General features: G+C 44.7%; 1 protein-coding gene across 3 annotated transcripts; it reads left to right on the forward strand.

The window, feature by feature from the left end:
* Positions 1 to 9226: 9226 nt before the first annotated feature.
* On the forward strand, positions 9227 to 43553 carry PMP22 (peripheral myelin protein 22; the record flags this gene model as incomplete). 3 transcript variants are annotated; one of them, XM_080712120.1, is made up of 4 exons in its annotated part: positions 9227 to 9304; positions 10565 to 10661; positions 35574 to 35714; positions 43390 to 43553. In XM_080712120.1, 4 exons carry the CDS (start codon positions 9227 to 9229, stop codon positions 43551 to 43553), a joined length of 480 nt encoding a protein of 159 aa, XP_080568246.1. The 3 variants fall into 3 exon arrangements, with proteins under 3 accessions (XP_080568246.1, XP_080568248.1, XP_080568247.1); XM_080712122.1 differs by lacking the exon at positions 35574 to 35714; XM_080712121.1 differs by lacking the exon at positions 10565 to 10661 and having other exon boundaries at positions 35585 to 35714.
* Between the last annotated feature and the right edge of the window lie 28536 nt (positions 43554 to 72089).

A 72089-nucleotide genomic window follows, 5' to 3' on the forward strand; every position in this document is an offset into this window, starting at 1 on the left:
TCCTTCTTTACAACCTTTCTTACTTCCTTTCTCCCTTCCTTTCTTTTCCCTTCCCCTTCTCTCTCTTTCTTTCTCTCTGTCTCTCTCATTCTCTGCCTTATCTCGTCCACCCTTTACGTGTGTGTGTGTGTGTGTGTGTGTGTGTGTGTGTGTGTGTGTGTGTGTGTGTTTGGTACTGGGGATAGAACCCAGGGTCATTCAACCTCTGAGCTACATCCCCAGCCCTATTTTTCATTCTTTATTTTGAAATAGGGTCTCACCGAGTTGCAAAGGGCCTTACTAAGTAGCTGAAGCTGTCCATGAACCAAACCACGATCCTCCTGTCTCAAGTCACCCAAATGCTGGGATTACAAATATGTGCCACCACACCAGGCCTTCGCTTTACCTTTTAACAATCTATTCTCACTCCAGCTCAGAAGAGTCCAGCTGTGTCCAGATGAAGGAGTAACCTTCCTTTCAATGAGCCTTTCAGATCAGCTGCATCTAGGTCCGGCCCCAAATTCCCTTCCATCGCTTGCTGAAGATGGGCGAGGTAAAGCCAAAGTAGGGTACCACTTTACCACCTGGATGATGCCAAATCCAGACCCAGCTCTACTTTGCTCTTTGAGGAGTCTGCGAAATGGGAGAAAAAGAAGACAGATTAGAGAATGGAGGAAACAGATTTCGAGACCCAGAGCTGGCCTCTGATAGCAGGTCCTGGAACATTCACAATGTTTCATTGTAAATTCAAGCCTGGGTCTCTTCAAGTTGGAAACAATGATAATGATTCTCCATCCCATAAAAATACCACATGCAACAGTATTCAATTAGCCACAAAGTGGAGAAAGGATTTCCCCCTCCTGGAGTCTCCCAGATTTCATTCCTTGTGGTTACAGTAACAATCTTAGGAAGTCAATAGTCACCCATGGGCAGCCTTGGGTCCCGGTGCTGGTCCTGTGGGTATTGGTGACATCCTTCTTCTCACTGAAGCTTGTGGCTCTGCCGGCTGGACGAGGCAGGAGGCTGGCGAGTGGCGCCACTGTGCCTGGTGTAGCTGGTGGATGTTTTAGGACATTTTCTGGTCTTTTAATGGGAAAAAGAACCATGTAGATCTAGGTATGTGTAATGTGTATCTTTCATGAAATAAGGAATTGAACTTCTATAGTCTCTGGAAGAATGGTAAAGGCGTAAATGTGTTAGAAATATGAAAAATACAAGTAGGGGCAACGTAAGGTACACACGAGCTCAGGATCCAAGTATGGGCTCTGGGGTCTTTTTTTTTTTTTTTTGGTGGTACTGGGGTTCCTGGAAGCCCTTCTACCTCCGGGCTACACTCCCAGACCCATTTTTACATTTTCATTTGGAAACAGGGTCTCCTAAGCCAGCGCACATGGCTGGCTTCAAACCTGCGCGATCCTCCTGTTTCTGCCTTCAAGCGCGGGGATTACAAGCGTGCACCACCACGCCCAGCTGGGCTCTGGGTCTTAAGAAAGCTACTCAGGGTCTTGTGGTACCTGAGTTTCCCCTTCTCATGAAAGCATTTGATGGTGGTACCTATGTGATGGAGCGATAAGGATTAAATGATTTGAGTCATATAAAATGTTCAGGATGGTGCCTGGCTCTTGGTAGGTTCAAAGTTAAGATGAATTGTTGTTGTTGTTGTTGTTGTTGTTGTTGATATTATTATTATTATTATTATTATTATTATTATTATTATTATTTCAATACGAGACTTGTGGATGGTCTCTCGCTGAAGCTAAAAGGTTCAAGTATTGTAATTAGCCAGTCCACCGATGTGATTGAACTCTGTTTCCTTGGAGAAGTTTTCTACTTCTCATTTTTCAGAGAGAGAGAGAGAGAGAGAGAGAGAGAGAGAGAGAGAGTGAAAATAATAATAATAATAATAATAATAATAATAATAGTAATAATAATAGGAGGAGGAGGAGGAGGAGGAGGAGGAGGAGGAGGAGGAATACCAGAAAATGTGGGTGGGTGACTGTTCAATGTGATTCATCACCTGGGACTGGGGGCAAGTGGCCCCCGTGGATACGCTTCATGGCTCAACACAGATGCTGGGAATCAGGGTCCCATCAGGCTGAGGAGAGGGTTCCTCAAAGCAAGAGAGGGAAGACAAGAGGGTGTTTTTCTCATTTGACTCTATGAGCAGAGAGACCAAAGCAGCCTAGAAGGGCTACCAGGGCTTGATTGTTGGGGGTGGGAGCAGAGAGAAAGAGACAGAGACAGAGAAACAGACAGACAGACAGACATGCCCAGGAGAAAAGACCTCAGAACGAGTAGCTCATGGAAGCAGGGTGAACTGGCTCATCAGAATAATCCTTGCCAGACAGAAGGAAAATCTTCCTTCAATTCTTTTTTTTTTTTTCCCAACTGGAAATTGGACTCAGGGGCATTGTACCTTTCAGCTATACCCTTGGTTCTTTAACCAGAAAGATTATTTTTATTTTGAAACAGGGTCTCACCAAGGAAGTAGCTGAGGCTGACGTCAAACCGTTGATCCTCCTGTCTCAGCCTCCCAAGTACTGAGATAATAGGTGTGCACCGCCACACTGCACTTCTTCCGACCCTTTTACTCTTAGGTCAGAAGTAATCTTCTCAGATGTATCCATATTTAGTGCTGACCTTGGAGGCAGTAGCCTCTGTCATGCCATCTCTAGGGTCCAATCATGGGGATGTCCATAAAGGGGGCTGTCTGGAGAGAGTGGGAAAATCCTGTTCATGGTTCCCAGCTGCCCTGGAACAGACCATGTCAGAGAACTGACGGGAGCTCCTCTCCTCTTCTACCCTCCCTATTTTGCTGGATAAAACCAAACCACAACTTGGGTCATATTGGAGATCACATGGAGCCTTACCTCTTTTAAGGGTTCTCAGAAGAGAACTGTAAGGAGAACAGGAACCTAGCAACTCCAGAGACACTGTCTGGACAATAAAGCAAACCCAGAGAAGGAGGACATGCCCAGTTACCCATACCAGAGTTCTGGGGCACAGGTCCTGGCTTGGCCATTGGCAGTACTCTGGAGTCAAAGCTGAGGACCACTGCTGAAAATAAATAAATAAATAAAAATTGCTCCAGCAAAAGGAAAAAGGTAAAATTGTCTCATCTGGACCAGAAGGATGCTAGCTATGAGCAGGTATTAGAAGAGGGCCACCAAGACCCACTCTGGGTTGAGCCGCCCAATGAAGATCCTCCGTGGCAGATAAAGATCTTTCCAAACCCTATGGGTTACTCTAGATTGGGATCTCTGACATAAGAGGTGGGAAAATGGCTGGGAAAATGGCTGGAATTCCAGGAAACCCACCCGATGGAACCACATCCCCTTGTCTTAAGAGCATCCACCTGGGAACCTCAAAAAGTCTCTAGGCATAAGAGACTTTTTGAGGGCTCGAAGGGATGGGTGTAAGCCACAAAGAACCCTCAGAGTATCATACCTTTCTGTGCTAACCTTTCCAACGAGTTTTCCAATTGCTTTTCCAGCCTTTCCTGCCTGACGGGCCAGAAAGTTTTCAGTAGAGGTTTGTTTACTTGAATGGAATTATGAAAGTCAATATTTAACAATGACTGGATAAAAGGTACATTAAAAAGACAGAGCTGGAAGACCCACTTCCCTAAGTTTCATAGTAGTCAGCTGCCAATATGACCCAGGGACTCATATTGGGGTCAGAACAAGATGGACCTCATTTGGTGACTTTGGGACATTTACTTCTCTGATGCTTTGAGGGATTATCTGTATGCTGTTGGGGTTCTATAAAAAGATGGCGTCAATTTTAACATGAAACTTCTCTGCACACATATGACATGATGCACGCAGACCCTTTGCACAGTAGATTTCACCCCTGTGCAGTGAATTCGCTGGGGGTTGAGGAGAAGCTGCTGGGAATTAGCCATACCTCTTTGCAGGTGCTGGCTGGTGCTTCCAGGGAGAGCAGCTTTGGTCTCCCAAGTTTCAGGCACACCCAACACTCTCCTCCCAGTAGATTCCAGGCTCTCCCAGGCCTGAAGGGCTTCTTGGGATGAACTATTTTGGAAGGTACACAAAGCTGGACACTGTCTCTTTAAATAGTAGAGGATGAGAACCTCTCAGGCCACCATGACATATCCTAGCATTGGACCAGCCCCTGAATAAACTGGAAAGACGCCTGGTCTGACTTCAGTCCAAGAAGCGCCACCAGGGAACATCTCCAGGAGGCTGGGTGGAGGCAGCGGGGCTCAGAGTCTGTCTGCTGAGGCCTCGAGCTGCCCGAGGGGAGGGCTTCGGCTGGCAACATCCTTCGCATCTGACCCCCAAAGAAATCTGCACAGAGGAAGGGGTTGCGCTGTGCTGTCTGGTGAGTCTGATTGGCAAATTGGGCCACTGGGTGGTGTGTGCTTTACGGACTTACCCAATCCCCCACCCCCTGCAACCTGCAAAAGAAAAGTGCATTTGTTTTGAGGCGAAACAGAGCGTCAGAGGACTTGGGGGTTAAGAGCTGGATTTACACTCTGTCCAGGGAAGAAAGGGAGTCCTCTGGAAGCATCTAGATACCCTAACACATCGAGATTGAAAGAAAGAAATGGGGCTAGAAGCGCTTTCCGTGATAGGGAGCAGGTGTGTGCACATAGCTGGCAAGGGGGTGTTGGTAAGCAGGTGAGAAAGCCCCTTGCACCTGTGGCCTGCCAGCTCCTGGGTGCGGCCCTGCCTGGCCAGCTCTGCCAGGAGCACACCTTTGCTCTCCACCATGGGAGCCTGGCAATGAGAGACAGACAGGCTGACCTGTCTGACAGCTTATGGTGGTGCTGTGCCTTGGATGGCTGTTGATTAAAATATTGGATTCAAAGCCAGGCATGGTGGCGCACACTTGTAATCCCAGCATTTGGGAGGCCGAGACAGGAGGATCGCAGTTTGTGGCCAGTTCAGCTACTTAGTGAGGCCCTTTGCAACTAATTGAGACCCTGTTTCACAATAAAGAATAAAAAGTAGGGCTGGGGGTGTAGGTTGGAGGTGGAATGCTCCTGGGTTCCATCCCCAAGTGCTGAACAAAAATTACTTGATTCAAAAGAAAGGAAGAAGGGAACTGTGTGTTCTAAAAACCAATGAATGTTTCTAAATGTATATCATATTCTGTTTAAAAAGTTTACTTGAGCTGGGCATGGTGGTGCATGCCTGTAATCCCAGTACTTGGGAGGCTGAGATAGGAGGATCGCAGGTTCAAGAACAGCCTCGACAATTTAGAGAGATGCTGGGCAGCTTTGTGAGACCTTGTTTAAAAATAAAAATCAAAAAGGACCGGGGGTGTAGCTTGGAGGAAAAATATCCCTGGGTTCAATTTCCAGTACAAAAAAAACACATCTACTTGAAAAACAGAAAAGAAGCTGGGTGTGGTGGCACACGCTTGTAATCCCAGCATTTGGGAAGCTGAGACAGGAAGATTGCAGTTCTCGGGCAGCCTCAGCTACTTAGTCAAGTCCTTTGCAACTCAGTGAGACCCTGTTTCAAATTAAAGAATAAAAGTAATAATAATAGGGCTGGGGTTGTAGCTCGGAGGTAGAATGCTCCTGGGTTCTCTTCCCAATACTGTGCAAAAAAAAAAAAAAAAAAAAAAGAGGAAAAAAAACAGAAAAGAAAGAGTATCCTGCATTAAATATACTTACATTTATAAAGAGCTTGGAACAGTATTAAATAGGTAGTAAATAAATATTGATCAAAGTCAGAATGACAAAACTAGACAATACTTTCTGGGGTAAATCCCACCTTTAAAATGACCTACCATATAGAAAAAATACTTTTATTCTTTAGTCTGTCTACTGGCCTCTGGGCTCTCAAGTAACTACCTGTGAGCATTATACCCTGTTTGAGGGCGGAGGTGGTCAGATATGCCTTGAAGGGTTAAAGTGGGTGAAAAATGCAATATTATAAGAAGCGCAGTGATGATGCGGTAAACGGTCCCATATTTTGCCCCCGACATCACTGCTACCTGCGTCACATACCTTTCTTCTTTTAGTCATCACTAAGACACTTTGAAGCAGAAAGACGAGAAAACCTAAGCTCAGCAAACTTCAGAGATGGTGGAATATCACAGCAGGGTGAACCGGGGCGATGAAGTTTGTCCCAGCCCAGAAACACAGTCTAATCACTGCACCCAGTGCTCCTAAGGACCCCTGCACCCCGTCCAAGCAAAGTTCCTGACACTTAATGGGCTTTGAATACAGTTGTTACGAACAGTCTCCTTTTCAATCTGATGAGGACTTTTTAAATTTTGAAAAAAAAAAATTTTCCCCCAAATTTCTTTTCCTTCAAAAGTAAGAACATGCAATGAGTTCAAAATAGCAGGTACTTTGAGGTGGTAAAATACTGTGGAATTCTATGAGTCATTTAGGGCCATGAGGGTGTAAGACTCCGGACACCGGACACTTGGCAGGTAGGGAGGGCCTGCTTGTGCGTAATGACCTTTAACATCCACCTTAAAGACCTTTAACCTCCACTTTGGGGCTGGCCAGCCGGTTTCATCTCGGCTGGCCTGGGCGCACCTGTGCCTAGCCAAAATAAAAACTCTGTAAGGCCTGGCGGACCACACTCAGGCGGCTATGAATCAGCTGATTTCCTTGACTGCTCTTCCCCCACCTCAAATGGCCACTTCCCCGCACCCCTTACCCCCGCGGCCAGGATGCCAGCCAAGACCTGGAACCAAGCCAGACTGACACAGGCAAACTCCCCTGGGGGCACATTTGGTTGTAATTAGGCTCTGCCGGGGCTAGAAGGAGCCCGCGCCCAGGGCGCACTGTCCCACCTGAGCCTGGTTCTCCCTCCTCCAGTAATTTCCAGGCAGGCTGGGGGCTCGGGATCGTTCCTCTGGGATCCTTAGGAAGTCAGGGACCGCCATGATTCAGACGTGTCCAGCGAAAACGCCTGGACAGGAGAGGAGAGGGACCTCTCCAGCTCTGAAGCGCGGGTTCCCTCCTACGGCTGGGAGAGGAATCCAGCCCCGGACCTCGCGCGTGGGCTCAGCCGGCGCCCTGCGCCCCGAAGCTGCGCTGGGTGATATTTGGCAAGCTTTTCCTCCACGTGGGCTTGCGGGGGGGGGGGTCCGAGGGGCCAGTTTAGCAGTTTCCAGGAAAAGTGGGAGGTGAGAAAACTGAGCGGGCCTCTAGCATCCAGGAAATGTCGCCGGGGTTTTGCAGAGATCGGCCTTTCCCCCAAGGCGCGTTGAAGGCCAAGAAACTGCCTCCCGCCGGCCCGCCCGCCCCCCAGCCCCCTCTCCTCCCCGAGTCCGGCCCTCCCGCACACGCTCGCCCGGGACACACCCTGCTGCGGCTACGCGCACTGGGCGTTGTTCCGGTTAAAGGGGGAACGGCGCCAGGAGCCTCCCACTGTCCCCTTGGTTCGCGTGCGCGCAGCCCCGCAGCCCAGCTGTCTTTGGGGACGTCCAGCTCGGAGCGGAGCGAACGGACCCGAGTCTGTGCCTGATTCCGCCCTCTGATCCGGGACAACTACTCCTTTGGGCTGTAAGTAATTTGGTGGAGAGATTGAGGAGTTGGAGAAGAAACCCGGGCATCTCCCGTCGGTGGCGCGCTACAGGCTGCCAGCAAGCGCGGGCTTTGGCCAGGGTCCCTTCCGTCCGAGCCCGTGGAGCTCGGCCGGATTAATTTCCTTCCCAGCTGGGGAATGCCTACATGGCCGGTAGACACCTCTCAGGGTGAGGGTGCTGGCGTTTTCTGGATAGAAGTATCCGGATAAGGGAGGCTCGGGCAGACTTGCTGGACTTGCTGGACAGGCGTGGACTCTGGGACGTGTCTGTAAATCAGTCTCTACGGTGGACATCCCGGGCTAGGGACCGACCCCGTGGACCCCCCCCCCCCCAAAGTCTTAGCCACACGCTCCAGTGCCCTCTTCTCGCTTCCCGGGCACTAGGGACCAACGAATTTAATTGCAATGTTAGTGAGAGGCATCAGAAAATCTTGCTGATTTCTTCTGTGCATTTCAGAGTTTCTGTAGGTGTGTTGCTTATGTGGAGGTGTCTGGGATTGGGTACTTAGAAAACCAGTTGGCATGTCTCCCGGGCCCCCAGGCTCTGCCCTTAACTGGTCCTTACAGATGCAGCTAAGCGTTCACAGCGTATATATCCTCTAGCAGGTCCCCGAAATCTGTGAAATGGGGTGGGGTGTCTGGGAGCTCGCGACCTCTTTTGGAAGATGAACCACTGGCTTGATCTCCTGGACTCAGATCCACCCTTCACTCTGCCTCCCCTTCCCGCCAGACTTCTCCACCCCTGGGACTGGGCTGCAGAATTCCTGAGCTCCCCTCTGCACCCTTCTGAGGCTGGACAGGGACCAAGGCTGGGAGTTCAGACCTGGGAACACTTTTTTTTTTTTTTTTTTGGAAGGTATCGTTGACTTTTTGTCATTCTTGACAGAGCCTGCCCAGACTGTGTGTGCCCAGGGCGCAGACTAGACCCCAAAGGCGAACGCACGTGGGGCTCGGGAGAGCGCTTGCACGGTGGACACGCGGCTCTTGGTCCGTGCAATTCTCCTAGGCCATTTTTTCTGTTCTTTGCACACTTCCCGGATCTCTAGAGCCGCCAGGGTCTACACCAAGCCAGGCCTGGCCAGGAGGGCTCCCCTACCTTGGCAAAAAATGGAGAGAAACTTCGCTGAATAACGGAACACCGAGCGCACTGGGGGCTGGGGAACCATCTTGAGCAGCACCTCCCTGGCAGCTTTTGCTGCTGGTGACCCCGGGCCTCTGGCAAAAATCTGGGCACCAACTCCCCTCGCCACCCCTACTACCACCTCACCAGGGAATCGCCACAGGAATTTATTTGGGTTCTGGGGAAGGGCAGCCTCTCTCTCTCTCTCTCCCTTCCCAAGTCGGACTGTCCCAGGCAGGCGCCCAGGGCGGGTGGAGGCTCACAGTCATTTTGGACACCCCCCCCCCTCCCCACAGCCCCGGGGTGATTTAGACGTGCGCACTGCTTGTTTTGTTCCAAAAGCAAAAGCTGTTCCCTTGCAGGCCGGCCCAGCTGGCCGCTGGCCGGGGATCTGCAGTCGGCTGCCGCCCCCTCTTGGCGGCCGGGCTGGCTGGCTGGGCGCGCTGTGCCAGGCCCGGGCATTCTGCTGGCGCAGGGACCCTCCCTCCATCCCTCCCTCCGTGCTCCGCCCTCGCTCACTGGCCAGGCCGGTGCTTGCGGCCTCATGACCCACTGGGGCTCTCTCTTCCGCAGGCAGTACCTCCATTGATCAGGACTTGCAGCCAGAATGCTCCTCCTGTTGCTGGGAATCATCGTCCTCCACGTCGCCGTGCTGGTAGTACTCTTCGTCTCCACGATCGTCAGTGTGAGTGTCCTGCAGGCGGCCAGGGGAGGTTCAGGGGGCGGCCAGGCAACTGGGCTTCTGGCTACTGGGGCCCCTTCCTTCTCCCTACTTGGTCCAGAACTGAGTTGTTACAATCACAAGCCAAGTATCAGATGTCCCAGGGCAGATTTCTTTTTTTCCCCTTTTCTTTTTGGTAATGTGCCTCTTTTCAGCTGTTTTGAGAAACCAGAGCAGATTCCCGGGTAGGAAGTCAGCAATCGCTGGGATAGATTAGCGGTGCAGGTCTCTCCCCAAGCCAAAATAATTTCAGGGCCCATCCACCACCCCCAGCCTCGTTTAATAAGATGGTCAGCATTTTTTTTTTCTTGATGCAGTCTCATTGAGGAAGTAAGCCGAGTATCTAAGGACAGTTATTTTTCTCCAAACTGAAGGCCAGATGGGTGGTTTAGTTTATAAACACCCCCTAAGGACTTGAAATTAGAAAGTTAAAACTGAGTTTCCCAGAAAATGTTTCCAAGGCCCTGGTCAGCTGGCTGATGTGACCACAGAACCTTGTGGGTTAAATATCTGCTGCTAGGGGATATCAGTGGGATAACTTTTGCCACAAAACCAACAGATTAGAGTTGAAACTTTGGGTGGCTCTGAATTAAAGCCAGGCGTATGCATAATTTTCTAGTTATTTGAGAAATAATTGTGTTGGAGATTTGTGAATTTTTTTTCAGGGGGTCTTTTATTTATTTTTGTTCGTTTTGCAACCCGGGATCAAACCCAGAGCTCCACACCTGCAAAGCGGGCGCTTTGCCACTGAGCTATATCCCGGCCCCGTGATTTTTAAAAAAATCATTTATAAGCATCTTTTCATGGCCTTAATATGTCCCAGGCTAATCTTGTTAAGTGGCTAGGGATTATAAGTAAGACAGTTGGCTTATAGGAGGGCTGATACCCAGGAGGAGGGGTCGGGAGGAGGGATGCTTGTATGTAGTTGCACTAGGATGTGTCTGAATCTCCTTCTACTGTGCTAAACACTGCATAAGCAGCATAATCTCTGTGTGTGTGTGTGTGTGTGTGTGTGTGTGCGCGCGCTCAGGATGTCTGCACTAGACTTCCACCTCTCTGGGTCATGACCTTGAACTTTACCAGGGTGTGGCTTCTGCCTGTGCAGAGTCTGGGCTGCCAGGCAGCCAGGTGCATGAGGAAGCTCTTTGCCATCCTCGACCACACCCCCCCTCCCCTTCATTCCTCTCTGCCTCCCTTAATTCAGGATGTCTGGTTTCTTTCTAGCAATGGACGGTGGGCAATGGCCACGCAACGGACCTCTGGCAGAACTGCAGCACAACTCCGGGAAACGTCCAACATTGCTTCTTGTCTTCGTCTAATGGTGAGACCTACTTTTTGCTTCACAGCCTCGGCTACAGGTGTCTGTTTCTCGGTCCTAATCTAAAAGGCATCCTCTGGACAATAGTTGCTGGGGCTGGGCGGTAGGGGGCGCAGTGCCATGAATCTGAGGTGAAAGTAGCCTCAACAGGGATGCTAAGTCCCTGGGTACCACTCTGATGCTCTCCTGATCACTTTGTGTAATGCTTTCTCCTTGAGTCACAAACCATGGCCCCAGGAAAGCATGACAGCTTAATAATTAGTGATGGCGTGGCCGCTAAACCTTAAGCAGATCCCCCTGGAAGGTATCCTCTAAAGGGCATCTTTGGTTTGGTGTTGGTCTCTATCCAGAGATGTCCTGCCCCTTCCTGCTACAGTGACAGTTGCCTGCAGTGAAGATTGGACTTGTTTTGGGTCCCTCTGTTACAAGACTGCCTTCTCAGGACTTGGGCCTCAGTAGCACCACTTATTATCAAAACCTTTGAGGTGCAAGATGGGGATAAGAAACTGCAAACTCCTAAGCTGAGCCTGGGCATCCTTCATTCAGAAGATCTTATTTCTCCTCTTTGTACATCTCTGCCTGTGAGATACTGGAAGCCGGGCTTCCTTAAGAGTAGTCAAGGGGACAGTGGAAGGACCCACGAGATCTCCCAAACATCAGAGAGGAGGATTGCTCAGCTGGAATCCTGTGGCATCCTGGAGTGCCCAGGATGTGCTTCTTGGTGGCTCCGTAGGCTGTAAGGGTTGGTGTTGACACCCTGGCAGCCTGTTTTTAGACAGGGTCTTGTGTCCCAAAGGAAGGATCCTCAGCCACGAAAGCAGAGTAGCTGTAGATATGACAAGAGCTTCCATGGGGTTGAGAGGTCAACAAAATACAGCTTCAAATGTTGCCACGACTCCTCAGAGATGATGATTATTGTTGAAGATGTTGCACCTGATAAGAGGCACCAGGCGCTCCATAAAGCAGGCAGTGAGATGGCTCTGAGTTCTGGCTCTGCACAGTCAGGCTTCTTTGCTAGGTTTTTTTCCTTCCGTGGACTCCACACCCAGTAATACCCAGGTGTGTTTCTGAGGCCCTAAAACTCAAGCTCCTGACTCTTGGTGGAAATAGAAGCCGCTAATGTACTCGTCTGGTAACTTACATGGGGAAGAGAGGCAAGGAGTTTAGAAAAACCCCTTTATGCTTTCCTGAGGGAGAGGGGATTCTTTAGGGGAGGGTCCCTTGTGAAAGATCCCAGTCCTATCGAAATGAGGACTTTTGTTTTTTTCTCTGGTGTGTGTGACAGAGGTTGCATGGCGAGTTTATAGTGTGAGCTGGCAACCAAGTAAATGAAATTCTCATGAGTGCCCGAGAATGTGGTGATAGCGTTGCTGGTCCCAAAGCCACAGCATCCGGTTTCTCCCCCCTCTGGGTCTGGCAGAAGTTCCCTGAAGATTCCTCTGGAAGGGCGGCTTCCCCACTGCTCGCTACTGACACCTGGTGGTCAGATATGGTGACGCAGCCTAAAAAGGGCAGGCTTTCTCTGAGGGCCTGGTCTTGGTGTCCACAGGCGCCATCCCCAAGTGGCAGCTAGCCACGAGGGGTTGGCATGAAATCCTGGACTCTTAGGTCCGGAAAGGGAGAGTCTGGGAAGGATTGTCAAAGCCAGGCTGGGTTTCAGCAGAAAGGAGACGGCAGAGGGACTGCTAAATTATGAGCAAACTTGTCTGCAAGAGAGAGAAAGCTTTTCACCTTACAGCTGCTCCAGGCTTGCATTTTATATTTTTTGAGGCTGCAAAGAGCTGTTACTTGACTCTGGAAGCAGATCTTAAATAGATTCTACTTTTTTCATTTTCTTTTTCTTCTTTTTTCTCTTCCTTCCTTTCTTTTTTGTTTTTGCGGTACTGGGGATGGAACCCAGGAACATTCTACCTTCGAGCTACACCCCCAGTCCTATTTTTTATTTTTATTTTTATTTTATTTTTGGTACTAGTGATGGAACCCAGGGGCACTCTACCTCCAAGCTACACCCCAAGTGCCAATTTTTTGTCTTTTTTTCTTTTTCTTGAAACAGGTTCTCATTGAGTTGTGAAGGGCCTCACTAAGTAGCTGAGGCTGTCCATGAACCATAATTCTTCGGTCTCTGCCTTCCAAATGCTGGAATTACAAGCATGCACCACCATGCCTGGCTAAAGAGACCCTACTCTTATTTTAAAAGAGAAACTCATCTGTCAACTTGCTCATTATATGCCAAGCCCATATCCTTGGGTTCATTTACAGTGACTTTAAAAATCCCCCGTGTGAGTCTCAGATTCACCTAGTTTCTTTCCACCGGGACCCCAGGATCTCTGGTATCCTCCACATCTGCTTCCTGGCTCTCACAGCAAGGACATTTTGTACAATCTGGACATACCCCTCAACAGGCTGGGTTTGTTTCTACGTGGGCTTATTCTAAGAAGTTTCCATTTAGACTTCTGCAGTAGTAATGATATCTGCTGACATCTTCCTGATATGTCAGTGTTCATTACAACTTCAGCTTGGAGTGGTGGATCAATCATAGAGATGGGTGAAGGAGGGCTCTTCAATTTTCTTTTTTTTGATTGGGCTTAATGTGGGGGAAAAAACCACAGGATTTGAAAAACATTAAGCCGCCTTTACAAACAAAAACCATAGTAGTTGTTAATCATGGGCCTTGTTCTTAGAAAGTTTGATGTGTACTCTTTTAAATAATCCAGAGTATTGGTGTTGTTTTGGTGCTGTATTGGTGCTGGTTTGTAAAGAAAGTGTTGTAAGTATGTGATATGAAAATACCTTGGTTTACATGACTTGTAAAAATTTCTTTTGGATACTGTGTTACTGTGTTGCCCAGGCTGGGATCAAGTGATCCTCCTGCCTCAGCCTCCAGAGTGGCTGGGACTATAGGTGCATGCTACTGTGTCCAGCTAAATATTGTTATTATTATTTTTTTCTAAAGGGGACCACTTTAATCTGTGCTGTCTCTGTCTCTAGGAATCACCTCTTTGTTTTTTGTTTGTTTCTTTTCTCTGTGCATGGTTCCTTCTGGTGTTATGCTTTGAGGCCGACTAACATCTGTGTTATGGAATTGTTTTTTTTCTTTGTGGTACTGGGTATTAAACCCAGGAGTATCCTACCTCTGACCTGCAATCCCAGCCTATTTATTTATTTATTTATTTATTTATTTATTTATTTATTTATTTTTGGTGCTGGGGTGGAACCCAGGGGCTTTCTACCTCCAGGCTATACTCCCAGACCTATTTTATATTTTATTTGGAAACAGGGTCTTCCTAAGTTGCTGAGAATCGCACTAAGTAGCTGAGGCTGGCTTCGAACCTGTGTGATCCTCCTGTCTCAGCCTCCCAAGCACAAGGATTACAAGCGTGCGCCACCATGCCTGGCTATACTTTTTGTTTTAAATCAGGGTGTTGGCTAGGTTGCCAAGAATCCAGCTACATTACTGAGGTTGGTCTGGGACCTACGATCCTCCTGTCTCAGCCTACCAAGTATTGGGATTATAGGTGTGTGCCACCATGCAGGGCTTGTGCTCTAGAATTTGAAGGAGGAGCATCAGACCTGCCTCTCAAGTTTTATCTTTATATAGAAGCTGTGTTAGGTTTCTGATCAGCTGACCTCCATTCTTCCCACCATTTCATTGTGTCTAAATTTATTTTCCTACTTTTTGACCCCTCCCTGATCCTGTATAGGCAGAGGTAAACAGGCTCTGTGTGTGTGTGTGTGTGTGGGGCATATCCATCTGAATGCCTCTCTAGCTCCAGGAATACTTTGACTTGGACACCAAGAGCCTTGCTCTTGATGAAAATGAGCCTCCTGGAGGCATCAGGAGATAAATGTGGAGGGTTGAGTCACTCATTGTAAAGGCACAAAGATCAGATGCCCTAGAAGTAGGGGTGGGCAGATAGAGCTAGAGTTCAGAGGAGGAAGCAGAGGGGAAATCTCTAGTAGGAGGTGGAATTTGATCCATCCTCCAAGGGGTGGGCAGATTTAAGTCGGTACAGGCTAGGGGGAGGCTGTTCCTTGTCTGGGCAACCATGTGACCTAAGGTCGGGGTAGACCAGTTGGCCGGCATTCTGGTTAGGATTTTGAACTGCCTGCTTAGGGCAGAACATCTCTGTATGACAATGGCTTAAATGAGTTTGTTTCTCTATTTTCAGAGAAGTCCAGAAATGGTCCGAGAGAGACATGGTAGTGGTTTCATGAATTTTTCAGAGACCTCGGTACTTTTCCTAGTCATTTTCTTTCCTTCTCTTGGGCTCGATTCCCAACCTTATGGACCAAATGCTGCTAGATCTCCACCTTATTTTATTTACTTTATCTTATCCGTGCTTTAAGCAGTAAAGTAGAGAAAAGAGAAGGAAAAGAAAGTATCGTTTTCCCTTTTAATGGCATGTCTCCAGGGGGACCACACACATTTGTCTCTGTCTTTTACTGGAACTTAGTCACTGGACCACACCTACTCTTATTACCAAGGGAGCCTGAGAAATAGAACATCAGGCCATGTGTAGAGCTTCTTGATTTGCAGACATTTAAAAGTAAGCACCTCCCTGGGAGTCTATCTTGACATGCATCTCTCTGGGTGTGGACCGCTCCTGCCATACCCATACTCTTACAGAGCCTCTGCTGGCTTCCACTGAAGTTTCAGAGCAGAATCCAGTGATCTTACTCTTCTCCAAGCAGGATGTCTCTCCTGTATCCTGGGCTCATTCAGTAGCACCTCCAAATTTGTGCTGACCCATGTCAGAAACCGTGGGATCATCTTTTTCTCTCACCTTTGTGATCCTGAATGAAATATAAGTCCCTGTTTAATGAGGTCTCTTGAATCTTTTGTTTTCTTCCAGTCCAGAGCCCCCTCTTCTGAAATCCAGACCCAGACAGACGTCCAGCTGCTTCCTGGACAGTTACGCTGGGATGTCTGAGGCTCCTCCGTGGACTTTCTTTCTCCATCCTAATTACCCCTTTGCTTTACTTTTCAGTATTTTAGTGGACGTGGCTCCTCCAGCCAGTGACCCCAGCATCTGGATTTGGTCATGATGCATTTCCTTATTTTTCTCTTCTCAGCATCATGATACCTACATGGGCCATCCCATCCTTGGACATCTGTAGCCACGAGTGTGGTCCTCCTGTGTCTTCACCTATCAGAGCCACTGAAGTCTTCTGATACGTTGGCTCGACCTCATTTCTTATTCCTTTCAGTCTCAGTTTTTCTTTCTTTGGGGGTTCTGGGGATTGAACCCAGGGGCATCTTACCTTCCTACTACAAGTTTATCCCTTTTTATTTTTTATTTTGAAACAGAGCCTCTCCAAGTTGCTGAGGCTGGCCGTGAACCTGCGATCCTCTTGTCTCAGCCTCCCAAGTACTGGGGTGACAGGTGTGTGCCACCATATCTCACTAAGACTCATTTTTCCTATTGAATCCAGGGCGATGTTTTTTAAAAATACAAACCTGATCATATCGCCCTGCTTCTGATTTTAAAATCTTTCAAAGGCCTCTCATTGGTCTTCATCTCCAGATAAAAATCTATAATAAAACCCATAGGAATCGGCTTAAAGCATCTCTTTTTGCTTCCACTAACTCTCATGTCCCTGCTGGGCTGGTAGCAGTGCACGCCTATAATCCCAGTTCTTGGGAGGATCGCAGGTTTGAGGACAGCCTCAGCATGTAGTGAGACTCTCACGAACCTAGCAATACTGTGTTTCAAAATAAAAATAAAAAATAGAGCCGGGCATGGTGGCGCACGCTCGTAATCCCAGTACTTGGGAGGCTTAGACAGGAGGATCGTAGGTCCATGGCCAGCCTCAACTATTAAGTAAGGCCTTCTGAAACTTAGTGAGACCCTGTTTCAAGATAAAGAATAAAAACTAGGGCTGGAGGTGTGGCTCAGAGGTAGAATACCCCTGGGTTCAGTCTCAGTACCACAAAAACAAAAACAAAAATCTGAACTCACTCTCTTCTTTTCTGTCTCCTCCCTTCCCCCTATTTTTTTCAAGCCTTCCTCTCTCAATTCCTTCTGTTCTTTTATTCAGAACTATTTACTGAATACCTACTGTGTGCCACATGATATTGTAGATACTGAGGTTACAAGTGGGAATAAGCCAGTCAATGGACATGGAGAACTTAGGGACAGTTCTAAGAACTGTGAAGAAATAAAGAGGGCATCATGTGATAATAAAGGGTTCCAACAGGCAGAAGGAGGCCTCTTTTTTTTTTTTTTGCGGTATTGGAGATTGAACCCTGGGGCATTCTACCTCAGCACTACATCCCCAGCTCTGTTTTTTATTCTTTATTTTGAAACAGGGTCTCACTAAGTTGCAGAGGGCCTCACTAAGTAGCTGAGGCTGGCTGCGAACCAAGATCCTCCTGTCTCAGCCTCTCAAATACTAGGATTACAAGACTGTGCCACCATACCCCGCCGAGAGGAGGCCTCTTTGAAGGGTGACCCCTTGACCCCTTGAAAATGAGCAAGGGTCTACCTTCTGAACATCTGGGAGGTTCCCTGCAGGGGACTGTCAAGTGTGAGGGGAGGAGCTTGGCAGAGATCAGGAATGGAGAACAGACTAGAGTAGAGGGAAGAGAGGAAGAGGTAGAACAGCAGGTGTCCTGCAGGTCGTTCCAGATGCTCATTAGGAGTTAAATGCAAATCAATGCTTTTCTGATTGTTTTTTAAATTTCATTTAGACCTTCTCTAATTACTCAGTAATTGTTGTGTTTCCAGTTGAATTAATAGTCCAGAAACATTCCTGTGGCAGATGATATCAGGAATCTTACAGGGTAAGAAGGCAGGGATGTAGCTGGGCATGGTAGTGCATGCATGCCTGTAATCCCGGCACTTGGGAGGCTGAGACAGGAGGATTGCAGGTTCAAAGTCAGCCTCAGCAAGTTAGGCTGTCTGCAACTTAGTGAGACCCTGTTTTCAAATTAAAAAAATAAAATAAGGGCTGGGGGTGTAGTTTGGAGAGAGAATGACCCTAGGCCTAGGTTTAATACCCAGCACTGCAAAAAAAAATAATAATAATAAATAAAAAAGGAAGGAAGGCATGGATGTGTTATCTATCAGGTGATGATCCCAGCAGGTGGCTAGATTCTCATTCCTTGAATTGTTATCATACATATTTTCATCACTGAGTCTTTTAATATTCACAATCAGAATATAGTAACAGGATTTTATGTTAGAAAATTGGTATTAAGAAACAGAAAGTTTCTCTCTAGTTCAACTAAGGACTGAGCATGGTGGCTCATGCTTGTAATCCCAGTACTTGGGAGGCTGAACCAGGAGGGTTTCAGGTTTGAGGACAGCCTCAGAAAGTAGTAAGACTCTCATCAATCTAGTGAGACTGTGCTTCAAAATAAAGATAATAAAAAAAATAGGACTGGGGTGTGTAGCTCAGAGGTAGAATATCCCTGGTCTCAATCTCCAGTACCACACACACACAAAAAAAGGTCTGGCATATAGGGTCTACGAGGGTTTAGCACACATACAAGCAAACCTAGGCAAAAATAAATAATCCAGTCTCTAGAGTTTTGACTTTTAAACTGATAAGATCAGGAAAACACTGATTTAGGCTGTGTGTGTGTGTGTGTGTGTGTGTGTGTGTGTGTGTGTGTGTGTGTGCCATCCCCAAGTCTCCGTGGGCAAATTTAAAATCTTCTTACTCAGAGGTTCTAAGCAAAACACTCGCCTTGCCTTTTAGTGATCTGATTGACGCTCTTTACTAGTGATCAAATGGTTTTTGCTTTGGATTCTCTCATTTCTCCACTGTTAATACCAAGTACACAGAAGCATTCTTCCCTTCTTTATTTCATCTGCAGGGACCTAGTGTGTAGCAGAGCAGGTCAGGCTACTGGAGTCGGGCCACAGGCTATTTTGGTGCCTGGGCCATCGCAAGGCACCTCCCCGGCCTTGCTTTACCTCTGATCTTTATCATTTTTGGAGAGTCAAACCGAGGCTGGTTCCTCTGCCCCATCCCTTTTTACAAAGGCCTGTCTTGTTTTACAAGAAAAGGAGCACAATGAATTTTTTCATGCTGAGGAGTTAGGCACATAAAATGTGTACATTCTTGGGTTCTTTTCCTGTTTAAAGAGAGGGCCCCTGCTGGGCATGGTGGCGCATGCTTGTAATCCCCGCGCTTGGGAGGCTGAGACAGGAGGATCGCATGGGTTCGAAGCCAGCCTCAGCTACTTAGTGAGGCTTTCAGCAACTTAGTGAGACCAAGAGAGGGCCCAGATTCAACCCCACAGTGTGAAGGGATTAATCAGACCCTCCTTCCTCTTATCTGTCCCCAAAGCATTTTTTGTTCCTCCTGTCCTTGGTTTCTGGGGGTCATCCCCATTTCCCGATGACCCAGGCAGGTATGCTCAGTGCAGGTTGTGAACTGGAGCCAAGACCACGAGCTGAGAAAGCAACTTTCCCTGCCTTTCTTGTCCACTCTAACCCACAACAGCAAATTCATGACATTCAATAGGTTGTGGGCAGCCTTAGATCAAGGCATTGGACTGAAAACATAGGGAAAGAAAAACCCCACAAATCTTGCCAGTCCCAGCAGCCCCAGCACGAGCCCTTGGTGGTCTCCTTCGTCTCTGTCTTCAAAACCATCCAGACTTCACTTCGCTTTGCCATTGGGTGGCAGCGTACTTTTGGTGAAGGATGCCAGACCATTTCCTCATCTGTGGCTCAGCGTTGGGTCAGGTTTTAGAAAACGCGGAAGGCCCTCTGCATTTATGGCTTCATGTTTTGCAATTCAAGATCTTTGTGGCTCCGTGGGCCAACCCATAATTTCCACCTAAGTAATGGCTTTTGATCTTACAGGCTCCCACTGGGATGCCAAAGCTCTGTAGAACCCAAAATGTATAGGGGACAGGAAGTGGGTCTGTCTCATCCCTTTTCTTTTCTTTTCTTTTCTTTTCTTTTCTTTTCTTTTCCTTTCTTTTCTTTTCTTTTCTCTTCTCTTCTCTTCTCTTCTTTATTTTCCTTTCCTTTTCCTTTTCCTTTTTCTTTTCTCTTCTTTTTTGGGGCAGGATGGTACTGGAGATTAAATCCTAGGGCACTGCACAACTGAGGTACATCCCTAGCCATTTTTAATTTTTTATTTTTGGTGGTTCTGAGGATTGAATCCTGCACAACTCAGCTACATCCTCAGCCTTTTGTTTTACTTTTTTTTTTTTTTTGATCCTGGGGATAGAACCCAGAGGCAGTCTACCTCCAAGCTACACCCCCAGCTCAAGAAGGGTATTACTAGGTTGCTGAGGTGGGCTTTCAACCTATAATCCTCCTGTTGTAGACACCCAAGTACTGGGATTACAGGTATGCAGCACCAGACCTGACTCTAACTTTCTTGAGACGGCATTTCACTGAGTTGCTGAGGCTGGTCATGAACCTGTGATTCTCCTGTCTGGGCCTTTTATATACTGGGTTAAAAGCATGCGCCTCTACAACCGGCTGGGATGTGGTGTTAAAGATGCTTATATTTTAACTCTTAGCATTTCTCTCATCAGATGCCAATATCTAAAAGTTTACACAAAATGTGTGTTTGAGCCTGGGTCAAAGCCTTATCACCCTTGAACTCATAGTTGTTGCTTTTAAAACCTTCAGTTTCGAGGCTGAAGCAGGAGGATCACTTGAGCCCATGATTTGGAGACCAGATTGGGCAACATAGCAAGACCCTATCTCAAAAACAAAAATAAAACACAAGCAAACAAACAAAACCTTTTAGTTGCATTTCCAGGATTTCACAGGAGCTGAAGAAACACCCTTTGTATTTCAGCAGAAGGAAGGGACTGGCCATAATGTGGCCTACAGTGATGGAGATTGAGTTTTGATGCCTTAGAGAAGGCTATCTGAGATGTGGCCTTTGGAGTGGGAAGTTACTGATGTATAAGAATTTTCATCATTGAAAATTGAGAATTAATTACTCACCCCCACCCCATTCAGATGTACATCCCTCTGCAATAAGCCCACTACCTGTTCATTTTTCCAGTGATAGGGACCCCTCCACCTTTCAAGACAATCCTTTTTATTTTTTTGGAGCTATCAATGAGAAAGCATTCAATTGTCCTTCAGATATATGTAGCCCTAGGTACTAGGTCCTGTTCCAGAAATGGAGCATGCAGAGATGAACAAGAAAGACCCCGGGGAGCTCATGGTTGGTTGGGAGACAGGAAGCCACACACAATCAGTACATCATGATGAGGGATGGAAAGTGTTTGCAGAAAGAAATAAAACGCCATCCCTGGGGAGGAAAGAACTGGCTGTAGGAGTCTTCTTCCTTCCAAAGCCATATGGATTGAGACTTAAAAGACAGGAAGAGACCAGTCATGTGAAGAACCATAGAAGAAAATTCCAGAAGAAAAGGGGAGGAGCCAAGGCCACAGGGTAGGGAGAAGTTTGGTGTGGCCAAGTGCACCAGCTGGAGAAAGGGGTGAAGTGAGGCAGGAGCAGGGATGGAGCTAAGTAACTAGGGCCTCATAGGCAGGGCTAATTTGAGGGCGGGATCATCGGAGGACCAGGGAAGGATTTTGAGCAAGAGTGGCACACTTTGGTTTGTGTTTTGGAAGATCATTTTTGTTGTTTTGTTGAAAACGAATTTTGGGGAGAGGCAAGAATAGAAACTGGGGACCAGTGAGAAAGCCATGGTAACGGTCCAGGCAGTGGAGGATGAGGATGGTGAGATGATACTGAAGATGAAGATGACAATGATGCTGATGATGCTGATGCTGATGTTGATGATATTGATATGATGCTGCTGTGTTGCTGATGATGATATGATGCTGAAGATGATGATGCTGCTGAAGATGCTGCTGATGATGGTGATGATGATATTGATATGCTGCTGCTGTTGATGGTGGTGATAACATTGATGATATTGATGGTGACTATGATGATGATGACAATGATGGTGATGATGATGATACAAACAGCTCACATAGGTGCCATGCACTCTTCTAAGACAAATGTACCTAATCTTTATAGGAACCATAGGAGGTAGATATTGGCTTGGCTAGGGAGATGGATGGGGGAGACAGAGCTGAGGACAGGTTTTGCTCTAGGCTAGATGTTGGGGGTTTGGAAAAGAATGGTTAGAGATGATTTTAGATTTGGGGTCTGAGCAATTGGATGTGAAATTGGGTGTTGGACTGAGGTAAAAGAGACTGGAGGAGCAACAGAATGGTTTTGAGGCTAGAAGTTGGGGTTTATGTTTTGGCCATTAGAGATGTAACATCTGGGCTAGAGATTCACATGTGAGAGTCATTCGTCTGTATGGAAGTGTTTTCAGTGTCCTGATGCTGAATGAAATTACTTGGGGGAGCATCTGAGAAAGAAGAGAAGAAGGAAAGGTACAAAGTCCAGAGATGAGTCTTGGGCAGTGGCTAGTGGGGTTATGTGGGTGTGAGAAAGAAGACAGATTGGGGAAGACAAACCACTGATTCGGGAAAATGCCAGGAGATGGTATCACTTAAGAAATTACTTTGTTAGCCAGGAATGGAGGCACACGCTTGTAATCCCGGTACTTGGGAGGCCAAGACGGGGGATCACAGGTTTGGAGGCTACCCACCACAATTTAGCAAGGTCCCTCATCAACATACAAAGCAACTAAGACCCTATTTTTAAAATAAAAATTAAAAGGGCTAAGGGTATGACTTGGAAGTAGAATGCTCCTGGGCTCAATCCTCAGTACCAAAAATAAAAAAAAATAAGACTCTGTTAACCCAGGTTTGCCTCCTCATTGGCTGGATTGACTGGTCTGATCAGTGCTGGAGGTCTTCATTAGTGTCTGAGGTGTAAGATTTGGGTTTGTCAAGTTTCATGCTCATCCTTAAGGAATTGAATGGGCTTCTGTACCAGTACAGGGAAACCACTCTATCTCCTCCACACACCCTTTCAGTGATGGAACAGTATGGTTTTATCTTCTCCTGGTGTTATTCCATCCTTCTTTACTTGGCTTCTCTGCTGCTGGTAGGACTCCGCTGGGGTCCCAGCTGCATCCGAGTCTGGTCTATAGATAGGCATCCATGGACTTTCTCTTTCTTCTCTGACATTGGGTCGGTAGTTTAGCTCTGAAGACTAATGAGCAATGAATCAGGGGGAATCCCTCTCTTTCTCTTTTCCACACTATCCCCCCTCCTTCCTTTCTAGCCATCATGAATTCCAAATCTAAAAGATGACAGCTGGATTACAGAATTAATTAAATTCCAAATGCATCATAGATCTTTCTAGCAGTCTTAGTGGGTCGTAGTGGAAAATAGATCAGATGCCAAGAGTCCTTGTTTTCTGACCTGAGACTTTCTCTGTTAAGCTGGGTAAACTGAGGCTGCTATCCCTGTTTTCCTAGTAATAGAATGGGCATTGAAGCAGACTTTGGAGCCTCGGCCTTCTCATTTCGTGAGTTTCAGGCCCTCTGTATACATTTTGGATATAGTTGTGGCATAAGGGAATCCAATAAGGAGATGACCTTTGAGCTGGGTCTTAGAAACTGAGTAGAATTTCAGTGGGCATAAGGAGCAGAGAAGGGCTTTGTGGTTGGTGTGGGTGGGTGGATGCTGTGGCTGATGGGGGAGGGATTGTGTTGTTTCTAGCTCTTGGTTTCCATGGTGTTTAAATGTTTAAACTCTTTGCATACTTTGTTAAGTGTTGTGTGTGTGTGTGTGTGTGTGTGTGTGTGTGTGTGTGTGTTGGGGGGGGAAGTCTCTGATTGTTCTTATATGGAGAATTCCTTTTAAACCCAAAGATCTTAAAGTAACTCATATACCCTCTGTCCATTATCCCTTTGTGAAGATCATGATGATGCAACAGATACTGTCTTTCCCTCTGTAGTCAATTCTTGTGGCTAAATTCAGTATCTTCAAGTGAGATATTCCTTAGGAAATGGTTCTCTGGTAAATCAATCTGAAAAATATTAAATTGTAAAAGTTAAGCAGGCGTATATATACAAGATTTCTCATATCTTTTTTTGTGATACTAGGGATTGAACTCAAGGACATTCCACCTTTGAGCTACACCCCCAGACCTTTTTGTTTATTTGTTTTGAAATAGGGTCTCTCTAGGTTGTAAAGTCTTCCTACTTTCTAAGGCTGTCCTCAAACCTGTCATTCATTTTACCTCCCAAGTCCTGGGATTACAGGTGTGTGCCACCACACCTGGCTTCTAATATCTTTTAATAATTCAGCGCACAATGTGAATTTCCGAGGAGAGACATTAGAAAACCCGATCACGCAAACCATGACCCCTCTTCCTGCTTCTATAATTTTTCAACAGGAATATAAAAGAAACCGCAAAGAGTTTTCTATTTTTAGGTAACCTCGGGTACCTTGGGTCTGTGTGATGCTCTCTTTGCAAGTCCAAGAACTAGTTTGTAAAGCAAGAAATGCGGAAGTCAGATCATACAGCTGCACTTAGGAAACTAGTGTGTGTGCGGCTTGCCGTTAAGCCTCTAAATTTAGGATGAAGTTAGTTGAAGGCTGAGTGTTCCTACTCCAAAGTGCTTGAGATCAGCTGTGTTTCAGATTTGTTTTTTCAGATTTTGGGCTGTCTGCATATGAATAATGAGACATCTCGGGGATGGGACCCATGTCTAAACATGAAATTCATTTGTCTTTCATGCGCACCTTACCTGCATGACCCTTAAGTGATTTTCCGAAGCATTTTATTTATTTATTTTTTTTAGTGCACCTGCAACCCGTAACCTGAGGTCAGATGTAGCATTTTTCACTTGTGGTATCATGATGATAACTTAAAAAGTTTCAGCTTCTGGAGCATTTCAGATTTCGGATTTTCAGATATTCAGATTAGCAATGTTCTCCTTGTGGTAGATGTAGCTGCTATATCTTGGTATGAAGGTTCTTTCCAACCATCGGTCAGTTTGTGTTTACTACTATGTTGTCAGCCAAGGTTTGTTCTAGCTAAAATGTTTCCTAGAATTACCTGTTGAAAGAGTCTTCCACGACTCTAGACGAAGAAGGAGATACTATAGATGGGCAAATAAGGCAACTTACCTGAGGGGAATGGGAGGAGGGAAGATGGAAATTCCCTGATGTACATGATGCACATTAACAAACATATCAAAGTTAATCACTAAGCTAACATGAGAAGGAGGGAGAGGGGAGGAAACGGGGCAGGAATTGGGGAAGGGCTGATTGGGTGATATGTGCATCTGTCTCTACCATCTTGTGCTCCAGTGAGATGTATGACTACAATACACCAACAGAAAAATTTTAAAAAAGAGCCTTCCACATGAACCCCATCATCTTTGTGAGCTCCAGGAACAAGGGGAGCTTTTCTGTATGATTTGATTTCTGCATCAGTCATGGGCAAAGTTACCCTGAGACACGAGCATCAATTCAAAGCTACCAGCTGGTCCATATAGTGCTGAAGTTGAGACTGTGGGGCCCGCCGCGCCATGCTCCGGGCATGCCACTGGTGGGTGAAATGTAGAGGCGGAGGGCACATTTTTTTTAAAGATGGGGGCCTCTTGAAAATGCAGCTATTTATGGAATGATATTCATACTGAGAAAGAAAGTGGCCACTTTTGTGACAGTCGTGGGTAGGAAGGTTTGGGGGTGGGGGTCCTGGTCTTGGTGTATCATGTGTCTTTGGAAACAGTGCAGCTTCTATGCAGTTGGGGATTTTTTAATGCTTGCCTTTGTAATTCACCCCTCTATTGGCTTTCTTCCGAATGGCCTCCCTGGTTGGTTTTTGCTCTGTCTTGCAGGCCTACCCCCACTTTCACTTTCAACGCATCCTGTAGAAGTCAGAAAAACGTCTACGGAATTTCCTTTTGCAGTGGGGCAGGGACAGAGAAGGGCAGCTGGCTCTGTGCTCGGAACGAAAGATACAGATGAACTGTCCCTTCTCTCTGAGCCCTTGACCTACTGGTTCGTAAGCTTTGGGCTAAGAATACAGCTGAGGGGGCAGATGTATTTCCTTCACTGCTCAGCTGCTCCTGCAGGAATCTGACCTTGAGGGGAGCTTTGATCATTTGTGCAAACTCTAGCCTCCCCTTATTTTCTGGGGGAGCTGGGCCTGCACGCAGTACAGCCACAGCTTGCATTAGAAACTATCTGCAGGCTGTCTCCCACAGTCTCATTGGAATTGTAGGTCTGCAGAGAGCATGGGGGTATTGAATTCTAGCGCTTGGCAGCAATGTTGGGGATGGGCTTTGAACCTTGCCTCTGGGAACTACACAATTACCAGGCATCCACTGTGCACTGGACAAGGCCTGGAGAATGACAACAGGTGCTGGACTCGGGCTCTGCTGACTGCTGACCTGCCATTGGTGGGGGACAGAATGTCACAGCAGTGGGGTTTGCATAGTTTACGGGGTTGCCACTTGGAATATTGGACTAATGGTTGGATCTATAGAGAACAGGTTTGTTATTGACAGCCTTGCATCCCATTTCTCTCAACTCTGATAATTATTGTCTATCCATCTGACTTGTTTTGCTGTAGCAATGATTGGCAGACTACTGCCTGCAGGCCAAATCTAGGCCACCACTTGATTTTGTAAACAATGTTTTATTGGATGAATGGCCATCGGATTCATGGTTTATACCCTCTCATTTTCATGTTGGCTGAGGGCTTCTATGAAGACAGAGTTGAGTAGTTTCTACACAGATCCTCTGATCTCCAATGCCAACAATATCTACCAACTGACTCTTTACAGATAGTTTGCTGTGTTTAAAAATTTGTTTTCTCTTTGAGGCACCCCTGAGATTGAGAGTGGATATGAACTGGTAATATACACCTGTAATCCTAATACTTAGGAGGCGGAGACAAGAGGATCACAGATTAAAGGACAGCCTCAGCAAGTCATGGTGAACCTTAGAAACTTAGTGAAACTATTTCTAAATAAAAACTATAAAGGACTGGGGGTATAGCTTGGAAATGGAACACCCCTAGGTTCAATACCCAGTACCAAAAAAATTTGATGTCAGAGTTCTATCAAAATGTTTGTTGGACCTCTGATGGATGTGCTAATTTTCTGGCTTATTTGAACACTGTGGTTCCCATAATGCTTGGTATGAACTGAATGGAGATTTCCCAGAAACAGAACCTCCCTAACAGTCTGAAAGTGCTTATTTACTCTGCCCCTGCACATCAGCTTGTAAGTGGAACTGTTTGTCTGTCTCCTTTTCCCCTCCCTCCCTCTCTTCCTATTCTGTGTATGAAAGATGGAAAAATGAAAGCCATCCTAGTCAGTGGCTAGAATGAACACTACTCAGGGACTCTACCCCCCAGCTACAACCTCAGGCTTTAACAGGTCTTTTACAGTAACTCTTCTGTGTGATCATTATGACATCTTATCAGTACATGTCAGTACCTTAAGTTAGAGAAGAGGAATTCAAAACCAAATCAATCAATCAATCAATCAATCAATAAAAGGTTAAGTGCCAAGTCAAGCAGGTGGTCAGCAGGACCATGTACCAGAGCTGTCTCCTCTGCTGTTCTAAACAGAGTGAACACATACACACACATGCACACACGTATACACGCATGCCTCAACTGCTGGGGAGAGTCGGCTTTGCACATCCTCTCCTGAGATGTCATTCTGGTCCGGGATCAAACACCTGCTCTTTCTGGGGCATTTGGTATCTGCTATCCATTACTGCCTCCCTGGTCATCTGCCTATTCCAGGTCTGATGGACGATCTGGCTGAGGAGATGTCATTTGAGCTCAGGAATCTCCTCGAGGCCTTGCGGGCTTCCCTTTGAACAGTGAAGGCCGGGCCCTTGAATCTTCAGCCAGCCTTTTGGGACTGAAATGGAGGTTGTTTCCTCCAGGGCTTGGTTTTGCCTTTGCTGCCCACGGGTAGCTTCTATGATGAATAGTATTTGACCAAAGCCATCCCTTTTCTCTTTGCATGCTGAAAACAAGCCCTACCCAGGAGTTCCACAGTTCTTGGAGTTTTAGAAGCCTAACTGGTAACTTATCTTAAAATAGACTAGCTGGGCGTGGTGGTGCACGCTTGTAATCCCAGCATTCCGGAGGCTGAGACTGGAGGATCGCGGTCCGCGGACAGCCTCAGCTACTTAGTGAGGCCCTCCGCAACTCAGTGAGACCCGGTTTCAAAAATAAAGAATAAAAATAGGGCAGGGGGTGTAGCTCGGAGGTCAAATACCCCTGGGTTCCATCCCCAGACCCGCATATAAATAAATAAATAAATAAATAAATAAATAAATAAATAAATAAAATAAACTAGATGACCTCTTTACCCTGTGATCTTTTAATTGTTCGAACAGCACAGTTGTTCTTTAGTATAATGTAGGAGTTAGTTCCCAGACCCCATTAAAACAAAGTCCTGTGATGCTCAAGTCCCTAATATAAAATGGCATAGCTTTTGCATATAATACATATGCAAATACATTCAGAAATATATTTGGTTACATCCTCCTGTATACTTTAAATCATTGTTTCTAATACATAATACAATGTGAATATGGTTCAATAGTTCTTATACTCTCTTGTTGAGTAAATAATGGCAAAAAAATCTGTAAATTAGAAATCATTGTTTCTCAAATATTCCCAATCTGTGTCTCTTCGAACCTGTGGATGTAGGACTATGGGTACATTGAGGGTTGATTGTACTACATGTAAAATATTCTCCTTATTAGAAGTAAATCAAAGGATACAGATCCAGTAAAATGTGATCAAACCCTCCTGCATCCAAACTCCGATTCCTGGGGGTACCCAGGGATATCATCAGTCTGATACATCTTTATTTTTTTCTATTTCTCTAATCACAATAAATCCTAAAAGATAATACACAGCTATAAAATACTTTTCTATTTTTAGATTTAATTTTGTTGATACCACAATTATACACATACATATATATATATACACATACATATACATACATATATATGTACCATATATATATGTACCATATATATGTACCATATATATATATATTACAGTGTGGAGTTTTGATACATGTATACCTTGTGTAATGATCAAAATAGAACAGAGTCTTACAGAATTGCTAGTAGGTTTTCTTCTTTTATATTGTTTGGTTTGGTTTTTCGAGGCTATTATTGTTCATTGTTTTTGGATAATTTTTTTTTGTATGTGTATGGTACTGAGGATTGAACCCAGAGACATTCTATTTCTGACCTTTACCCCTCCCCCCACCTTTTAAATTTATTATTTTGAAACAGGGCCTCACTAGGTTGTTGGGAGTCTCTCTAAGTTGCTAAGACTGGCCTCAAACCTGCTATCCTTCTCTATCAGCCTCCCAGATATTGGGGTTACAGGCATACACTACGGCTCCTGGTTCTTTAGATGAATTTTTGAATCACTTTGTCACATTCCACTTGGTATATTGATTAAGATGGCATTAAACTTGTAGATTCTTTTGGACAGAATTGGCATCTTTATGACTGTTTATATTCAGGAGTACAGGCTGTTTCTTTAACACTTTTTAAGTTCATTAATAACATTTCTCTACCTTATTGATGTCTCCCCCTACTCAAAAACTAGTATTTTAATTAAATGCACAAATTATATTTTTATTTTCTTCATCTCTGCTTTTATCTGTTTTAAGGGAATTAATTTTGATTCATTTCATTCTTGCTTTTCTTGCTTCTTGAGTTGAAAATTTAGTTCGTTATAAATAAAATTTTTTTTTTTTTTTTTTTTTTTTTTTTTTGGTGGTGGTACTGGGGTTCCTGGAAGCCCTTCTACCTCCGGGCTACACTCCCAGACCTATTTTCACATTTTTATTTGGAAACAGGGTCTCCTAAGCCAGCGCGCGCGGCTGGCTTCGAACCTGCGCGATCCTCCTGTCTCCGCCTCCCAAGCGCAGGGATTACAAGCGTGCGCCACCACGCCCGGCATAAAAAATTTTTTTAGAAAATGCACGTAAATGTAGACATTTGCCCCTGAGAACTGCTTTGGCCATAGCCCATAGGTCTGACTGACATGTAGTACTGTCAATGTTTGTCTTGATTTTTTTTTACCCAAGGGATTATCTATCTGGGATGCTGTTTTGTTTTTTTTTAATTTCCAAATTTGTTTTGGCTAGTTTTTTTTTTTTTATTTTTTATTTATGGCCGTTTGTTGTTGTATATTGTGCCTATATCATATATGCTTTTTTTGGAATTTAAGATTTTGTTGCCTAATACATAGTTTGTAAGACTGCCCCATATATGTTTGAAAATAATTTAGAGTCTTTGTCGTTTGAACACAAATTTTAATATCTATCAGAGAGCTGCTGGATCGAATTTCCTAGTCTGCTATACGAATAATCTAACTCCTTATCTTTGGTTCTCTACTTTTTCTGTTCGGAAGGAGGAAGGCAATATTTTCTACTCAGATGGTAGCTTCATCAATTTTCTCTTCTATTATTTTGCTTTCAACCTTTTCAAGGCCATGTAGTTTCTGTATAGAGGCTTATGCTTATTTTTTCTTCAGTCTTACATCAAGTAAATGGACTTTTTCTTTTGTGAAACATTTCTCTGGTTACCTTTATTTTTTTCCAATTTGAATTCTGTTTTTGTCTGATGCCATTATTACTTTTAACTGATTTCCTTTTGTTAATATTTGCTTGGATTCTTTTTTATTCTTTGTATTCAGTTGCGGGTTGTTTAGATATATCTCTTGAATCTGAATATAGCTAGAATGATACAATCCAAAGTGATATCCTGTGTCTTGTCATGAGTAACTTGAACCCATTTCACATATAAGTGATGATATTGTTGGACTTACTAACTTCATATTTATTTTGTTAGTACTTTGTTAGTATTTTGCTAGTACTTTGTTAGTACGTTGTTAGTATTTTGTTAGTACTGAGGATTAAGCCTAGGGGTGCTCTACCACTGAGTTGCACCCCTCACTTTATTTTTTATTTTTTTTTAAATTTTGAAACAGGGTCTTACAAGGTTGCTCTGAGTCTCGCTAAGTTGCTGAGGCTGGCCTCAAACTTGTGATCCTCTTGTCTCAGCTTCCCAAGTACTGATATTAGAGGCATGTGCCCCCATGCTCAACTCCCTTAATTTATATGTTTTATGTATTGTACTTATTATATCTTATATTTACTATGTCTTCTTCATCATTGTATCCCCAGAGTCAACCAGAAAACTTGTTTTTATTTTTTTGTTTGTTTGTTAGTTTTTTGTGGTACTGGGGTTCCTGGAAGCCCTTCTACCTCCGGGCTACACTCCCAGACCTATTTTATATTTTTATTTGGAAACAGGGTCTCTTAAGCCAGCGTGGCTGGCTTTGAACCTGCGCGATCCTCCTGTCTCTGCCTCCCAAGCGCGGGGATTACAAGCTTGCGCCATCACGCCTGGCACAGCTAAAACTTGGTCTTAAGGCCTAGATGTTCAACAAACAAATATTTATTGAATAAACATTTTCTTGATTCCCTAATCCTGGTCTGATTTGAGAAATTTAGGGAAAATAATAATAATAATAATAATAATAATAGTTATTATTATTATTTTGGTGGTACTGGGGATGGAACCATTCTACCTCCGGGCTACACTCCCAGACCTATTTTTATATTTTTTTTAATTTGGAAACAGGGTCTCTGAAGTCAGAGAGGCTGGCTTTGAACCTGAGTGATCCTCCTGTCTCCAAGCGTGGGGATTACAAGCGTGGGCCAGCCACCATGCCTGGTGAAAATAATTATTTTTAATGGGGTTGGGACTAGAGTTCAAACTATTGGAAAAAGAAGTTTCAAAAAGTAGGTATATTAGTAAATATAAGGTCGTGACTGGGCATGGTGGTGCGTGCCTGTAATTCCAGTACTTGGGAGGCTGAAACGGGAGGATTACAGTTAGCTACACCCTGTTTCAAAATAAAATAAAATAAAATAAAATAAAATAAAATAAAATAGGCTGGAGATGTAACTCAATAGTAGAAACCCCTAAGTTCAATTTCCCAGTATCCTCCCAATGCACAAATAATAAACTAAGGTTCTATTCCTATTTGTATAAATTTAACTTATAAAGATTTTAACTGTTCTTTCTATATGAGACCTGAGAGTAGCATAATGATAATGACCCGGAGATTGAGATGAAGGTGAGGATTTTAGAAATGGAGAAAGAACTCCAGGCTGCTCCCTTCCCCAGCTCGCCCCTCAGGAAGGCACACATGGAAGGGACGTTCCCAGCTAACGCGAATCACAGTTGTAGTTTCAGATTTGGGACTCAAATTTCCTTATGTTTTCAGCTGCATCTCCCAGAGTGCTAGATGATATTTGTAATAATATTACAACAACATTAGCCTTATTGCCCAGTGTCCTCCAGCACAACTCAGATGCCGGTTGCAGATAAACATTCAATTGTGGTTATATTAAAATGAAATCAGGCTGGCTCACAAGCCATTAGGCATCATTTTCTTGCCTTAATTGACAGAAAAAATATTGAACCAAGAGAAGAAGCCTATGTTTGTTACAGTGGAAAGAGTAGCAGCCTGGAGTCCAGGGCCTCTCAGATTTGGCTGTGGTCCTTGGGTTCATCGGGACATCTCTGGAAATTTCTTTCGGTACAAAGGAGCTGGGCTGGGTGAGCTCTCAGGTTTTGTTTTTGTTTTTGTTTTTTTTTCCCTACTCTGAAATACTGCCAAATCTGAGTTTGGAAAAAATCTTCTGTGAAATTGTAGAAACAGTTAACCTTATTAGCATCTTACAAAGTTTTCCCTGAGCTATTTACAACTCAAAACAGATTATCCTGTTCAGTGGTGCGTGCCTGTAAACCCAGTACTTTGGGAAGCTGAGACAGGAGAATTGTAGGTTTGAGGCCAACTTCAACAACTTAGTGATACCCGTAGCAATTTAGTGAGACTGTGTTTCAAAATAAAAAAAATAAAATTGGGCTGGGCATGTAGCCTGGATGTAGAATGCCCCCGAGTATAATCTGTAGTACTAAACAATTAATAATAAATATTATTAGTATAGGTTAATAATAATTTTAAAATAATTATTGTTATAAGTTGAGTAACAATTATCTGAAGTGGTTTAGCTTTGGGGGTTTCTTTTTAGATATCTTGGGAATGGGACCCATGTCAAAATACCAAATTCATGTATATTTCATATACCCCTTGTACACATAGTCTGAGAGTAATCTTATATAATATGCTTAAGATTTTTCTGCATGAAACATTTCTCAGTGTGGAATTTTTCTCTCCTGGCATTACGTTGGCTCAAAATGTCTTGGATTCTGGAACATTTTACATTTTGAATTTTGGCATCAGGCTTGCTCGACATGTAGAAACTGATTTCATAGCATTAAGCGTTGATGTGTGCAGTTTTGAGTCACTGCATATGAGCTGGTTCTAAGCTGGGAGGATAAGACCCCCATCTCCCCGAGTTCCTCTTACCCACTTTGGGCAGCCCTTGGCTCTGAGTGGGCAAAGCCAACCATGGCTCGTCCACAAGGTGGACTCCATGAAGTTACCCCTCTGCTGCTAATCTCCCTTCCCTCCTGAAATGACAGTAATTTGCAGCTGACTATGATCAGAAGTCACCACAAGGAGAGCCCTCTTCCTTGCCTGAATTTCAGCTCCAAGCTTGGAAGTTTGATTCAGGGTTAGGGGTTCAACCAAGATACAGACGTGTAGGCCATGCATCTCGCTGGTGATCGGACCGAGGACAAACTGCTCTGTGCTGAGGCTAAGGGCCACAATCAAGAAAAAGATGAGCTGGGTGTGGTGGTGTAGATCTGTCGACCCAGAATGTGAGAGGCTGAGACAGAAATGTAGAGAGCCTTTGTCCTTGGCCTTTTTTCCCCCAACTTTCTACAAAATTAGTTTGGGCTCTAGTATTCTCTTTGGGGGATGCTAATATTTTGAACAGAGAAAGGATTCTTTTTTGGAATATAGTACAGGGTTCCCATAAGCGTTTCAAAGGCCTCTGAGAGCAAGAATTGATAAGAGTTGGGAGAACTCAGGCCCTCTAACATGAAAGCATACAGATGCTCCTTGGTTTATGGATGTGGTCATGGCTCAGTAAACCCATCATAAGCTGAAAATATTGCAAGTCAAAAATGCATTATTCATCTTTCGCTCTGTTGGTGGGAGTGCAAACTCGTTCGGCCACTATGGAGATCAGTGTGAAGATCCCGTAGAAAACTGGGAATGGATCCACCATATGATCCATCAATACCACTCCTGGGTATCTTTCCAAAGGGGTTGAAATCAGAGAACTACAGTAACATATGCATACCCATGTTCACAGCAGTACAATTCGCAATAGCCGTGATATGGAACCAACCTAGGTCTCCATCCACAGATGAATGGATTGAAAAATTATGGGAAATACACTCAATGGAATTCTACTCAGCAAAAAAAAAGAACAAAATCATGTCATTCGCAAGAAGATGGAAAGACCTGGAGAACATTATGTTAAGTGACATCAGCCAAGCACAGAAAGAGAAGGGACATATGTTTTCTCTAATATGCCCAAACTAGTGAGTATTAGGGATACCAGAGGGACTCCAGATAATGGAGGGGAAACCTCAGCAAAGCTAGAATGGAAGGATAGGAGAGGAAGAAGGCTGAGGTTGATTATGGAGGAGCTACATTAGAATAAGTGTATAAGTGTGAATGTAGCATGGTCAACCTGGACACTCAGTGTTGAGAGGGGGGGAAGGGAAGCAGGAGGGGGGCACTAAATACTGTGTGAATGTATGCCATTGTAAATATGACCCACGTTATGATGTAAGACTCTAGTGTACTAATAAAATAAAAAATATGCTGCTCATACACCTAACCCATAGAACTTTGCAACTTAGCAAAACAGTAAACCACAGGATGTCTGTCTCTGCTCGGGATCCCGTGGCTGGCTGGGCACGGAGGCCCGCTGCCTCTGCCAGCCTAGGAAACAAGTCTATGACGCTGCTGATCACTAGCCAGGGAAAAGCTCCGTGTCTAAAATTGGAAGTACAATTCCTCCTCAATGTGTATTGCTCATGTACAGAGTTGAAAAATTGGAAGTCAGATCTCTTGTAATCCGGGATGCCTGAGTAACATGATTTGGCAAGAACATTGGAAGGAAATTTGATTTATATTAAATTGATTTTAATTTGTAGTGATAGGATGGTAATTTCCTTACAGTTATGTCCTAAAAATGTTCATAGGTAAATAAGGAGAAGAAAAAATATATACACATATATATTATTTCTTCTTTTTCTCTGAATGAAACTATGAGTTAAATAATGTCATCTTTTTTTTTTCTTTTTTTTTCTTTTTTTTTTTTTGCCAGACATGGGGATGCACACTTGTAATTCCAGCACTTGGGAGGCTGAGACAGGAGGATCACACAAGTTTGAAGCCAGCCTCAGCTACTTAGTGAGGCTCTCAGGAACTTAGTGAGACCCTGTTTCCAAATAAATGATAAAAAAAAAAAATAGGGCTGGGGGTATAGCCCGGAGGTAGAATGCCCCTGGGTTCCACCCCCCAGTACCACAAAAAAATAAGGATGGAACTGAGGATGGAACCCAGGGGCATTCTACCTCCGAGAGACACCCCCAGCCCTATTTTCATTTTTATTCTTTCTTTTCTTTTCTTTTCTTTTTTTTTTTTCTGCAGTACTGGGATGGAACTCGGGCATTCTGCCTTCGAGCAATACCTCCTGCCCTATTTTTGATTCTTTATTTTGAAAAAGGGTCTCACTGAGTTGCAAAGGGCCTCACTAAGTAGCTGAGGCTGGCCAGGAGTCGTGATCTTCCAGTCTCAGCCTCCCAATTGCTGGGATTACAAGTGTGTGCCACCATGCCTGGCTCTAAATAATGTCTTTTTGAAGTGTAAAGTGAACCACTCTGCTAAAGAAAGAGGCCAAGAGGGCTCCTTCTCCCTGAGAGGGTAGAAGTTCTTGGCAGTTGGGGTCTGTCGGGTCCCACAGGCCTCCTGGTGGCCCCTCCCCTCTCCCTGGCCATGACCAGCTTTCCTGACTAAGTGTCTCTTCCCGCAGAATGGCTACAGTCTGTCCAGGCCACCATGATCCTGTCTGTCATCTTCAGCGTCCTGTCTCTGTTTGCCTTCTTCTGCCAGCTCTTCACCCTCACCAAGGGAGGCCGGTTCTATATCACAGGATTCTTCCAAATCCTTGCTGGTAAGTTGTGGAAGGAAGAGACCATGTTGAAGCTTGGGCCTGTCTAAGGATGTGGCCCCAGAGTGACCGATGTCTGAGAATTTGGCCCTTGGATACTTTTTCATAAAGTAGAGATGTGTGAGTGTGTGTGTGTGTGTGTGTGTGTGTGTGTGTGTGTACATACATCTTTGTTCTTGGGCGTTCCCTACTTCTCCATGGAATGAGGTGTGTCTGAAAGAAGAGTTAAAGGCTTTGGAAGGAAGTCCCCCTAGCCAAGCCAGAGCTGTCACCAGGAATGAAGCTATGGTCTGGACACATCCTCAGAGGTAAATACCCAGGCTGCAGGGAGAAGGCCAGCCTTGAAGGCTGTTTATAGTTGATTTCAGTAAGCCCCAAGAAACTATTGCCCATGATGTCACTAGCTCCATTAAATGATTAATTATGCAATGAGAGGTCATTTCGAGGCACAGGCTAAAGCAAACGGTTTATTAGTCATGCCATTTCCAGAAGACTAATGCATTCCGGAGGTTTTCTTTTTGGCTCACTGGCTGTAGTTGGATATCAAATCAGTTGATGATCCTAGCCAAGGCATCCTTGACTGTGTCCTCAAGATAAAACACACTTAAGAACCAGAGGTTTTAAAAAGTATTTATATTTAACTCCTACAAACTTATTAGTTGACTAATGAATAATCTGAACCCAAGAAGAGAGGAGCCAGGTATGATAGTGAACACCTCTAATCCCAGTACTTGGGAGGCTTGAGACAGGAGGATTGCAAACTGGAGGCTGGCCTCAGCAATTTAGGGAGGCCCTCTGCAAATTAGTAAAATCCTGTTTCAAAATTCAAGAAAAATAATAAAATTGGACTGGGGGTATAGTTCAGAGATAGAAAATGCCCTGGGGTTCAATCCCTAGTACCACTAAACACATACATACATATATACATCATACATAGATAAAAGGGGAGACATGAAGATCACCCAGCTTATGGAAAGGACTAAATTTCCTTCCATATCATGTGACCTAAATGTAGTTAGGTTCTTGCCGGGCGTGGTGGCGCACGCTTGTAATCCCCGCGCTTGGGAGGCAGAGACGGGAGGATCGCTCCAGTTCGAAGCCAGCTGCGCGCTGGCTTAGGAGACCCTGTTTCCAAATAAAAATATAAAAAGTAGGTCTGGGAGTGTAGCCCGGAGGTAGAAGGGCTTCCAGGAACCCCAGTACCACACACAAAAAATGTAGTTAGGTTGTTCTCCTTACACTTAAGAGGCACAGAACCCACCCCCAAATTTCAGGAACACAAAAGTCTAAGGTACAACCTCTTATTTTTATAGTAACTTTCATTGAAACTCACTTCTAGTGAAAGGTAAACCCATGTTTGCATCATTCATTCTATGGGAGTTCCCGAGCATCTGATATCATGAAGACCCGTTTCCATGGCAACGAGTTTAGCAAACCGTACTGGACTGAGAAGAGCTAAGCGGCTGGAAATGGGGCTCCCCAGCGCAGAGATATGCCCCACTGATACTCTTCCCGCTGAGATATTTCCACCTTAAGTGCTTCCAACGGTGTCTTTTGAGCAATGTCATTTTAGTTCAAAACTCAAAAAGTCCAAAGACAAGAGCCTTCAGGTCACAGATATAGCTGCACCCTATGTTAAAGTATTTCAATGCTAACGCTTGTGGATTTTTTTTTTAACTTCCAAAGTATATTTACTAATGTGCAACTTGCCTCAGCGTTTTGCTCTTCCTCTAAGTTCACTGCAGATGTTTCAGGACTCTGCCCCAAACACCCTGAATCAAAAAGCTCGTGATTTGCTTCTCCTTTCTTTCTCCTCAAATCTAGCTGTTCATCTCTCACGAGACCATTTTATCGCTCGAGGGGGTCCATCTCTAAATGGGAAGTTATCTGAAGTTAGAAATGTCGATCTAAAAGAGCGATTGTAATTTCAAAGAAGTCCTCAGAATGTCCCTGTCCGTCGGCTCCAGTCAAAATGAGCGGAAGGCTGGTCCCCGGGGATCCCTGGAATGCTCGCGTGAAATTTCTCTAAGTTCTTCTCCTTAAAGCAGAGAACTAAGAGTTAGGAACTCTACCTAGAGACTTCCTGACTCCTCTATCCTGGGATGATTCTAAATCAACCTTGTCATGGTATTTCTTGGCATATAAAGAAGGTACCTGGAGAGGATATTTGAGTAGGTGATTGGAAGCAAGAATCATTGAAAACTTGGAAAGTGATGGCTTAGGGTCAAAGAGGAAGTCAAGACAAGCTAAAAAAAAAAAAAGGAGAAAGGAGAGAAAGAAAGAAAATAAAAAGAAAGGAGAGAAGAAGAAAGTAGACCCATGATCATGGTATATGAAATCTAAGAGTGTGCTTACTACAAGCTACTATGCAGGGCCTCAGAGCCCTGAAACATTTTAAGTGGAAATGACCAGATGCCTACTGAGTTTTTCCAGAGGTGGTTCCAGGCTGGGTTGTCTGCATGGCTTCCTTGAAGGGCCCACCGTGGTCTTCATGAGTCACACCCACCATCTTGCAGGAGAAGCTGGTGCCGGGCAAGTGGGGCTCTGAACCCAGCTCCATGTCCTTAGCCGTCTCCCCAGATTGTCATCTCCTTTCAGTTCATTCTGAGCCACAAGCTTCACATTCTGGAACTATCTTTTTTTTTCTTTAACCAACCTTCCTTCCTTCCTTCCTTCCTTCCTTCCTTCCTTCCTTCCTTCCCTCCCTCCCTCCCTCCCTCCCTTTTCTTTCTTTATTTCTTTATTTTCTTTCTTTCTTTCTTTCTTTCTTTCTTTCTTTCTTTCTTACTTTCTTTCTCTCTCTTTCTCTTTCTTCTTTCTCTTTCTTTCTTTCTTACTTTCTTACTTTCTTCTTTCTCTCTCTTTCTTCTCTCTTTCTTTCTTTCTTTCTTTCTTTCTTTCTTTCTTTCTTTCTTTCTTTCTTTCTTTCTTTCTTTCTTTCTTTCTTTCTTCAGTACTGAGAATGGAACCCAGGAGCATTCTACCTCCGAGCTACATTCTCAGCCCTATTTTATATCCTTTATTTTAAAACAAGGTCTCACTGAGTTTCCAAGGGCCTCACTAAGTAGCTGAGGCTGGCCGCGAACTGTGATCCTCCTGTCTCAGCCTCTTGAATGCCGGGATTACAAGCGTGCGCCACCACGCCTGGCTTGAAACCATCTTTCTGAACTGCACGCTTCTTACACTGCTGCTTCTTGAAGGCAGGTCAAAGACACCTCCGTGTACCTTCTCTCCTTTTCAAACAAAGCTGTGCATCAGAATCAGTTACAGTGATTAAAAAAAAAAATGTCAGCGCTGAGGCCTTATCCTTGGGGGAGTTTTATTTAATAGCTCTGGGGTGGAGCAGCTCTCTCTGGGTACCTGGGTAACCTGTGCATCCAGATTTGGGAACTTAGAGGTGTGATTATTAAACTTTGCCCACCAGTAGTAGCTAATTTAATGCACAGCTGCAGATTCTTCTCAACCCCTTTCTTAGAGGAGAAGTACCCTGATCCTGTCTCTGATTTGGGCATCATCCTTCTTTATAGAACCTGTAGCCATCTCTTCCTAGACAATCATCATCATCCTTGCCTTTGCTCTGTTGGTTGGGATTACATTAGAAGACACCAAGAAATTCATTGAGATACAGACCTAGAAAGAAATGTGCATGCTTTAATTTATTTGATGACTTATATATAAAACTAGGTTCATGTGGAGCATATAGAAGGCCCTGAATTTTTGTTTGTTAGAAGATAGACAACCGTGGTCCCACAACAGACTCATCATCAGTGGAATGCACAGCCGCTGGGATTAAGAAGAGTAAAAACAAAGTTGGGCGTGGTGGCGCGCCCTTGTATTCCCCCACCATTTAGGAGGCAGAGACGGGAGGGTCGCAGTTTGTGGACAGCCTCAGCTACTTAGCAAGGCCCTTTGCAACTCAGTAAGACCCTGTTTCAAAAACAAAGAGACTAAAAAAATAGGGCTGGGGTGTAGCTCAGAGATAGAATGCCCCTGGGTTCCATCCCCAGTACTAAAAAAAAAAAAAAAAAAAGAACGAAAATATAGTAGGAAGAGACCCTTGGGTGTAGCTTATGTCCCCCAGTTTCTGTGTTTCTTTTGTTTTTATTTTATTTTATTATTTTTTGGTGGTACTGGGGTTCCTGGAAGCCCTTCTACCTCCGGGCTACACTCCCAGACCTATTTTATATTTTTTTATTTGGAAACAGGGTCTCCTAAGTCAGCGCGCATGCGCGGCTGGCTTCGAACCTGCGCGATCCTCCTGTCTCCGCCTCCCAAGCGGGGATGACAAGCGTGCGCCACCACGTCTGGTGTTTCCTTTGTTTTAGACAGACTGGTGTAGCCACAGAGAATTTAGAATACAGGAGTTGGTAGGCTGGCATATTGGCAGCACACCTGTAATCCTCGTACTCGGGAGGCTGAGATGGGAGGATCACAGGTTGGGGGCCGGTTTCAGCCACTTAGCAAGATTCACGGCAACTCAACGAGACTGTGTTTTAAAATAAAAAATAAAACGTGCTCAGCAGTAGAACGGCCCTGGATTCTATCTCTAGTACCAGAGGACTTGGTGCTTGAGGTTAACGGAAGCATCATGCCCTCCCTGTTGCGAGTGATTCAAAGATGGCATTAGTCAGCCGCCGCGTTTAGAAACCCAGGGGGTGAATCATTCTGGATGTCTCACTGGCCACGCCCAGGTGGAAGTCCAGTCATGCTGTGGGACCTCTCTGGGCAGCGATGGGCATTCGGAGGAGGGTATCGTCTGACCAATATGGGGACAGGACCTTCCTCCAGCCAGCCATCCTGGCGGGACCCTTGTTTGCTAGCCAGATGCTTCACTCTAGTGCTGCCTCTGCCTCTGGATCAAAACAGCCCGGGTCCCCAATGTAGATGGTAGATTCCACTCTTTTCCATAACTTTTAACCACACCCTCCTTGGAACTTATTCCCTTAGTTTCTAGGATATTCCCTGCTCTTCCTTCTACCTGGAATCCCCTTCCCACCTTGTACATACCCTTTAGACCTAGCTCAAGTGCCATCTCCACCAGCTATTCTTCTGCCTCCCCCCAACATGGACTCAGTTCCCATTGCTCTCCCTCTAAATTATACCTCACGGTATCTTTGGGCATGTCTGTCTTCTCAACAGACACTCCTGGAAGAAAGGAACTGGCCTTAATGGTCTCAGTGCGTGCTCTGAGCATTCTAGCACGGTGTCTGCATACAGTAGGCCCTTGGTGTTATATGGTTTACCCAACCCAAGGGGATAGAAATGATAAGGAAGTTATGGAGGAATCCCCCTGTTGCTTTCTCTGCCTCTGGCTCATGCTGGCTCCCACTCCAAGGTTCTGGGCTCCAAAGGGCTGTAGGGAGAATGTTTAGGGGGTTGTCACAGACCCAGCCATCCCGAGACAGGTAGAAACTCTTGAGACCTGAATGCCCAGGGCTTTAAGAGACTTTTTATGTTATCTGTCTGGGGTCATTGTCCAAAGCTCATCTGTGCTCCTAACCCAGGACCCTCCCAAGGGGCCCAGGCTCTGTCCAAATCACAGGATGCTTATCTGTGGGGAAGACAGACAGCTGCCTATCTGTGGGTCCTTTCTTTCCCTTAGGAACCCTGATGTCACAGCTCCTCCTACTGAGGGTGACTGAGAAGAGTGACATCACTAATTAGGAATGCTGGGCTTTGGAGAACAGCTGTTGTTTGAAGTTAACTCCTCTGGACTGCAGACAGAGGACCCTCAGCTCTAGTTATTTATTTCTGTATTTTAGAATGCACCCGTGCATGCTGGCAAGCACTGTTCAACCAGCTTCCTCCCCAGCCCTTAATATCCCTTAAACACAAGGATGAGCACTTTGGAGGGGTGGGCCAGGGAGCAATAGCACAAGATAATTGAGGATCTTAGATTTTTAGGTCTTAGGACTTAGGACTTTAGGTCTTAGACTTCTTAGGATCTTAGGTAAATCAGGTATGTTCCAGCAAGTAAAAAACTGCTATTTTGCCGGGCATGGGGGCGCACGCTTGTAATCCCCGCGCTTGGGAGGTGGAGACAGGAGGATCACACAGGGTCAAAGCCAGCCTCGCTGGCTTAAGAGACCCGGTTTCCAAATAAAAATATAAAATAGGTCTGGGAGTGTAGCCCAGAGGTAGAAGGGTTTCCAGGAACCCCAGTACCACCAAACAAAACAAAACAAAACAAAAACAAAAACAACAACAAAAAAAACCCCTGCTATTTTCCTTAAACAGCAATCCACCAGCTGTGGCTCCACTCTGACGCAGTGTCTTTATCATCTCCTGAACTTCCTGTGGGGTAGTCGCAAATCCTGGACCTCATCCCACTGTAATTCCAAGCCTGTTGTGTGGCTTCCTCCACGGGGCGGGGAGAGTCAAGTGGGCGTTTTTCTCCTCCGAGTTGCAAAAGGTCACTCTTATCATGATGGCTAATGTGACAGAATCCCACTTCTGCACTCTGTTCAAACAAAGTCGCAGTGTCCGGGGCGGGGGATGGCAGCCCACATAGCAGTGAGGTTAGATGTAGGTGGTCAGCGGCACCGGGAGGCTGGAAACGTACAAATCCCACACGGTGTGCTGGGTGTATAATAGAGTCACTCAGAACTTCTCAAAGACCCTGTTTTCAGGAGCGAACAGACCAGGCTTTGTGCAGCTCTGGGATGGACGCCTCCCTTTGGAGGGCTGTTGCCTGTCATGTGAGCATGGGCCATTGGGCTTGAGTATGGCTGCTACATAGGGCCAGAGAGGGACAGCTGCCCTACCTGCAGATAGGGTGCCCTTTCATCTGTCTTTGAGCTTCAGGCCCAACCTTTGGGACACCATGTCTAATGGAGCTGGTCCTTGGTAGTCTCTTTCCTTTATAATGTTTTTGTTGTCTTCTTTCTTTCCTTTTTTTCTCCTCCTTATACAGTCCTTGGTCTGCCCATAAGAGTCTGTGGGCATTGCTTGTTGGCTTTCATGAAGCCACACTGATTAAAGACACTGCATAGGTCCCATTTTTGCCATGGCCACGACTCCAGCATACAGTCTTTCCACATTAGTTGGTTTCGGGCCACACCATTTCCCATCTCTAGAGTGGTTTCTAGATTTTCAGGAGCTTCTGCACCAAGCAGTCTTGAAAAAATACAGACAGATTTATCCCACAATTCAATGGCTCATCAGTCACCACTACATATGTTCTGGAAACTGGTGATGCTGAAAGAGAGAGAAATGGGACAGAAATCATGTGGGGGACCTTCAGAAGGTATGGCCCAGGGAGCCAAGGTTGGAAATATAGGAAGAGTCACTTTTATTTGTATCACTAGCTGCTTGTTCATGGTTCTGAACCTGGAAGCAGGTTCCTTTCAGTGTTAGCAACATTCACCCCATCCAGCACTGCCAGCATTCATAGTGGGGTGGTGAGATGTGATCTCCACTTGAGCTCTCCCTCACCCACTGTCCCTCTGGTTCCTAGATCTGTGTATGATGACCACCGGCCCAGCATTGCCAGCATCTGTGGCATTGGTGGCAAGGTGTGGTCACTGATTGAGCTCTCCCTTACCTGCTATCGCTCTGGTTTCCAGATCTGTGTGTGATGAGAGACCCACCCAGCATTGCCAGTGGTGGCAGTGGTGGTGGTGGTGAGATGTGATCCCCACTTGAACTCTTCTTCACCTGCTGTTCCTCTCATTCCCAGGTCTGTGCGTGATGAGTGCAGCTGCCATCTACACCGTGAGACACCCCGAGTGGCATTTCAACTCCGACCGCTCCTACGGCTTTGCCTACATCCTGGCCTGGGTGGCCTTCCCTCTGGCTCTTCTCAGCGGGATCATCTATGTGATCCTGAGGAAGCGCGAATGAGGTGCCCCGATGGCCCCGTCTGAGGCTCTGAGCATACACGTTGGGAAGGGAGGAAGGAAACCAGAACACGAGAAAGTAGAGAAATAAAACACTAGCCCAAAGAAAACAACCCAAACTCAAGCCAAAACCAAACAGAAAGCAGTCAAGAGGGGGGGAATCGCTGTTGATTGAAGATGTATATAATATCTATGGTTTATAAAACCTATTTATAACACTTTTTACATATATGTACATAGTATCGTTTGCTTTTTATGTTGACCATCAGCCTTGTGTTGAACCGTAAAGAAGTAGCTAAAGGACTTGACATCCTAACAGTATAATCGAGCTCAGTATTTTTGTTTTTGTTTCATTTTTTTTGTTGTTTTTTCATCTTTTGTTTTGCCCAGAAGCCAAATAACTCCATCTGGCCCCTTCCCTTTCGACTGAAAGAAGATACCTCCCTCCCGCTCCACCTTGTAGAAAACCAAAGTGTGGGGATAAAACCCTGAATGGCCCCAAGCCCTAAGGTTGTGGGTGACCCAGTGCATTTAGCAGAAGCATGCGCTGTCTAAGCTCTGCGTGAAGCCTTGAGCGCACATGGACAGAACGCCCAGACCGGAGCCCTCAGCGGACACCGCTTGTGGCTTCGGAATACTTGCCCAGCCACCACGCGTGTAAGTGACGGATCGGCGACAGCGAACCTGTGACATGGTGCTATGAATTTACCATTCCTTATTATCACTAATCATCTAAACGACTCACTGGAAATTCAATTAATAATTTTATGACATCCAGTAGAATGGAGACCTGAATAACTCTGCGTAATGTAAATGGTTTATAACCTGCCTTTGTACCTCGCTTAGGCTGCTGTTATTACTACAATGAATACATCTTTATGTCCTCATCACTCCCATTTATTTTTTTCTTTTTCTTCTTCTTACGGTCGGAGCCTCAGGACAAACGTCTAGACCCTTGGGGACCATGGGTTCCCAGGGATTAATTAGCTGGGTCTAGAGTGTTCTGTGCCTCCAGGGACTGTCTGGCAATGACTTATATTGGTCACCAACTGTAGATGTATATATGGTGCCCTTCTGATGCTAAGACTCCAGACCTTTATCTTATTTTATTTTTTGCTTGGCTTTCTCTGATTTTATACCAAACCGTGTGGACTAAGATGCATTAAAATAAACATCAGAGTAACTCACTGATCTCTCTCAGGTTTTTGTGGGACTCGGATGTGGGGACAAGATGCATGTCAGGGTGGGGTGGAGAACTTGCGTATTTCCAGTGTTTCCAGCAAGGTTGAGCTGGTGTTCTGGGTTGCAGCATGGTACTAAGGGACAAGGTCCAGCTGTCCTACAGGCTACAGGAAGCTCATGGTACCTTCAGATGTCCCTACAAATGTCAGCTTATTGGAGGGGGCTGGGCACCGTAACTGAAGTGGAGGCTGTAAATGAACAGGAAGGAACTCAAGTGTGCCTGTAGCTCAGCCCTTCTCCTGTGTTCTGTTTCTGATGATCTGCTTGGAAAACACAGAGGCATGATATGAATTGCCCCCATATGCAGGGAATATTGGCATGAACAGTATGGATCCTTGACCTTGAGGTATGATGTTGTCAAAACTCTGAATGTTGGTAACACAGCAAGACTAGAAGATAAAACGTGAGTGCCCGTGCCAGCTGAGCTCTGTAGATAAAACCTTAGCGCCAACAGAGCTTCTTAGAGAAGACAGAGGCCAGCCATGTCGTCTGGCTCCAGGTTCCTGGGCTGTGACTACTCGTCAGCCTTTTGTTGTACATCTGTAATATGTCACATTGGCCCTGCACTCAATATGCTTTAATATTTATTAAGTCTGTTTTAAAATGCACGCCAGAGATAAAAAAAAGGGCTGACACGATTCTTTCATAGAAAGCTCACAGCTTAGTCATAGAATTAAGAAAAACAAGTGACTATATTATTATCATTATTATTAATGTTGTTATCATTATTAGCTTGGTACTTGGGAATTGAACCTAGGAGCGTTCTACCTCTGAGCTAGGTTGATGAGCGTCTCACTGAGTTGCTGAGGCTGTCCTTGAGCGTGTGGTCCTCCTGTCTCAGCCTCTCGAGTACTGGGATTACAGGTGTGCGCCATCACACCCGGCTCGCCGGCCAGTTTATGGTAGTTGTCCACTAGGTCCTCAGGCTGATTGTGGTCTTCATCATCTGATTAACAGCTAACCACTAGAGAGCCTGGAAAGTCTTCTAAATTATAGGCTTCTGAAGATTGTCCTTTCTCTCTTGTTAACAGTACAGAGTATAATTTTAGCTTTTTTTTTTTTTTAAACCTTGAGATTTATAGGATCTCAGGGATTTGGGAGAGCCTCTCTCAGGGAGAGAGAATGGTAAGAAACTTTTAGCATCAAGTTTTTATAGTAAAGTTAGATTTTTTTTTTAACCTATTTCTTTTATTTCTTCCATCCTCCTTCAGACCTACCCACTTCTCAGGGAAACTACTGAAAATTTGTAATACAAAACAAAATTTAAAAAGACATTTTAAAGGCTCTGAAAATAATCCTAAAGGCAAACAGAAAATGCAGAAGTGATTACATGAGGAGGTGAGCGTTTGAACCAAGATTGTGTTCCTTCTGCCCCCCTAGTTCAGTGAGGCTGAGATGCTATTCAGTGGTTTCAGCCAAGAGACCAGGGTTCTCGCTTCCCTGCTCCTAGCCTAAGGTTTTTCTTCCTGGAAGAAATTAGAAACCAGCTTCTCACTCTGCCCCTATGTACCTGAGCTTAGATCCCAGGTAAATACTATCAAGAGGGGAACTTCTTTTTCCCAGCCAACCTCTATTTTTGGAATGAAGGCTTCACCCTGGGGGTACTGTGCTGAGAATACTGGGGCACCAATCACTATTAATTAATTAATTTATTTATTGTGGTACTAGGGAATACTGGTAGAATACCCAGGGACATTCTACCTCCAAGCTTTTTTCCCTTTTTATTTTGAAACAGGATCTCAATAGGTTGCTGAGAGTCTAATTACTTCATGAGACTGTCCTTGAACCTGAGAGCCTCCTTTCTCAGCCTCTCGAGTACTGGGATTACAGGCGTGGGCCGCCATGCCTGGCTATGATCATTTTTTCCCCCTACTCACATCACAATGGTTTCAGTCAGGAGAGAGAAAAGTTACGAGGTGTTGATCTCTTCTAGACATAAATTGATAGAGGGTAGTGATCTTTTCCTCGGTTCTTGCCTTTTTTGGGGGGGAGAAAATAATTCAAATGGGAAAGCAGAAATAGGAGACGTAAGAGGTTTATTTAGGGAAGTGAGAGCGCGGTGTAAAAAGAGACAATAGTAATGAGTTACAGTCCAAGAAGGGGTCCACAATGGGCCATTTCTCAGAGTGCAAAAAGTGGTGTCAGGCAAAGCAGCACGGTCCAGAGGGGTGGGTCTGGAGCAGGTCACCTTCTGGAGTAGAAAAGTTGGCAGTGAGTCTTTGAAGATAAAGCTTTATTGAGTCTGGAAACCTTTCCCCTTCGTGCACTGGGGAAATCACTATCTCTTTTCGTGCCACAGCTTAGTCAGCTGGTCTCCCTGTTGTTCTTGTCTTGTTGGAAACTTTCCCACGAGTACCCAAGTGAAACCTCGTAGCGGGTTTTGCATGCAGTAAGCTTAGCCTCCTGCTCTCTCTGCAGTGCTGGCTCTCTAATTGAAGCTAGATGTCAGTCTCTGCATTTCCATTCAAAAGGGACTCCTTAATTTCCTGCTGATCCCTCTTTAGCCACCTAACCAAGACCCGAGCAAGCCAGCCTCCTCCTCCCTTCAAGTGTTCAGCTCCTAGAGTGTGGGTATCTGGGAGAAGCTGACTGTTTCTCTATTCCCGGCTCCAGAGCCTTGGCTCCGAGATTTTGCCAGTGTGAAGACATAAGCCACAGGGCGTAGTAGTGCAGGCCTCTAATCCCAGTACTTGGAAGGCTGAGACAGGAGGCTCACAGGTTTGAGGACGGCCTCAGAGACTTAGTGAGGCTCTCACCTACTTAGGAAGACCGCATTTCCAGATTTAAAAAAAAATAATAAAATACAGCTAAAAGTGTAGTTCAGAGGTAGAATGCTCCTGGTTTCAATCCCCAGCACCACAAGGAGGTGGGGGAAAAGGAACTCAGACACGTTGTTGGTGGCATTATAAATTAGTGCATCTGCTTTGGAAAGCAATCTGAAGGATCCTCAGAAGAATGGGAACAAGCCGGGCGTGGTGGTGTAGGCTTGTAATCTCAGCATTCGGGAGGCAGAGACAGGAGGATCATGGTTCGCGGACAGCCTCAGCTATTTGTGAGGCCCTTCGCAACTCAGTGAGACCCTGTTTCAAAAATAAAGAGACTGAAAAATAGGGCTGGGGTTGTAGCTCAGGAGTACAATGCCCCTGGGTTCCATTCCCAGTAACACACACACACACACACGGAACGAACCTACCAGATGACCCAGCTATACCACTCCTGGTATCTACCCAAAGGGATTGACTACTAGAGAAATACCTGCATTTCTATGGTTTTTTTTTTTTTTTGGTGGTACTGGGGTTCCTGGAAGCCCTTCTACCTCCGGGCTACACTCCCAGACCTATTTTTACATTTTTATTTGGAAACAGGGTCTCCTAAGCCAGCGCGTGCGGCTGGCTTCGAACCTGCACGATCCTCCTGTCTCCGCCTCCCGAGCGCGGGGATGACAAGCGTGCGCCACCACGCCCGGCCCATATCTATGTTTAAAGCTGCACAATTCACAATAGCCAAATTTGGGAACTAGCCCAAGGGCCCATCAACAGATGAGTGGATTATAAAACTGTGTTATAAGCACGTGACGAATTTGAAAGAAGAGCAAAATTGTGTCATTTGCAGGAAAATGCGTGGAACTAGAGACTTATGCCATCTGAGATTAGTCAGCCACAAAAAGTGAAAGATCGGATGTTTTTCCGTCTATGTGGAAGCTAGGGGAAATTGGGATACACAAGAGACTCCAGACAAAGGAAGAGAAATCCTAATGGAATGGTGGTGGAGGAAGGTGGGCGGGATGGATGAAGGAAGACTTCACTAAGAAAGTACATCGATGGACATAGTACTCCAAATCACCAATGACAATCTCAGTATCATGCATGGGGAAGCGGAGGGAGTAGGGTGGGCACTGGGAAGAAAGCTCACTGGGTACTGTGTACACGCGTGTCTCTACCTCTCTGCACTTCAGTGAGATGCATGATTGCAATGTGCCAGGGGAAAAAAAGTAAATAAAAACAAAAGAAAAAATAGGTCACAGAACAAATAGCGCCTCACCTCTTACCAAGGAACTGACTTCATTTGCAACAGAGTGAGGAGGCTCAAGGTCAAAGGCACTCTCAAGGTTAATAGAGAAAGATGATACAAGACAGATGAGAGGAACCCAAGCTCCAGGCTAAACAGCACAGAGAATAATACTACCAACGGGAAGGAGGTCTCCTGGGGCTGGAACTAAAGTCCAACACTGGCCTCGGAAATTGTTCCTTGAAAGGAGTCAGATTTGGGTTGGATCTCCTTGTAGAGCAATTTATGGTCCACAGCTTTATAGGAAACAATAGAGTTAGCTTTAGCTGTAGGACTTTAACCAGGAGGTGTAGTCAGGGAGAGGGGGAGAGAACACCATGAAAAGCACTGTTATCCTGGGTGACAAGAGACACGTGCGGATGTCTGCCTGAGGAACATCGGAGGCTGAATGCTTTTCAGAGGAAATAAGACACATTAAAATAATTTAGCCAGCTGATGTGGCATGGTGGCCTGTGCCTGGAAACCCAGCTACTCAAAAGGCTGAGGCAGGAGGATCATGACCAGCCCAGGATATGTAGGAAAACCCTGTCTTGAAATAAAAAATAGAGCTGGGAGTGGTGGCACACACTTGTAATCCCAGCATTTGGGAGGCTGAGAGAGAGGAGGATTGCGGTTCAAGGACAGCCTCAGCTACTTAGTGGGGGCCTTTGCAACTCAGTGAGACCTTGTTTTAAAATAAAAATAAAAGGTGTATTCATTTCGAGTCACCACCTCCCCCATGCCATTTTGGCATGGGGCTGTATTTCTATTTTCTGTATTTCTATCTTTCTAATAAACTTCTTTAAATCTTCAAAAATAAAAATAAAAAAATAAAAAAATACGGCTGGGGGTGTAGCTCAAAGTTATAATGTCCCTGGGTTTCATCCCCAGTACCACACACACACACACACACACACACACACACACACACACACACACCCAGATTTGGTGGTGCATGCCCCTTAATCTCAGTACTTGAGAGGCAGAGACAGGAGGATCACAGGTTTGAGGCCAGCCTCAGCAACTTAACGAGGCTCTCAAAAATAGCAAGACCCTGTTTCAGAATAAAAAATAAAATGGGGCTGAGGGTGTAGCTCAGAAGTAGAACACTCCTGGATTCAATCCCCCATACTGTAATAGTGACTAACTCACTGAATAAATATAATCCAGCCAACCGCTAAATAAATAAGAAAATAATAATAACAAGCCTGAGTCAGCAGACCCAAACCCAGAGTTACTATAATATATAATAATATATATTATAAATATACAGCTGGATGTGGTGGCGCACGCTTGTAATCCCCGCACTTAGGAGGTGGAGACAGGAGGATCGCGCAGGTTCAAAGCCAGCCTCACTGGCTTAAGAGACCCTGTTTCCAATTAAAAAAGTATGTAAAAAATAGGTCAGGGAGTATAACCCGGAGGTAGAAGGGTTTCCAGGAACCCCAGTACCACCAAAAAAAAGATAATAATAAATAAATATACTATAATACCCCATATCCCACAAAAAATTATGAGGCATACAAAAAAAACCCCCAGAAAAGTATGATCTGTGATAGGTTGGGTCCTTACCTTCCCCCAAGGGAACCTGCAGTGGGAACAGGAGGCAGAACCCCAGAAGCCAAAGCAGAGATGTTGGGAGACTCCAGACATTGCGAGACTCCAGACATCTTGGGGCAGACTCCAGATGTCAAGAGACGACCGATAGTCCTATGCTGCTAGCCCCACCCCAAGAAACACACCCCCGCTATAAATACCCTTACTTTCTCTCTGCTGCACGACTCTGCAGACCGATCACAATATCGGTCTCCAGACATCAACCAGAAATGACATTTCCTTTTAATAAAGAGGCCTAATCCCATGCTCCTTTGGTGGATTTATCTCCTTTGCGACCCCCGACTCAATTTCAACATTACATCTGGTGCCAAAACCCGGAAGGATTTTTTTTTCTCTTTTTGTTTTGTTTTGTTGCTGTACCCCTTCTTGAGCCCTGGACTCTTTGACCTGACCCTCAATTGGACTGACTGCCTTCTTTCAGACAGGGTAAGCTCCCTGTCCTTCCCTTAGTCAGCGGGTCCCGGCTTTCTGACTTCCGGTTTCTTGCCTCTGGCTTCTCTGTTATCAAAACGCATGGCCACGACAAAGTCACCACTTCCCCCGGATGACCAGGTCATCCTCTGGTCTTGAGAAGGGAGTGAGATATCTCTCCCTCCCTTTTGGTCTCCATTTCTGAATGTTGTTCAGAAAAATAGGGATGCCTGCCCCTATTTGCTTTTGCCTGCGGACCAATTATGGGAAGCCAAACCTCCAAAATAAATTTTCAGTACCCACTGGGTCATCTCCTTGCTAATTTCCAGACTCTGGGTCTAGCAGAAGACTTATGCTCTGAGTGCCTATGTTTCTTTGCAATAGGGTGTGGCATCAGTATGGTTTGAATAATGGGTCATGGTAGCCTGAAAATAGTACTTTGGATTTCAATATCCTGACCAATCTCAGCAACTTTTGTAAGCAATCTGGTAAATGGTTGGAAGTCCTTTATATCCAAGCCTTCTTTATTATGCATTCCCACCTTTCCCCCAACCCCCACTCCACCACCCAAGTCCTGCTGGCTAGGGATTCCCGGCAGCCACCACTTTCTAACTTGCAGTCGCCATCTTGGTCACCTTGTGATGGCGTGCAGGCATCATCTTGTGGTCTTGCTGAGTTACAGGCTAACTCATAGTTGCCATCTTAGTCTCCTCATAGTGGCATGCAGGCACCATCTTATGATCTTGCTGAGTTACAGGCACATTTTGTGGAGGCACGTGGTCACCATCTTCTGACCTTGCTGGGTTGCAGACACCACTTTCTGAGGACCCTGATCTCCAGGATCTCTCCTCACCACCCTGACCACCACCAACCTACCCTAGGACAGTCTCCCACTAGCCTACCCTAGGATAGTCTTCCACTCTAACCTGCTCCTTTCTCCCCACGTCATCCTCCCTTAAGGGACCAACCCTTACCTCCCTCTCACCTTCCCCTGTTTGTTACCATACCCTCTCCAAGGACCTACCTTCTCTCTTGGTCCTGCTCTGTGAGGTGGCCAGTGCAGAAGGCATAGTCTATATCAATGTTCCTTTTTCCCTCCCTGACCTTGCTCAAATTTAAAGAAATTGGGTTCTTTTTCTGCCAATCCATCTGGTTTTATTAAAGAATTTCAATACATTGTGCAAGCGTACAATCTCACATGACGGGGTCTTCATGTTATTTTAACCTCTGCCTTAACTCCTGGATGAACAAGATTGTATTGTAAACGTTGCTGGAGAACGGGCCGACCAGGCTCATGTAACCAACCCAGTGCTCCCTACGTGAGCAGCTGTGGTTCCTTTTGAGGATCCCCACTGGGATTATCAGCCAGCCCCTAATGATGGGGGTGAGGAAATAAAAGTGAGAGACCATATGATACTATGCCTTCTCAATGGCATGTGGGCTGCTTCTCATACGGTAGTTAATTACGATAAGCTTAAGGAAATCACCCAATGTCCAGATGAAAATCCAGCCATTTTTCTTAATTGGCTTCAGGAGGCTATTACCCTTTATGCCCGCTTAGATTCATCTACTGAGCCAGGATTGGCAGTGTTAGCAACCCATTTCATTGGGCAATCAGCCCATGATATTTGGAAAAAATTAAGAAAGGCTGAGGACGGCCCTCAGACCCCTATCTGAGATTTGGTTAACAAGGCATTTAGAGTCTTTAATTCCCAAGAGGAACAGGCAGAGATGGAGCGTACACTTTGACTTCGTCAAAAGGCAGATTTGTAAGCTCGACTCCTGGTAGCTACCCTGCGGCCGGTGGTGGAGGCTCAGCCCTTGAGACAATGAGTGCCACCTAGGGGTGGAGGAGAGTAATGACAACTACCTCCAGCAGCCTGTTTTTTATTTTTAAACAAAATTTTTATTGAACATAAATGGTATACATTTAAACTATATTTGGAGCCCTCTCCCTCACGCCCCCATTTTTCCTTCCCCCTCCCACCAATGGTTGTCCAGGATAACCATGTCATGTTCATAAATGGGAGCCTGTTTTAAATGTGAGCACCAAGGTAATTGGGCAAGGCACTGTCTTCAGCCACATCCTCCAACCAGAGCATGCCCAGCATGAAGTCAGGAGGGACATTAGAACAGTGCCCTTGGAAAAGCAATGAGCCCCAGGTGCCTCAACACAGGGGGACCACCCTTTAAGGCCAGGCCCCACTGCTGGCCCTACTTGGCCTGGCTGAAGAGTGATGGCTCCCGGACTCCTTAACCCCAATCATCCTTGCTGAGCCCAGGGTAACTCTCAAGGTAGTGTGTAAGCCAGTCTCCTTTTTTGTTGCCCACTCAGTCCTTCCATCCTTTTTGGGTACCAGTTTTCCTTTTCCAGTCTTGGTACAAAAGGATTGATGGTAAGCCCTCCTGCACACCTGCCCACGCACTACAGGCCTCCTTTTACAGGAAAAAAATTGCCTTACCTGAGGCTCAGGCCAAAGTAGTCATTAACTTAATACATAATTCCCTACACATTGGGCTTATGGCACTCAAGCATTTCCTAAGCCCCTTGTTTTATTTCCTCTCCTGCAACAGCTGATTAGTAAAGTCCGTGCCTTCTGTTCTACTTGCACTGCTGTTTCTCCCCAAGGCGGCCTTTGCCCCTCTTTTCCTACTCACCAAATGAGAGGACATTTGCCAGGACAGGACTGGCAAATTGATTTCACCCATATGCCTTTTCACAAGAAACTAAAATATCTTCTTATCATGGTAGTTGGGTAGAGGCTTGGGTAGAGGTTGGGTAGAGGCTTTCCTCTCAAAGAATGAGATAGCCAGCACAAGCTCTTGGCATTTCTTGGAAGCTCCACATCCCATATTGACTGCAGTCATTAGGAAAGATAGAAAAAATGAATGGGATTCTTAAAAACCATCTAACAAAACGTTTCCTGGAGCTGCAGGTGTCGTGGCCTGAACTCCTAACACTGGCTATGGCCACCCCTCGAAGCCCCACCTTCATGAGCCCCTTTGAATTGCTGTATGGTCGCCCTCTTTTGCTTAATCATGCTCTCCCTTCGGATCCCCTCCTTTGGCTTCCTATCTCCCTTACTTGTCTTTTCTCAGGCACTTCCTTAGGAAACATGCTGACTGATATCTTCCCCAATTTGGGACTGGAGAAGCAGCTCCACACCTGGCAGTCAAGGCCCTTAAGCCAGGGAATCAAGTCCTCCTCAAGTTTCTTCAGCCAAAACATGTCCAACCACGGTGGACTGGGACTTTTACAGTGATCCTAACCATACCTTCCTTCTTTCTTTCCTTCTTCCTTTTGTTACTGAGGGTTGAACCCAGACACATTCTACCTCTAAGCAACATCCTCAGCCCTTTTAACAACAACTTCTTCTTCTTCTTCTTCTTCTTCTTCTTCTTCTTCTTCTTCTTCTTCTTCTTCTTCTTCTTCTTTTTCTTCTTCTTCTTCTCCTTCTTCTTCTTCTTCTCATTATTATTAATTATTATTATTATTATTATTATTATTATTATTATTTTGCGGTATTGCAAATGGAACCCAGGGGCATTCTACCTCTGAGCGACACCTCAAGCCCTATTTTTGTTTTTATTCTTTCTAATTTCAAAACAGGGTCTCACTCAGTGACGAAGGGCCTCGCTTAGTTAACTGAGGCTGTCCCTAACCACCATCCCGGTCTCAGCCTCCAGAATGCTGGGATTACAAGCGTGCGCCACCAAGCCCGGCTAACTTTCTGTTTTTTGAAAGAGTCTTTCTACGTTGCTGAGGGGCTCACTAACTTGCTGAAACTGTTCTCTAACCTGTGATCCTTCTGTCTCAGCCTCCCAAGTACTGGGATTACAGGTGTATGCCACCATGCCTGGCCTTCTCAATTTATTGAATAACAAAATCCTACACATCCAGGAATGAATGCATGTAGGGTGAATACAAAGAGAAATAAAAAAAATCAGGCTGGAGGTGTAGCTTAGAAGTAGAATGCCTCTGGGTTCAATTCCCAGTACCAAAGGGGGAAAAAATTTAAAAAAGGGACGATGTAGGGTGAACTTTGATAATGAATGCTAAGTAAGAAAATCTAGGAATACAAGAGGACCTATATTATATCATTCCATTCATAGAAAAAAGTCCATAATAGGGAAATCTATAGAGACAGAAAGTACATTAGTGGTCCTTTATGGCTAGGTAGGGAAATGGGGACATAGGATTGTAGGAGTTAAAGGGTGTGGTTTTTTTTTTTTTTTTTTTTTTGTAGGTGATGGACCTATTCTAAAATTGACTGTAGTTATGGTACACAACGTTTTACAAAGGTAAAACACTAAAAAAAAGTAATGAATTTTATATTTTTGTGTCTGGGGGGGTACTGAGGATTAAACTCAAGAGCTTTTTACATCCAAGCTACGCTGCCCCCAACCCTGCTTTTATTTTTTATTTCTCTTCGGGAAACAGGGCTTCATGAGGTTGCTGAGGCTGTCCTGGGTCCTCTTATCTTTCTGTCTCAGCCTCTCAAGTACTGGGATTACAGGCATGTGCCACCATGTCTGGCTGAATTTAAATGGGTCTCTTGTATGGTATGAAAATTATATCTCAATAAAAGTGTTAAAAAGAGGCAGTTGTGTGCTCCAGCTGTCCCTAATTTTCTCATCAGTCCTATGCTTTCATTTAAAAAAATTAGTATACCTTTTATTTTTGTAGTTTAGTTATTTTTTTTAAAAAAGGAATGAGATTCTTAGTTTTTCCTAGCACTTTAATGCTAAGCAGGCTATCAGAGATGAAGAGTTCACATTTTTTTTTCTTTGCTAGCAGAATCTTGGATTTTCCCAGGGAATTGTTTGGGATGACATTTATTTTCCATCTTTGAGCACTTCTGAGAAATAGTTTGGCCTTAGGAATTTACAGGAATGGAGTTTTGATTAGAAGCTGGCCTTCCAGCAGCTGCATTGTGCTGGGCCTTCAGACTCTGGGAGCATGTTGTTTACAAAAATGGCAAATAAGCCAGGGAAATAGCTGCTCCGGATGGTCAGGCTTGTTTCTTTGTATTTCTCTGTTCTTTATGATCTTGTCTCTTCTCTGAATATATCACCAGCTTTGAACTGCAATTGTGTCTTGCATTACTTTATTTTTTGTGTGCGTGGGTCTGGGGATGGAACCCAGGGGCATTCGACCTCCGAGCTACACCCCCTGCCCTATTTTTTATTCTTTATTTGGAAACTGGGTCTCACTGAGTTGCAGAGGGCCTCACTAAGTAGCTGAGGCTGTCCGCGAATGGTGATCCTCCAGTCTCAGCCTCCCGAATGCTGGGATTACAAGCGTGCGCCACCACGCTCGGCTCTTACTTTTTTAGGTAATTTATTCTGTTTAGTTCTTCTGCCCTGAGTATCTTCATTCTGGACAGATTCTTCTGTGTATTACTTGGCAAATTCCTTAAGGGGAAATTCAGGGAAAAGTGTTGGGTTCACTTCAATGGGTTTCTTTCTCTTTGATCTGCTGGATTCTCTAGTCTTAGTGGCCGTGTGTGTGTGTGTGTGTGTGTGTGTGTGTGTGTGTGCGCGTATTTCATCTGGATTTTCTGACAGTTCTCAGCTAGATGAATTCATCTGCTATAAGCCATTGTATGAGAAGGTCCTTTCATTCTGAAAACAGAAACTCAGTTTTTTGAAAGTTATCTCAAATTTATAAATGATCACTTCTTTGGGGGGAAATTGACATATTGGGATAAATGGTGATTTCTTGATGATTTGAGAAAATTTAGCAATTAAAGTTTCTTGCTCTTGGAGAGTTATTCTGTCAACTAAAGAATAGAGTCTTATACCTTTCTCAAATCCATGCCCCACAGTTGGTGTCTGATTAAACACTTGAATCTCTGATTCATTTCAATAATTTATACATTTTCAGAAAATTTTATATTTTTATTTTTATCTTCAAATTTATTTTCATAAAGTTGCACATGCTTTTCTAATTGTTACTCTAACCTCCGTGCATCCTTTTTTTTTGTTCCTGATTTTGCCTATTTGTGTTTTTTTTCCCCTCATTTTTAGTTTTTCTCTTTATTAGTCCTGGTAATGATTTATTTCTATACTTATTTTTTACATTCTTTTCTAACCCATTAACCTCCGGGCTACACTCCCAGACCTATTTTTATATTTTTACTTGGAAACAGGCTCTCTTAAGCCTGCGCGGCTGGCTTTGAACCTGCGCGATCCTCCTGTCTCCGCCTCCCAAGCGCGGGGATTACAAGCGTGCGCCACCACACCCAGCCCCATTAGCCTTTTGATTCTTGTTTTCCTTTAGCATGTTATTATGTTTTGCCAATTTGTCCTCTGATATCTAACAATTTATTGCTTCATTAGTATTCATAGGATGATATTTATTACTTAGAGAATTTCTGTAATTATAGTGATATCTGCTGAATTGTATCCTTTGCAATGTAACATGGTCCTTTTTATTCTAATCAATGTGTTTTGAACTGGACTTTATTTTTTATGAATATAACATTATTATCTCATTTCTTTCTTCTTATTTTTTATTATTTATTTTTTGGCAGGACTGGGGATGGAACCCAGGGGCATTCGACCCCCAAGCTATACCCCAAGTCCTGGTTTTCATTCTTTATTTTGAAACAGGGTCTCACTGAGTTGCAAAGAACCTCACTAAGTATCTGAGGCTGTCCTTGAACTGTGATCCTCTAGTCTCAGCCTCCCAAATGTTGGGAGGAGAAGGACTGGGAATACAGCTTTCGTGGAATGCTGGCTTAACATGCATGAGGCCCTGGCTTTAATCAGAAAAAGAAGCAGGAAAAGGAGGAGGGGAAGGAGGATGGAACAAAGAGAAAAATAAAAGCATAAAAGAGAAGGAGGAGGAGTTTATTAGCTTGGATATAATGCTTTCAATTGTTGGGAATATATTGCCACCATTAAGAGCTCATATAACCACAGGCCAAGGAAATACTTGGATTTTGCCCACAGACTATCTATCTACCCAATATGGCTCCCAAGGAACATTTCTTGTTATGGTAAAAGCTTATTTATAGCGGGACTCTGGGCCCTGGGCCGAACTGCGCGTAGCATGCCAGACCCCTGGAGAAACCGGGTCCAGTACCCTGGGTTCGGGCAGGTGTTGCGCAGAGCACGCCAGCTGGGGCCCGGGTCGCGGGACCCTGGGCCCCAGGCGGAGTAGTGCGGATCACTCTGGACCCATGGGGAAACCGACCGGGTTACAGTGTTACTGAGTGAGTGCCTGATCCCACTACCTCCTCAAACCACATATACTGTCTTCTCTTACTTAAAAAAAAAAAAAAAGGAACAGAAAAAGAAAAAGAAAAATATCAGAGAGGAGTTAAGAAAGCCGTTATGGATGCCAGGACACTGGAGATGCAGACAAAACTTATCTAAATGTACTGGAACTTATGGAAAAATTCCCCGTGAAGGAGGACTACTATTTCTCTATATTGTTAAGAATCTCGGACATCACCTGTAAGGAGAGAGTTTAGCGGAGACCAAGGAGAAAGGCGGTGTAGAAAGAGGTCTCCGCGATGGTGGTGGAGACTTGTATTCAGGAGAAGCAGAAACCGGATCCTACCAACCTTATTTTTTTGGAGAAATCACACCAAATGTCGAATGCTACCGTCACACATGCTTAGGAACACTGGACAACATTCAGAGTGGAAAAAAGCCTGGGAAGGATTTGAAATGGTGGAGGCAGTGGCAATGGCAGTGGCCAGTATTCAGGGGAGGCAGACATCTGATACATTACACCTGGAACCTTTGAAATAATAACCACAGAGACAGTGACCAGAACCTGCTGAGGGGTTAGGCGGGCGCCGGGGCCAGTGGCCGACATCGGAGCTTGCTGTGAGGCAAGGCCACTACTGAGGCCTCCGTGGCCGGGATTGGAGCCTGCCGAGGGGTTAGACCAATGCTGGGGCCAGCGAGGCCGGCATTGGAGCCTGCCATGAGGCAAGGCTGGTGCTGGGGCCTCCGAGGCCGAGATCGGAGCCTGCTGAGGGGTTAGGCTGGTGCTGGGGCCAGTGAGGCCGGCATCGGAGCCTGCCATGAGGCAAGGCCAGTACTGGGGCCTCCGAGGCCAGGATAAGAGCCTGCCGAGGGGTTAGGCCGGTGCTGGGGCCAGTGAGGCCAGGATCAGAGCCTGCCGTGAGGCATGGCCAGTGCTGGGGCCTCTGAGGTGGGGATCAGAGCCTGCCGAGGGGTTAGGCTGGTGCTGGGGCCAGCAAGGCCGGCATTGGAACCTGCCGTGAGGCATGGCCAGTGCTGGGGCCTCCAAGGCCAGGATCGGAGCCTGCCGAGGGGTTAGGCCGGTGCTGGGGCCAGCGAGGCCGGCACCAGAGCCTGCCATGAGGCAAGGCCGGTACTGGAGTCTCCGAGGCCGGGATTGGAGCCTGCCGAGGGGTTAGACCGGAGCTGGGGCCAGTGAGGCCGGCATCGGAGCCTGCCGTGAGGCAAGGCCGGTGCTGGGGCCTCCAAGGTCAGGATCGGAGCCTGCCTTGAGCCAAGGCCAGTACTGGGGCCTCCGAGGCCAGGATAAGAGCCTGCCGAGGGGTTAGGCCGGTGCTGGGGCCAGCGAGGCCGACATCGGAGCCTGCCATGAGGCAAGGCCAGCATCGGAGCCTGCCATGAGGCATGGCCAGTGCTGGGGCCTCCAAGGCCAGGATTGGAGCCTGCCGAGGGGTTAGGCTGGTGCTGGGGCCAGCGAGGCCGGCATCGGAGCCTGCCATGAGGCAAGGCCGGTACTGGGGCCTCTGAGGCCAAGATAAGAGCCTGCCGAGGGGTTAGGCCTGTGCTGGGGCCAGTGAGGCCGGCATCGGAGCCTGCTGTGAGGCAAGGCCGGTGCTGAGGCCTCCAAGGCTGGCATCGGAGCCTGCCGTGAGGCAAAGCCGGTACTGGGGCTCCCGAGGCCAGGATAAGAGCCTGCCGAAGGGTTAGACCAGTGCTGGAGCCAGCGAGGCCAGCATCGGAGCCTGCTGTGAGGCATGGTCAGTGCTGGGACCTCCTAGGCTGGGAGCGGAACCTGCCGAGGGGTTAGGCCAGTGCTGGGGCCAACGAGGCCGGCATCGGAGCCTGCCGTGAGGCTAGGCTGGTGCTGGGGCCTCCGAGGCCGGGATTGGAATCCTGCCAAGGGGTTAGGCCAGTGCAGGGGCCAATGGCCAGCATCGGAGCCTGCCGTGAGGCAAGGCCACTCCTGCGGCCTCCAAGGCCGGGATCAAAGCCAGCTGAGGGGTTAGGCCGGTGTAGGGGCCAGTGAGACCAGAACCAGGGCCTCCCATGAGGCAAGGCTGCTGCTTGAGCCAGTGAGGTCTGGATCAGTCCACTGAGTAGCCAGCCAGGCCACTACTGGGGCCGTCAAGAGTGGGATTGGTACTTGCAACGTGGCATGCATAGAGAAATATCGCAGAAAATATAAATCAGACGCTTCTCTTAATCAGCAATAACTAGGAGGAAAGGGGCAACAGGAAGAGGTTGAGCTATAGAAAGGGCCCTATAGTGAAGCAACTAATGTGACCAATCAGAGGGTATGTAATACTGGAGGACGGAGCCTCTTTAAAACGCAGTAGGTACATAAACAAATGTATCAAAGTTAATCACCAAAGAAGCGTGGGATGGAGGGAGGGGGAGGGAATGGGATGGGGGCTGGAGGAGGGCTAATTGGATGATGTGTGCTTGTATATCCTCTCAAGTCTTGTACTCCAATGTGATTGATATATGACTATAATGCACCAATTTAAAAAATAAATAAATAAATTTTAAAAAAGCTTATTTATAGAGAACACCTGGGATAGGATCAAGACCTATTCTGATTCAGTGATGTTTTCCCCCAAACGTATTTTCTCTTGTTGCCCTTTGAAGCGGCACCAACATCTTCCGGGGACACTTTTAGCTTTCAGATTTGTTCAACGAACGAAGGACTAGGATGTAAAACATATATCTAAGTAATTATAATTCAATGCTTTGCAAAATCATTACTTAACCATATAAATGATGGGATGTTCAAACTCTGTTTTGGCACCAAGGGTGTTCTACCTCTGAGCTACACCCCTCCCCCAGCCCCATTTTATTATTTTTATTTTGAAACAAGTTCTCACTAAGTTTCAGAGGGCCTTGATAATTTGCTGAGGCTGGCCTTGAACCTGTGATCCTCCTGTCTCAGCTTCCCAAGTGCTGGGATTACAGGTGTGCGCCACTGCACCCAGCTGGAATTTACAAACTTCTATGATATCCTCGAGGCCAGTGTGTTCTTGGCATCATCTTCCTACCAGGTCATTGTGTAGCTTAGTGCATCATCATCACCCGGACAACTGGTAGACCTCAAGCGCCCCACACCGAGAAGGACTGTACTTGTCCCTGGGAGCCAAGAACAGAGCCGAAGGTCTGTAAATAGCCCATTTATATTTTGCACTTCAGTGGTTTCATAAGTGAGTAGCATTTCTGCTAACATAGAAGCTAATAATTGCTCTTAGCAATTCCAGCAGGGCCCCTTCTTGAAGTTACGGTTCTGACTCCTGGAAAGCTTAGCGACAGTTTCAGCCCTTTCCCATACGGTCACCTCTCTGTGGTCTGAGCAGCTAGCCAGCCATTGCATCTCACCATTTGTCTGCCCAGATGTGAGCCATGCACCTGTTCTTTTGATTCTCAAATTGCAGGGAACAAATACCAAGTTGTCTCTGTGGTTCCTATGACGCAGCAAGTTAATTATGTCACCCTGGATCCCTGTGGTAGGAGACAGGAAGGAGTTGGAACCAGCCGGAAAGAGTGGAACTCAAAACTTTTAATGGAAAAGAGACTGGGCACTGGTTCTGTTCATTATCAAGTGTATATTACTGTTCCTTTAGATCCATAATCGAGTTCCTGAAGGTCCATTTATAACCCCCAATTCACAAACCAGAAAGAAGCAGGGAGCCTCAGGGAAGTGTGTGGGTTTGGTTGTTTGATAATTTGTTTGTGTTAAAGAGGTGATAGAGCCCAGCCTGGTGGTCCATGCCTGTTATCCCAGCACTTGAAAGGCTGAGACAGGACGTTCACAAGTTTGAGGCCAGGCTCAGCAGCATAATGAGATCCTAAGCCATTTAACAAGATCTTATTTTAAATTGAAAAATAAAACAGGGCTGAGGTGTAGATCAGTGGTAGAATGCCCTTGGGTTCAATCCACAGTACCACAAAAATAAGTAAATAATAAATAGGTAATAGAGACCAGAGGTTTCGAGCATTTTTTTCTTTTCTTTCTGTTTATATGCCTATTCATTCCACATCCCCTATTTATTTCTATCATCTATTATCAGTAACAACTGAGAAGAAATCAGGCACAATGGTGCATGTCTATAGTTCTAGTACTTGGGAGGCTGAGACAAGAGGATCTCAGGTTTGAGGCCAGCTAAGGCTGGCCTCAATTGAGCAAGACCTCTGGCAACTTTGTAAGACCCTGTTTCAAAATAAAAAATAAAATTGGGCTGGGGGTGTAGCTCAGAGGTGGAATGCCCCTGGCTTCCATACCCAGTACCAAATAATTAAATAGATATATAAATGAAAATTAAAAAATAGTAAAATAGGACTGGGGTATTGCTCAGATGTAAAATGCCCCTGGGTTCCATTCCTAGTAGCATATAATTAGGCAAATAGATAAATGGGAATCCAAAATAAAATAAGGCTGAAGGGAAGCTTGAAGGTCCAATCCGCCCCCCCCACCAGTGTCAGATAAATAAATACATATATGAAAATAAAAATAAAATAGGGTGGGGAGTGCAGCTCAGAGTTAGAATGCCTCTGGGTTCGGTACACACACACACACACAACCAAGGAGGGCCCTTACTGTTCTGTTTTTTTTTTTTTCCAGAACCCTAGGGAAGTAGAATGGGCAGGGACACATATGAAGAGAAATGACCGAAAGTGAACACAGAGTCTCATTTTAGTTGTTAAAGAAAATATTTGGAAAACAAACTCCTTGACCCTGACTACAGTGATGATTTTTCTCTACTTCAGGGCATGAGAAACTTTGTTTAAAAAAAAAATTTTTTTTTTTAGAGAAAGGAGGGGAAGAAAAGATCCCCAATAAGTCTGAGTATAGCAACGTTAACCTCCTAACTTGGTCAAATCCAAAGTAAAGACACCACCCTAACCTACTATCAAATGTCAGATTTTAACCCATGTGTTCTGGGCTGTATCAGTGGCCTTAAAAGCATCTCTAGCTACTAGATTTCCTTAGAGAGTTGTTCTCCCTTTTCACCTGAGAAAGGAAAACTCTGTTTTATCCTTTCCACCGAGCTCTTTCTTTTCTATTCAATCGCTTTCGTTATTTGTTTTGTGCGTGGAAGGATGCTCCGGAGGTCTGCAGTGGAGAAAAGTAAACAGAGTCATCAGGAGGAAAGTTACTGAGGTCTGGGGATTATTTTTTTGCTGACAACTTTCTTGGAAGGTGAGGGAGGAAGGCAAGGCGATGTGCTTCAGGTGGAATTTACACAAATAAATGACCGTGCTCGGGGAGCTTTAGAAATTTCCAATGGCGAGGGAAGCCGGGACTGGAGAACCAGGACCAGTAGAATATATCCAGCTGTTCCAAAACGCCACTTACAATATCTTTCTAAAAATGAAATGCTAAGAATGGGGAGGAGAAGAGAGAGGACGACTGCCTCTTTTTCTGTTGCTATATATATATATATGGAAGCTTCTGTCATCTGTTCTTAGGTGGATTGCAAGGACTCGAAGGAACCAGGTGACCTTTGTTTTTTGCATAAATACAGATGGCAAGGAAATTGGAGAATATTCTCCATGGATCTAGACCTGCACTCTCACACACTGCAGCCACACAAGGCTCATGTGACTGAGGAACTGACTACTTAACTTTATTTACGTATAGTTCATTTACATTCTATTTATTTATTTACTTATTGTAATCTTATTTTATTTTGGTACTGGGGATTGAACCGGAGCATTATACCTCGGGAGCTACGCCCCGGCCTTTTCTTTTTATTATTTTGATTTTGAAACAAGGTTCTGCTGAGTTCCTGAGGGTCTTACTAAGTAGTTGAGGCTATCTTGAAACCCGTGATCAGATGGTCTCAGCCTCTCAAGTGCTGGGATTACAGGCATGCACCACCATACCTGGATTACATTCTATTTGCAAACAGGAATTAATTAATTAATTAGTTCTATTTAAATACAGTAATTAATTACTGGGGATTGATCCCAGGGGTATTCTACATCATAGCTTTTAAAAAAATTTTTTTTTTAATTTTGGAACAGAGTTTCCCTAAATTGCTGTGGCTAGCTTAGAACTTGCAATTCTCCTGTCTCAGCTTCCTAAGTCCTGGGATTATAGGCATGCACCACTATGCCCAGCTTATTTTGTTTATTTCATTTATTTACGTATTCTTTGTTCACTTGTTTATTTTTGGTACTGGGAATTGATCCGAGGGGAGCTTCTACCTCTGAGCTACATCCCAGCCCTACTTAATTTTTTTTTCTTGAAACAGGGTCTCACTCAGTTGTGGAGAGCCTCACTAAGTTGCTGAGGTTGTCCCGAAACCAGAGATCCTCCTATCTCAGCCTCCCAAGTACTGGGAATACAAGCATGCACCACCCTCCTCCCGCCCAGCTATTTTGTTTATTTTTTAGTGCATTGAAATTACAATATTTAAATTCATTGGGTTAAGTAAATAAAACACATTCTTGAAATAAATTTTTATCTATGTCATTCTTCTACATTTTTGGAAAGAAAATTTTGTTGAGTGTCTCAATGGTTGATTCCAGCTGATAACTGAGTAGCATTCCATTGTGTGACTCACAAAGTATATTGATTCATTCATCTGTTAATTGGCATAAAGGTTGTTTCTATCCTGGGGCAAATACAAGTAAAACTTCTATGAACGTTCCTACCTAAGTCTTTGTGGGGAGCATATATTTCCTTTTCTTTTAGGTCAATATCTAGGGATAAAATGGTTGAATCCTACCGTATACATTTGACTTTTTAGGAAACTGTCACACTGTTTTTGGAAGTAGCTGTACCATTTTATATCCCCCTCCAGCAGTGTGTAAGAGTTATAATTCCCAGCGGGATGTGGTGGCAAACACATGCAATACTAGTACTTGGGAGGCTGAAATGGGAGTATCACAGGTTTGAGGCCAGCTTCCACAACTTAGTGAGACCCTGTTTCAAAATAAAAAATAAATCGGGTGTGGTGGCGCACGCTTGTAATCCCCGCACTTGGGAGGCGGAGATAGGAGGATGGCACAGGTTCGAAGCCAGCCTCGCTGGCTTAAGAGTCTCTGTTTCCAAATAAAACTATAAAATAGATCTGGGAGTGTAGCCTGGAGGTAGAAGTGTTCCAGGAAACCACCACTAATAATAATAATAATTATAATAATAATAAAATAAATAAATAAAAAATATAAAGGACTGTGAGTGTGGCTCTGAAGTACAACATCCCTAGGTTCAATCTCCAGTTCCAAAATAAATGAAAGAAAAAAAAAAGAAAGAAAGAAATTAATTCCAGTTCCTGCATATTTAACCATCATTTTCTTCTTTCTTCTTTTCTTTTCTTTCTTTCTTTTTTTTTGTGGTACTGGGGATAGAACCCAGGGCATTCTACCTCTGAGCTACACCCCAGCCCTATATTTTATTCTTTATTTTGATCCAGGGTCTCACTGAGTTGCAGAGGGCCTCACTAAGTGGCTGAGGCTGTCCGTGAACCACGATCCTCCAGGCTCAGCCTCCCGAATGCTGGGATGACAAGTGTGTGCCCTCATGCTTGGTTAGCTAACATTTGATCAGTCTTCCATTTTAGCTGCAAAGTAACATCACTGTGGTTTTTAATTCACATCCCTAAATGACAGATGATGATGGACATTTTTTTTTGATAATGCTTGTCTTTAACCAGAATATCTTTGGTGAATTGCTTTTTCACATATTTTCCTCCTTTCCTAAGTGAGTCTTGTTCTTACCATAGGCTTACTATAGGGTTCTGAGATTGACTTATACATCTCCATTCAAGCCTTTTGTTGAACATAGCCTTTATAAATACATTCCCCACTTTGTCTTTTCTTCCCATTTTTCTCACAGTGTATTTCAAAGAGCAAACTTTTTTTTTTTTTGTGGTTCTGGGGTTCCTGGAAACCCTTCTGCCTCTGGGCTACACTCCCAGACCTATTTTATATTTTTTATTTGGAAACAGGGTCTCTTAAGCCAGCCAGGTTGGCTTCGAACCTGCGCCATCCTCCTGTCTCCGCCTCCCAAGCGCGGGGATTACAAGTGTGCGCCACCACGCCCTGCAAGAGTTATTTTATTTTTTGTTTAAATTGAGTTTAGCAATTTTAAAAGAAACCCTATGTATTATGTTTTTGACATTTGTATTTAAAACAAATATAGTTTAAATGTATACCATTTACATCCAATAAAAAATTGTTTTTTTTAAAAAAACAGCGTTGTCAAGTTCTCATTTACATAGAAATATTCTCCTATGTCTTCCTAGAATTATAGTGTTTTGCATTCCACTTAGGTCTGTAGTCCACTTTGAGCTAAGTTTTGCATATGGTGTGAGGAAAGGATCAAAGTATCTCGTGTGTATTTGTGTATGTATTCTCTGGTTGCTGTTGTTCTTCGCATATGGCTATCCATTGTTCCAGTACCATTTGTTAAAAAGACACACTTTCCCCACTGAACTTTGCTTGTGTTTTTTTCAAGTCAGTTAGTCGTTTATGCTTAAGTCTGTTTCTGGTTTCGCTTTTCTGTTTCATATGATCACCTTGTCCTTAAGGTAGTAGAGATGGAATCCAGGAACATTCTTTCTTTGAGCTACTTTACTCCTACTTTGTTTTGAAACAGGGCCTCAAACCTGCAATCCTTCTGTTTCAGCCTCCCAAGTATTAGAACTACAAGCCTGAGCCCCCATACCTGGTGAAGCACCCTGTTTATTTATATATTTACTTTTCTCTACTCCCCTTGAATAAAGCTCTACAAGATAGTTATCTTGTCCTACATGTGGTCCTTCCTATTCCCAGTGCATAAAGCAGTGTGTTACAAGTATTAGCTGCATGAATAACCAATAAACAAATGAGTCTTGTTTCTTCCTTAATTGCTTTGATGGCTTTTTGAGAAGTAGAAACCAGTGCAAGAAAATCACAGCTCTGTGAAAATAAAAGAAATAGAAATAAGCCGGGCGTGGTGGCGCACGCTTGTAATCCCTGCGCTTGGGAGGTGGAGACAGGAGGATCGCGCAGGTTCGAAGCCAGTCCTGCTGGCTTAAAAGACCCTGTTTCCAAATAAAAATATATTAAAAAAATAGGTGTCTGAGAATGTAGCCCGGAGGTAGAAGGGTTTCCAGGAACCCCAGTACCACCAAAAACAAAACAAAACACAAACACGAAAAACCCAACAACAAAACCCACAAAAATCCAAAAAGCAAAAGAAATAGAACTATCTAGGATTTTTATATTATGCCTGATGGGACTGGGGAGGGAATTGAGTGGGGGAGAGATGGATGTATACACTCAGCATCTTTTTGGCATGCTTACAATTTGACCTAGGTTCAAAATAACAGGGGTGCATCCCAAATTGGAAAATAATAGGGTCACCTACTATTTCTTTAATGCTTTACTGTGTACACATTGGGGGCATCTCTACATATTGTTTCTTGGGTGATGCTTGTGAACACTGATATAAAAATTTGCACTTAGGAAATACACCAATTAAAGGGCATCTGTTTGCATTACAAAAGAATTCTCCACGGCACAAAAGGATTAGCAGCGGGGTTCCTTTAAATGGCATCTCCCTTAGTGCACTCAAGTGTTTATTTATAGATCATTAACTGCTGGACCAAGATGCCACAGGGTAGAGCCACTTAAACACAACTGGTCAGGGGGCCATACCAGTGCATGATCAATTAAATTGGAAGACAAAGTGTCTTTGAAATTGTGCATCAAGAGTCAATGGAAAAGAAGATCTACATCCCTAGATCTGTTTTATCTCTGTAGGGTACACATATACCGGGTGAATCGTACACCTGTGTGTGCCTGTTCATCAGGGATGTGATCTCTAGCTTGTACGGCTAAACTTGGGGATGTCCGGGGTCATGGCTCTGTTTGGCTTCCTTTTGGTTGTGCTTTAATTAAGAGATAAAATGATTAAAGCAGCAGATGTTTCTGGCCCGAGGACCCGGGCCCTGTTATAGCGAGCAGATGGTCTCAAGCAAGAGAGTGTCCCTTAATGAAGACACATTTGCAATTCATGAGCATTCATGATGTCCATTTCTTTTACCGCCGATGTTTCGCTTGTCAGGGGTCCCACTGTGGGGCCGAGGGGCATGATGAATTAGGTGAACCCCTTCTGGTTTGGGATGTGGTCTTGTGCTGATGAGAATTAAAAGTCTTATCTCCCCGAAGATCAAGAGAGATGTGTCTCTCCAGAGCGGAGACATCTTCTGCCCTTCTCTTAACAGCCTGGTGATCTGACGAGGCCCACCACCGATGTCACAAGCCCTACCTGGCATGTGACTCAGCCCCGAGCACCCAGGGCTGTGAAGGAGCTAATTGGCTCTGCCATCGGGAGCCCTTCGTGCCCATTTGAATAAGTTCTATTCTGAGCTCTTCACATGGGCAAATAATGGGGACTGAACACTTCTTTCAGTAACATGCCAGCTGAGAGTTGCAGGACCCTCCTCTCTGTTCTACCCAGAGGCTCCTGTGCTTGGTCTCGGTTGACTGTGAGCTGAGGATCTAGACTGGTGCCCTAGGCTGGGAATGGAACTCTGGGGGTCTCACAGAGTGATTTACCTCAGTCTCATGTTGATCTTTTAACTGGAGGGCCAGTAGTAGGTCGAGGTTCAGAAGAAAGCTATTATCTGCAGGCAAAATATTTTGGCCAGTTACCAGAAAAGTTGGGATTCTGCTTTTATTGTCTGTAATCCCAGGGCTTGGGAGGCTGAAACAGGAGGATAACAAGTTTGAGGCCAGACTCAGCAACTTGGTGAGAGCCTATTTCAAAATCAAAACTAAAAAAAGGTTGGGAGTGTAGCTCAGAGGTAGAATGTCCATGGATTCAATACTTCAATACCCAGTACTCCCCAAAGCATAAAATACATTTTTATCTAATATACATACATATATATGTTCTGAGGATGGAACTCAGGGGCATTCTACCTTGAGCCCTATTTTTTATTCTTTATTTTGTTTTTTATTATTATTTTTATTATTTATTTATTTATTTATTTATTTATTTATTTATTTTTGTGGGTCTGGATGGAACCCAGGGGCATTTGACCTCCGAGCTACACCCCCTGCCCATTTTTTATTCTTTATTTTGAAAGAGTCTCACTGAGTTGCAAAGGCCCTCACTAAGTAGCTGAGGCTGTCCTCCAACTAACCATGATCCTCTTGTCTCAGCCTCCCAAACACTGGGATTACAAGCGTGCGCCACCACACCCGGCTAAAATATATTTTATATTTTAATTGTATATTATTATTTAATTATTTAATATTGTATTTTAATTTAATTTTGTCTTTATATCTTTTCATATATACATTCATGTAATTATTTAAAACATAATATGTTGTATTCAATTTTTTAGTTCTAGAATTTCTATTTGAAATTTTAAAAAGTGCTATTTTTCTACTGAAAATTGCTCTTTCTTCATTGTCATTATGTTTTTATTTGCTTCCTAAAGCACAGTAAAAATGATGCTTTAAAATCTTAACTCGAATTCTCCATTGATTATCTCTTGAGAAAGGGTTGTTTTTTTCCCTTTTTTTTCAACTGTCAAATAATTATATAACAGATCTTGGACATTATAGGCAGTTACATTGTGGATAGTCTGAATTCTTTTATAGTCCTTTACCAAGGACTGATTTTGGTTCAGGTAATTAATTTGGTTAGACTACACTACAAATTGTGTTTCTTTGTCAGCTGTTCAGATTCCAGTCTAGTTATCCTTAGCTGAGCTGTTTGGAGTCAGCCTTACTCATATGTGTTTGGGGAATTAGTCAGAAACTTGATCCATCTCTTTACTCAGGGTTTAGGGCTCTCTCCTTGGGCTCTGTGTCTTCTAAATCTCCTGTCTCACTGTTTAGTGCTTGTAATTTCTCAACTCTCTTCTAGATCTTCGAGCAAACAAAACAAAACAAGGAAATTAAAAAAAAAAAAAAACAGTGGGTTTTCCATTAAACCTTTAGCTATCCCACAGAGTGAAGACTGGGTCTCTTCTTAGCATAGAAGTTGTGAAAATCCCGGGTGCTATTTCCCTCTGTCAAAAGTCAAGTTCTTTCCTGAATTTAACTACTCTGAGTCCTTCTCCAACGCCTTTAAGTAGCTGGATTGATTTTAAAAGAGTTAATTTTCATTTTGAAAAAATCGCCCAGAGGTTATAGCTGTAACTTACGGGAGGGTAGGTCTGTTAGGAACTTCGCCATATCAGAAGAAGAAAGCAAGCCTATAGTTATACCATGTGCAGCACCAGGGTTCTTAGTGTCAAGCCACAACGTCCATCTTGGCAAATTCAAGCAGGAGATACAGATACTGAACACTATCATTATATTAGTTTACTGGGGTTCCCATGACAGCACCACGGAGTGGGTGCCTCAAGCAACTGGTATTTATTTTCTTACATTTCTGGAAGCCAAAAGTCCCAGGTCAGTGTTGTAAGATTCGGTTTCTCCTCTCTCCTTGGCTTGCAGATGGGCACCTTCTTGCTTTGACTTCTGGTAGTATTTTTCCTGTATAAAGAAATCCGAAGGGAGTAAAGGATGTCCCATTCCCAAATACATCACATTGGTATATTGATTATTTTCAGCCTAAAACATTAGAGAAGCTAGTTGCAGAAAGAGCAGACCCTAAGACTCCTTTAAGAAGGATTTCAGGGTGAGAAAATATCCTTTATTCCTAGAGATGGGTAATCCAGGCTTCAGTGAATCAGTGTAAATACCTTCCACCTCTGCTACTAGCTCCCCATTTCTCCATAGATATCTGAGTGGTTTCCCTAGAATTTACTGTCCTAGTCCAGAAATCCTTTGGTCCTGCCATTCTTCACACATTTATTGTTCTTTGTCTAAAAAGTATCTAAAAATATTTTGCTTTGACTATTTCTTCAAACTTGATTCTCTTGCAGATATCTCAGGTACATGTAAAATTAATAAAAATGGTGTGCTTTTTGTATGCCACTATTACAATGAAATATGAGATTTTAATGCATTAATAATATTAATGCATTAATAATATTAAATTTTTTTAAAATTGTGTTCTCTTTTTCCTTTGTTAATCTGTTTTGTGTTAATTTGATTCCTACACCTAACTGAAGAGCTCACATATGAATTAAGAGGGGTGAGGAAGAAAGAAGCCTCTCTCTCTCTCCCTATTCATTCTTGTGTCCTTTTCTTCTTATAAGGGCACCATTAAATTGGAGCAGGTCTATACTTTGGGGGGCCTTATTGTTACCCCAACTGCGTCTTTACAAAATCCATCTCCAAATACAGTCACATTCTGAGGTGCTAGAGATTGAAACTTCAACCTAGAAATCTGGGGAAATATACAATCAGACCAGAAAAAATGAGGTTTCCTTCCATTCCACCAGGGCCAAAAAATAAATAAAGCTAGAGTCAGTGGTCATGCCTACCAGTTTTAAACCAAGTGAGAGTATCCTTGGAGATCCCATTTCTACCACAGCTGAGCACAGAGAATTCAACTTGTTTCTTAAAACGGGACATTGCATTTGACCTTTAAAGTCAAGGTAGCTTCTGAAAGTTGGATGCTATATCTAACACCTGCACCAGGAACGGCTTTTGCCTGGTGCCTGTCAAAAGCACCAGCCAGGCGCAATTCCCAAATCTCTTGTGTATGAACCTGCTCAGTGAATTTGAGATCATATATTGACGTCCTTGCTAAAAGGGAGTCTGGGAAGGTAAATTTCTGACTTTATGTAAGAGATCACAGGGTAAGATGTGGCAGCTATCTCCAAACATAAGTGGTCCACAGTTTGTGAGTGGACAAATATAACAAAAAAAAATTTGGACCTTGTGGAATAATTTTATAAGACAAAATTAAGCTAAGTGTGGTGGCACACATCTGTGATTCCAGTGCGTGGGAAGCCGAGACAGGAAGATCTCAGGTTCAAGGTCAGCCTTGGTTAACTCAATGAGACCATCAGTAACTTAGCAAGACCCTATTTCTTGTTATTTAATTTATTTTTATTGGTGCATTGTAATCATACATCACATTGGAATACAAGACTTGAGAGGATATACA

Source organism: Muscardinus avellanarius (genome assembly GCF_963383645.1).
Source record: "Muscardinus avellanarius genome assembly, chromosome: 16".
Taxonomy (NCBI): Eukaryota; Metazoa; Chordata; class Mammalia; order Rodentia; family Gliridae; genus Muscardinus; species Muscardinus avellanarius.